The 71173-nt window shown below is 42.5% G+C and overlaps 4 protein-coding genes across 5 annotated transcripts in view; 3 read left to right on the top strand and 1 right to left on the bottom strand.

Moving 5' to 3' along the window:
* LOC311509512 (uncharacterized protein) overlaps positions 1–6095 on the top strand; it is a gene marked incomplete at its 5' end in the record, with an annotated part of 11174 nt that extends 5079 nt beyond the window's left edge. The window contains 5 exons of the mRNA XM_084574751.1: positions 3709–3741; positions 3849–3899; positions 4532–4570; positions 4788–4811; positions 5248–6095. Coding sequence (XP_084430877.1) covers positions 3709–3741; positions 3849–3899; positions 4532–4570; positions 4788–4811; positions 5248–5360 — 260 coding nt within the window. The 3' untranslated portion in view covers positions 5361–6095. The remainder of the gene's footprint in view (positions 1–3708; positions 3742–3848; positions 3900–4531; positions 4571–4787; positions 4812–5247) is intronic.
* A 7674-nt stretch (positions 6096–13769) lies between these two features.
* On the top strand, positions 13770–30467 carry cd99 (CD99 molecule). Of its 2 annotated transcripts, XM_084574662.1 has the most exons (13): positions 13770–13977; positions 16891–16926; positions 17034–17078; positions 19262–19300; positions 19581–19634; positions 19796–19831; positions 20086–20133; positions 20296–20373; positions 22413–22445; positions 22836–22856; positions 28494–28613; positions 28701–28754; positions 29168–30467. In XM_084574662.1, the coding sequence occupies exons 1-13, from the start codon at positions 13914–13916 to the stop codon at positions 29194–29196; spliced, it is 657 nt and encodes a 218-aa protein (XP_084430788.1). In that variant the 5' UTR covers positions 13770–13913; the 3' UTR covers positions 29197–30467. The 2 variants fall into 2 exon arrangements, with proteins under 2 accessions (XP_084430788.1, XP_084430789.1); XM_084574663.1 differs by lacking the exons at positions 28494–28613; positions 28701–28754; positions 29168–30467 and adding an exon at positions 23845–28483.
* Positions 30468–34010: 3543 nt separating this feature from the next.
* On the top strand, positions 34011–44286 carry gyg2 (glycogenin 2). Its single transcript, XM_084574750.1, has 8 exons — positions 34011–34144; positions 34257–34431; positions 36746–36908; positions 37155–37281; positions 38237–38423; positions 40268–40384; positions 42660–42866; positions 43555–44286. The coding sequence occupies exons 1-8, from the start codon at positions 34050–34052 to the stop codon at positions 43678–43680; spliced, it is 1197 nt and encodes a 398-aa protein (XP_084430876.1). The 5' UTR covers positions 34011–34049; the 3' UTR covers positions 43681–44286.
* Positions 44287–52612: 8326 nt separating this feature from the next.
* mxra5a (matrix-remodelling associated 5a) lies at positions 52613–65637 on the bottom strand. The gene is made up of 8 exons (XM_084574378.1): positions 65586–65637; positions 65111–65340; positions 64815–64944; positions 63561–63951; positions 59506–63462; positions 57292–58207; positions 56774–57100; positions 52613–55554 (listed from the first exon to the last, which is right to left on the bottom strand). The coding sequence occupies exons 2-8, from the start codon at positions 65323–65325 to the stop codon at positions 53964–53966; spliced, it is 7527 nt and encodes a 2508-aa protein (XP_084430504.1). The 5' UTR covers positions 65326–65340; positions 65586–65637; the 3' UTR covers positions 52613–53963.
* Between the last annotated feature and the right edge of the window lie 5536 nt (positions 65638–71173).

Raw genomic sequence — 71173 nt, 5'->3', positions numbered from 1 at the left:
AAACACTTTTAATTATGACCTGCTTTTGCTGCTAAAGAACTGTTAATGTATATTTGGACTTCACATCACATCTGTCGACACTGCTTTTTATGATAATAATGTCACACTGACAAATTATTTAATTTTTTCTGCTGATCCATAGATGGCAAACCTACTTCCAAGGCTGCTGGAGAAAGTGAGTACACCTCTTTGTCTGTGGATGTGGATGTAGATGTTACTTAGACATGTAGCACCCACCTAGACCAGACCAGACACCCCCAACCCATAGCAATGACACTCCTTGATGGCAGCAGCCATCCCCAGCAGGATGCAGCCTGACACAGACACACACACACACAAACACTTTAAGAACAACTAAAAAAACATGAAAAACAGCACAAGGTGTTGACCTGGCCTCCAAATTCACTAGATGAGTGATCTAGTTTATGAGAAACAGAGTTGTCAACACCAACCCCCCATTTTTTTCATGACTACTCTCTAATCTAAGTAACCTCTAATCTCTTCCCCAGCCTGCCAGGAACATGTGGTCCAAAAGCTGAACGCGGTCATTGAGAATCAGAAGCAGCAGATCCGCCTGCTAGCGCAGCTGATCGCTCAGTCATCTTCTGCTCGCCTGAGATGAAACTGAAACCTGTGCTACGCCAAAGAATGCATGTTTTCCTCACTTCGACTGCATGTCCATTCCAGCGGAGGACGTTTCCAGTCATTCACATCGTATTCTCACTTTTGATAACTGACACGTGCTTGTGTTTTTAGACAAGAAGATGACAGATCAGATGATGACGCCTGCCTGAATTTGAATTTGTTTATCCTATCATTAAACTTGTATATGTATATCATGAATTTAGTCTCTCTATATGCTTATTTACTGCAAATCTACCTGTATGCAATGCATATCTCCATAAGCATGCTGTAGGACACTTAAAAATGCTTTTAGTGATTCAATAAAGACGACAATGGTGTACATTTGCGGACATTGCATTTCTAATTTCTGCATATACTGACGTCACTGCTGCAACAGAGCACTAAGAATCTTAATCAACACACAGGTCTGCAGAATGTATTCAGAAAGCGGAGTAACATGGAAACAGGATTACAACAGCAGTAAAAGAGGAGAGGATTGTGGGAAAATACAAATGTGGGCGGGCCATCAAGGATGTGGTGATGCGTGGCTCCTGTCGGATAGTACTGCACAGACTCTGGCTCCAAACTCACAAGATGGCGCTGCCCATATCTTCGGAAAACTTGCGTCATTTTGGCCAATGCAAGGAAGTGGGGATGTGTTGTCCATATTTAGATACAGTCTATGCTCTGTAGTGGTAAGTGTATGGGTTAGTTCCACGAGTAAGAAATCATTAAATTGTGTCATTTCCTAACGGACTTTGACTTGGCATGGAATGCAGATGTATTGGGGTGTGCCCGATACCTAAAGCTTCACTGTACTTTGGTAAAGAATAAAGTTAGCAGGTTTGTTTTATCTCTATGAATCAACACTTAAGGGTTAATTCAGCAAAACACCAAGCAACGTATTCTGTCCATTGCAGAGGAGACAGTCTACTCAGATGAGTACGCAGATAGAAATGATTTAAACTAAAAAAGCAACAAAGACCGAGGTGTTACGCACAAGATGAAGCTCTCTTTGAGGACGGTTTTATCATTTTTTCATTTTTTCAATTTTACTGGAACTTTAGCACAAGACAGTGAGCTAAATAGATAGATTGTGAAAAGCTTACGTTATGGTTATGGTTATGATTATGGATTTTAATGGAGTTGCCCTTTAGGGTGTCACGGGATAATGCAAGCATCAGTAAGGGTCAGTTTATAAAGCATGAGGACATAGATAGAACCATTAAAATTAGAAAAGATGTCACGCTAACATATTTTATTCTCCTGATTCATACGGCATCTATAAAACTGAGTCACCCCCTTAAGGGTTTATTGCTTTTGTAAAAAGAATCATTATCAACCTGATTGTACATCTGATTCGCAATGCAATTCTCTATGGCAGGGTGCAGCTGACAGTATGACACATGACTCAAGTATTTAAAGGTTGTGGCAAATGTTTAAGGCTTTTATTGCTATGTCGCCATAAAGAAGGATACACAGTAGCAACGTACGTTTGAAGAGGACATACTAAAACGCGGGGAATTTATTTAGCACCAACGTCTGCAAAACCAGTGGAGCAACCGAAGGCCTCAGAGAAGCCTAAAACAGATGGTTTGCATCTTTTCGCTTGTTGCGTCCAGGATAACGTAACCCTGCTGGAACCAACCCCTGTCTAACCCCTCAGAAAACAACAAAACGGCCTCACAGCGTCACTAATCCATGTAAACACATCTTAATAATAAAGACCAGATCAGATCAGATCACCACCTTGGCAAAAATGACCATGTTGACCAGGACTCTGTCTTAGACATGCCCCCGGTTAATTGCTTCAGATTTGGCATGATCACTTGGATACAAAGAGGCGGCTTAGAGTTTGGTTGTCAAGACGGAGAACAGTGTTGACTTTGTTTTTCCTGCAGAGTCCCAGGCTGTGGAGCTGTCTCCCTCTGGAGGTCAGCCCAATGGATGCTTACAAAAAGCTGTTGGGAATGAGAAATTTTGACCACCTTCCTAATATTGTGTAGGTCTCCCTTGTGCCTCCAAAACTGTTGTGACTCATCAGAGAATGGACATGGACCTTCTGAGGGTGTCCTGTGGTGTCTGGCAACAGAATGTTGTTAGTGGGGGGCCTTTGGGTCCTGAAGACACTCATTCATTTGCGGATGTCACCCATAACTACGTACGCCCCTCACCAATGTCTTCCGTCTTACTCAGTAGTCGACCACGGCATCTCTCTGCCTCTCTGCTTTCACACAACTTCTGCCCCCGTCCTCACACGAGCAGAGATGAACGAGCAAAAGGGAAAAAAACAGTGATGAGCCAGCTCTCACTCGATGGGAATCGGCTATTCTGCTTCGCTGCCAAGCGTCGGCTCTTAGAGCCAGCTCTTTTGCGCATGACACATCACTAGTAACAGGACACCAAGCGAGGTTTTTCTGTTTTTCTACCCAAGGTACGGGAGACAATCTGTGTCCAGAAATATCTGCTAGCTACGCGACTCACACGAGGACGTAGATAGAAACCATAAAAAACTATCAAACAGCGAGTAGCAGCGGCAGAAGACCGAGGCTTTTACAGACAAGATGAAGTTTTTCTTGGGGGTTGTTGTACTTCTTTTTCTTGTTACTGGAGCTTTAACACAAGACGGTAAGCCTGGAACAACTAACTATGTTGTGTAACGATAAATAAATAATAAATAGTGAATGTGGTTATTAGTAGTAACCCTATGACTGTGAATCATGTCCCACTTTCCATCATGTGGACAGTGTGTTCCTCAGAGCTTGATCCTGACAGAACAGTGACTTTAAATGTTGCTGCTTTTGAATCTTGTTTGCATTGCCCAAAACAATCAATTCGATTGTGTGTCATCGCAGGCAAATACACTGTGCGATTCTGTGCGACACCTAAACACAGAGCACATGTGCAACTGCCATGAAGCAAAAACACTAAATACTGTATTATGTAGTTGTGGTTACTGACTCAAAAACAGTAGTGAGTCAAAACTGACGGACTGCCCTTTGCTGTAACACTCATAACTTTCTTGTCATGTGGTTCCGTCCATTGAATTGTAATGGTGTTCCTCATCATGTCTTCTTCAAACAGGTTTCGACCTTTCAGATCACCTCCTCGATGATGGTGAGTGACTTTCTCTGTAGTGGGTCATTTTTACCAATAAATTTGGACAAACTTGGTTTGTCTTAAAGGGCACTTAGTAACACACTGCATTCTTTTTGTTCCTTTAGTACCAACACCAAAACAGCAACCAAAACCCACTGAGAAGCCCAAAACAGATGGTTTGTACCACACACACAGACACAAACAAAGCTCTCCACTCCTTGTGTATGATGCTGTAGATGTAATTCTATACTTTTTAATGCTAATGTGTGTCAGCAACAGCCAAAAAGGCATTTTGTTTTTGAGGAAGTCAGGAAAGCACTGAGGGAATTTCTTCAAAATTGGACTCCAGAATGAACTCATTAGAATCTGCTATTTGAAAGTGAAAAGTCAGTATCCTGATGAGATATCTCAGGAACACTGTGGTGGAACTGCCTCAAAAAACATGTTTTTGGCTGTTACTCAACTTGGCAATGTGGTATTTTAGACATGTCTTAAGGCTATTCTTCAAATGTGTATGGATGAATATGAGAAGTTGTCATTACTTATCAAGAAAGAGTAATCCTGTTACTTTTCGGGTTTACTATTTGCTTTCCTGACCTCCACACCAGTAAGAGATGATGAGGCTGTGCTCATAACCAAAGGCTTACCCAGAAACCCTGCCAATCAGAAGAAGGTTTAGGTTAGGGCTCATAACTCAACAAAAGCTAATATTACCCTTTAATTTGGACAAACCAATGAATGGAGTAATTTATCAAGGTATTTAGGTGTTACTTGGTCAGTGTGTAAAAACTGTATGGTTGTGTTTCAGGTGACTTTGGATTTGACCTCCTAGATCATCTCGGACCAGGTAAAACTGCTTGCAACTGAAGCTAACTACTCCTGTATGGGTTTTAAATGGCTGTTGATTTGATTGTTTACTTTAAACTATGTGCAATTCAAAATGACTGTACTGTAAATTACTTTGCAAGAGAAAACTCCTTCCTTTTACTTTATCTACAATGAACTGATTCTTGCTATTATCTTTGTATCCACAAACCCCACCCCCAAAACCGACAAACCTGCAGCCAAGCCCCCAAAGAGTGGAGGAGGTGAGTCTGGCAAGCGACATTAGACGTTGATTAGTGGTCAAGAGGAGGTTGGCCCGCAATCAACTCTGGTTGACTCCAAAAAAACATCTTTAACAGAAGCTGCTGGTCTCGCACCAGATCAGTTTTTTCATTAAACTAGCCAACTCACAAGGTCCCACCCCAACAGTACTCTTTCATTTATCTCATTTGACTGGGGTCTGTTGACAATCAGTTTATTACCTATAACCGGAAAGACACTAGATATGAGACTTTATGAGTTCACTTATCTGTGACCTGGCCTCCAAATTCACTAGATCCCACACTGATCAAGTATCTGTGGGATGCACCAGAGGCCCCTCCTCTTAACCCATAGGTTTCTAAAAGCGCCCACTAACAATGACACCACAGGACACCGTCAGAAGTCTCTAATCTAAGTAATCTGTAATCTCTTCCCCAGCCTCCCAGGGAAATGTGATCCAAAAACTGGACGCGATCATTGAGAATCAGAAGGAGCAGATCCGCCTGATGGAGCAGCTGCTTGCTCAGTCATCTTCTGCTCGCCGGATCTGAAGTTAAGACCTCTGGCACGCCAGATAATGTGGGTTTGCCCCTCCTTCCATTTATCACATGCAATGTTTCTCTGTGGCTTCAACACATTTCCAGTCGTCCACATCTTATTGATGACGCCTTCCTGAACGTGAACTTATTGTTTATCCTGTTGTTGAACGTTCACTCAGACTTTGGCACTCAAATGTATATCATGTCTGTACTCTCTCTATATGCTGATTTTCTGAACATCTACATCTACTCCCATAAGCATGCTGCAGGACATTTAAAAATGCTTTTTGTGATTCAATAAAGATGACAATGGTGAACATTTGTGGACATTTATAATTTTGGATACAGCATCCTCTCGCCATCTCTTATTTCAACTGAAATTCAGATTTTTATTTTACCTATTTTTCCAGGTTAGGTAATATCTACTGATGGTTAGTGTTAGGATAATAATTGATGGTATAGGTAAGTTACACCGTCAAACTTGAAATCTGAACTCAGTTTTATGATTAAAGTTGAATGGTTGAAATTAGAAAGTCTGATCATTATGGATTGGGGTCAGAATCTAAATACAGAGATTAATTAGCTGACTAATCGCAATTATGATTTAATTGTGGCGGTAGAGCAGAGTGCAGTATCGATCAAACGAGTGAGTCTGAAGCGTCTGAGAAGTGTGGGCAGGTCGTCAATAACGTGGCTCCGCGCCCCTGCTTAATACTGCTGGCTCCAGACTGTCAGTTTGGCCAATGCAAGGATGCATCGTCCATATTTATATACAGTCTGTGCGCTGTAGTGGTTAGGGTTAGTTTCACTGACAAGCAAGAAAACATTAAATTGTATGATTTCCTGATGGAGTTTGACTTGCATCAAATGGTATTTTATTCTGCTGATCTGCTTATTGTTATGTTGCCTCAAGTAGGGTTCATAATAGCAATGTATGTTTTAAAGAGGACGTAGTGAAGCAGGGAATTTATTTAGCGCCAATGTTTGCAAAACCAATGGAGCAACCAAAGGAATCAGAGACGCCTTAAACAGATGGTTTGCGTCTTTTCACTTGTCGCATCCAGGATAACGTAACCCTGCTGGAGCTGTCTTACCCCTCAGAAAACAACAAAACGGATCCGTAATCCATGTAAAGACAACTTAATTAAGACCAGACCATATCTGACCTTGGCTAAAACGATCATGTTGACTCACGGATGAAATGATTCGACTTTGGTGTTCAGAGATCCGATGTGACCTCGAAAAACAGGTTTTTGGCAGTTCTTCGGCATGATTTTGGCATAATCACTTCCCTTGGATATAAAGAGGCAGCTGGGAGTTTGGTCATCAAGACGGAGAACAGTCTTGACTTTGTGTTTGACGCAGGGTCCCAGGCTGTGGAGAAGTCTCCCTCTGCAGGAAAGCTGTCGCGAAAGAGAAATTATGCTATTGGTGTCTGGCAACAAAATGTTGTTAGTGGGGACCTTTGGGTCCTATGGGTTGAGGGTAGGGGCCTCTGTGGATCAGGCTAGTTCCGGTGCTTCCCACAGATACTTGATCAGTTTGGGATTTAGGGAATTTGGAGGCCAGGTCAACGCCTTGTGCTGTTCCTAAACCATCAAGGAGTGTCATTGCTATGGGGTGGGGGTGCTTGGTCTGCTCTAGGTGGGTGGTACATTACTAAGTGACAAATGCCAGATCCAAAAGTTTCCCAGCAGAACATTGCATTGTGACACGATAGTCAGTGTTATTCACTTCACCATCCTTCTAAATGGAATGAATGTTTCCATTTTCTAAAGATTCCCATTTATATTGTTGTTTGCCTTACAGTGTCATCCTTATTTTTGTTCTTCACTAATTTGTGAAGGATACTTGTGCAGTTAAAACGAGGAAATGTCTACCTCTCGTCAAATTGAATTTGTAGGTCCTAACAAAGAGCTGACCATCAGTTTAACCACAGAGTAGCTGTTCCATTCTCAAGATGATGCATTCGTGGGAGTTTCGAGATTGCTACAGTAAAACCTTAAATGAAATGCTGTTAATGATGTAGCGGACTTCTCTTCCTGTGACATTGTACATGTGAGTTACTTGACAACTCACCCAACTCGGGTGTTGACCCAGAAGAACCCTGGTGGACAGGTAAGACATGATCAAGACAGAACCCTAACCCTAACCGCCATTTTCACCACCAAGACGAAGGAGATCATCCCAGACTTCGGGAGGAGGAAAGCGGCCATTCAGCCACTGTTCATTGGAGGGGATTGTGTGGAGAGGGTCTCCAACTTCAGGTTCCTGGGTGTGGACCTCAAGGATGACCTGACCTGGGGCACCAACACCAGGACTCTAAGGAAAAACCACCTCATCCTTACCTACTGTATCGGCGCGTGGTTCTCCAGCTGCACTGCAGCAGACAGGGATTTGCTCCAGAGGGTCGTCACCACAGCCCAGAGGATCATCGGCTGCCCCATCCCCTCTTTACAGGAACTATACAACTCTCGCTGCGTGAGGAAGGCCCAGGTGATACTTAAGGACACAACCTACCCTGGTCACTTACTTTCTGAACTGCTACCATCCAGTAGATGGTTCAGAACACTGAAGGCCACTACCAACAGACTGAGGAATGGCTTCTATGTAAGAGCCATAATCACACTGAACAACTCAAACGTTAAAGATATAATAATGTGAATTGTGCAGTAATTCATATAGTAATTTTCATAATGTGCAATACATCTGTGAAATGAGTTCTCACCACCAAGTGCAATAATTTCACGTGATGTGCAATAACAGTGACTTCTTATTTTGTGTTAATGGGGTTGTTATTTCATTTTAGTGTTTATAGTTTTGTACATATATCAGCAGACCTGCTCGCTCCTCCAGCTTCTCTTCTGCTGTTGCTTCAGGGCCAGCTGATGCGCGAGCACCATCATCTGGTTCTTCCTGTCCATCTTGCTTTGCTTTGCTTTTCCGGTCATCACGTTTTTCCCCAGTGTGGGCCCCAACTTCCGACACCACTTGTGAAATGGATGACCCCTGAGCGGCTGGACGATGCCGAGAAAAGTAGCAGACTCCGCTTTCTCAGTTTTCGTTACATTTATTTAACACCAAAATAGCAACATAGGCAGCAACAAACAAAGCATGGCATACATCCAGTGAGATCAAACCTGCATTACAGACAGACTGTAAATGGCGCTTTAAATACTGTGTCTCCGGCTCTAATTAATGGACTAATCCATTCAGAGGTAAGTTAAAATATTATCAATTGGCTGTTTTACCACTGACAAATATCTCCTCTGCTAATAACCCACGATATTTACAATAATTACCAATATTTGCTGCCATCTTGACCCAAAATACACATATATAAATATAAATACAAAATATAGCAATGAACACCAAAATTAGAAATTCCCCACTTACTGTCCTGCCGCTTGGTCTCTCCCGGAACGTGCCCGTGCGACCAGGGGAATCTTTCGGCCGCGCACCCTGGAGAAGACCCGGACAGGTAAGTGTTAACACAAACAACTCCCGCACCTGCCCGAGGGCACGCAATCACCTGTGGTCACGAGGTCACTTAAAAACTCAACAAACATTCAATAAATAAAGACATTTACCTATCTGTACCAACAATGTGCAAATAAGCAATGTGCAAAATGTACTGTGCAAATCTTGGCAAATAAAGTGCTATCGTGACTAAAGTGCAATGTGCAGTTATTTCAAAAGCTCAAGTTGTTGTTGTGCAAATACAGTTCAATGTGCAGTATTTACAAGTAAGGAACTGTTACAGGGTTGCATTACATTTTTATTTTATTTTTTTCCTGAAAGACATGACTCACAAAATGATTTCAATAATCTCCTACAGGTCTTAAAATTATTGTCTGAAGGAACTCAGTTGTGTTTACCTTTTCTTTTTCCATCTCCTTTTGGGAGTTTCTTCCCATTAACAAATACAAAATATGATTCTTATGTAGCACAGTGGGATAAATTAAAGGATTAGCTAATAAGAGAAATCTGACAATTCTCAAAGTAACCTTTGCTAAAATAATAATTTCTACATACAATAATTGCTATTGCACGCTTTCACTCCCTTTGACTTTTCAGTTTATTTTAAGCTAACCTAGCCTACAATTGGAGGTGGTTCATTTTCCTCCAGTAAAGACCAATACTTATTATACTTCCCACATAGCAAAATTGGTGTGGCCCACCTCCCACTTGCACTCGGCCCTTATGTGGGCCACATAAGGGCCACATCTCAGCCACACTGCAACCAGAGCATTTTCAGAAGTAGTTCCTGATGTCAGCCTTAACTCAGCCACTATATTTATTCATATATATATATACACATAAAAACAAGTACAGTATTATAAGCAAATGTTTATTTTTTTTAGTCAACACAGTACACACACCTGCACCTTTAACAAACATGTAACAAATTTAAAAACTGTACATTTATGATTCTAGACATGTCCGTTAAGGTTTAAGATTGTATTTGTATATAGTACAATGCACAGTGAAATGTATTCTTGTACCTGCAGCCAGTAGTTTAAAAAAAAAAAAAAAAGTACTGCAGTAAAACAGTAACTGCAAATTCCTTAACACACAAGGAAAACAATACAAGTGTAAATGTACACCGATAAAAATAGATGGTAAAACTCAAGTGTAAACTTAGAGGGGGTAGTTTGTATATACACACATTTACAGTATTGAGCAGCTATGTGAGTAAAGTGCAGTGGTATAAGTCTGGTAAGGCTCAGAGTTGAGCAGGCGCATGGCATGTGGGTAGAAACTGTTCTTCAGCCTCTCAGCCTTTGTCCTGATGGCAGTAGGGAGAAAATTCTCCCCACTCTCAGCACGAGTTTAAGATATGGTGCTGTCCATTTCCTGCTTTCTCTTCAGTCTGCCACCATCTCTATTTTGATGTTCCAGTCTATTTCCTGGTCTGTGGCCCCAGATGTTAGTCAGTTACGCCAACAGCAGCTGAAACATACACACAAAGCACAAATGATTGGAAATTAACATTTTTGTATCATTAGGTAATATGGCTACAGTAATTATATTAAAACTGATAGTGATGACAATATTCTGGTGTCAGATAAGTGTTCTCCCTACATCTGCTTGGTTTAATTTATGTACAAAACAAGGACTTACAGTGTTACACAAACTGTGAGTAGTCAGTATCGTATGTAATCAATAAAAATAACTCTTTAAGATTCTTGAAAATAGAGTCTGTAGGTTTGTAAACAACATTCAAACCGACCCTTTTTATGATTGTTTACAAACAATAGTTTCAGTATAAGTTCCTAAACCTCAAACTTCCCACCACTCGTCCCCTAGAACTGAAGAAGCTACTCGGATGTGTTGTGAAGCGTCTTCTCAAAAAAAAAACAAAAAAAACACATACATAAATAAAACTCTACAAGTCCACAGTTTCCTTTTTAAACGCTATTTTTGGATTGAAGCACGGTATATCTGCAATTGCCAGGCCAGCGGAAAAAACACGCCAACGGTCAGCTAGCAGAAGCTATGGTAGTAGCACTAATGTTTAACTAGCCGGAAAAAACGTGGAAAAAGAAAACGACCCCTTCGGCAAAACGTCCGCTGTGTTAAGTTCGTCTATATCATTTATTCAAAACGAACAGGGAAGTTTAGCAGCAAAACAGCGCAGTCCATCCTTTCCTGAGCCGCATTTTAGGCTAACGCTAATCGTTAGCTAACGCTAACCACGCGTTAGCCACATAGCTAACCGTTAGCCACATAGCTAAACGTTAGCGCCCCTTGTTAACATTCAGGCTAGACTCTAGACAGAAACTGTCTTTGTATACCAACGGCTAACGCATTGTCTCAAAAACAAATGTTATCGTAAACATAAAACTGATGTATTTCACTCACCGGAGTGCACGAGCAGCCATCAGCTCTGGCCACAGTGACGTCCGTCGCGTCAGTCACCTGGACGGTTACGTTACTTACGTTGATTGGCTAATGAATTTAAAAAAAGTGGATAGCTGGTTGACCGTTGAAAGTCCGCTGTTGCAAAGTTTAACTTTAAAATTTCAGATCAACTGTGATATTTGTCCTGTTTCGATAAGAACGCTATTGTTAAGAGAGATAGTTGATTTTGATTGACATCGATAATATATCATAAGAATATTTTATTTTTTTACTTTTTTATTTATTAAATCTGTGATGTTAAACAACAACTTACTCACTCAAAAATATCGAAAAATGATTTCAAGGATGGGATGAGTCCGGCCTCACATATGTGGCCCAGAGGTCTAAGCTGGTATGTGGGCCGAATTCGGCTCTCCACAAGTGGCCCACATCTGTCTGCCGGTCGGAGTCAAGACAGTGCCGCCTTTGCCGCATCTGGGCCATGTCCGGCTCACATGCCGTATGCCAGTGCCGAGTGAACGCCACCTGTGCCGGCTTCAAGCCAGATCTGGGCCACATGTCTCTGCTATGTACGCAATCACCTGTGGTCACGAGGTTACTTAAAAGCTCAATAAACATTCAATAAATAAAGACATTTACTTATCTGTGCCAACAATGTGCAAAACGTACTGTGCAAATCTTGGCAAATAAAGTGCTATCGTCACTAAAGTCTGCAATGTGCAGTTATTTCAAAAGCTCAAGTTGTTGTTGTGCAAGGAAATACAGTTCAATATTTACAAGTAACGAACTGTGCTTCGTTACAGGGTTGCATTACATTTTTATTTATTTATTTTTTTTTCTTCCTGAAAGACATTTACAGTATTTTCTACATAAAATGATTCAATAATCTCCTACAGGTCTTAAAATTATTGTCTAAAGGAACTCAGTTGTGTTTGCTTTTTCTTTTTCCAACTCCTTTTGGGAGTTTCTTCCCATTAACAAATACAAAATATGATTCTATGTACCACGGTGGGATAAATTAAAGGATTATCTATTGAGAGAAATCTGACAATTCTCAAAGTAACCTTTGCAAAAATAAGAAAATAATTTCTACATATAATAATTGCTATTGCACGCTTTCACTCCCTTTGACATTTCAGTTTATTTTAAGCTAACCTAGCCTACAATTGGAGGTGCTTCAGTTTTCCTCAAGTAAATTATATTATTATTATACTTATTAAATTGATGTTTTGGTGGCGTTTCAGAGTGAGATCTACTGGATTCCAATGCAGCAATCGTCATCGTGGAGTTTAGTGGAATCTTCAGACAGGATGATTTCATTGATCACGTCCCTCCAGAATTGTATTTATTTTGTTCCACTCCCATATGCAGCGCTCAAACGAGCCTTGCTACATTTACAATGAGTATGTGGTATGTTGCATTTATTTATTTATTTGAACGTTAGTTATACAGTATATAAGGATATCATTATCAAACAGTCTGATATAGCCTTTTCTGTAATCATAGACAAGGTTACATGTGGATAACAACCACAGCAAGGACTTTTGAAACAATTATCTGAGTTGATCAATTCGAATGGCAGGCAATAAATCTGACAACTTCCACTAGGTGGCACACAAGTCAAGTATTGAAATTGCTCTTGGTTCATGTTGGGACAGCTTGATGGTACTCCACGCCCTTGAGCTACTTTAAACCAGCAGCTCTTTTTTTTTTTTTTTTCTTTTTTGAAAAGACTGCCTTTGTTCAGGTTTGATCTTTTGACTGGCAGTAATACAAGTAGATACAAAATAATGTTGCATGAAAATCTCCCTGAATGCAGATCTCAGGTCAAGTTTTCCTTCTGTGTCTTCATTCATTCATTTGATAGCCTACTGTTAATTTCTGGAGTCTGGGAGTTCTTCAGTTAGAGAAGTGACTAAGCCCTGCGCAAAACTACACTGAAAATATCACTGTTTAACATGCATTGTCTCTTTTATAGCATATGTTCTCGCTTTAACATCTTTTACATCCATATTGATTATTGTAAAGATGAAGAAGAAGTTTCGGCTACAAATGGTCTTAACATTTCCATCAAATAAACCTTCAGATAAACAAAAGTGTTGTAAGGTAAGCTGCACGCTGAGACTGGTAAAAAATAAAGAGAAAAAATAAATATGTTTTCTAAATTCATTCTTCAATATCATTTAAAGACATGCCGCTAATAGTTATGAATGTAGTTTATGTGTAAAATAATTTAAGATAGTTTATGTAAGGTCTGCAGCTTTGTTGACACGCAAGAAAACATTTAATTGTGTCATTTTTAAATGGAGTTCGGTTTAGCTTGAAGCGATCAATATTTGGGGGGGCGGGGCTTATACTGTGTTCTTTAATAAACGGAGTTAGTAGTCTTGCTTTTTATGTATACGTTTATGCACTTATCCCGGTGTTAAGTAATATTAAAGAGTTAATTCAGAATTCTTTTATAAAACCACGAAACGCCCTCTCCCGAGCGGCCACACCCAGTCTACTCCCTGTGGCAAAGTTGACTCATGAGCTGTAACAGGACACCAAGCGAGGTTTTTCTACCCAGGGCACGGGAGACAATCTGTGTCCAGAAATATCTTGCTAGCTACGCGACCCAGATGAGGACGCAGATAGAAACCATAAAAAACTAGCAAACAGCGAGTAGTAGCAAAGGAGACAGAGGCTTTAACGGACAAGATGAAGTTTTTCGTGGGGGTTGTTGCACTTCTTTTTCTTGTTACTGGAACTTTAACACAAGACGGTAAGCCTGGAAGTTAACTATGTTGTGTAACGGTTACAATAATATGGGTATTGTGCGGTATTTTTTTTAGTGCAGCTGCACTTTATTGTGAGGTATGACGGAATATTACATCTAATTTACGACCTTTTATTTATGCACTAATATGCCAAACAGCATATTAACACCATTAAAGCTGTAATTTTTCAATATTTTGATTTATACGCAACAAAAAATAGTGAATGTGGTTATTAGTAGTAACCCCATGACTGTGAATCATGTCCCACTTTCCATCATGTGGACAGTGTGTTCCTCAGAGCTTGATCCTGACAGAACAGTGACTTTAAAAGGAGAGAAAAAGCATTCACACGTGTGATGAACACAGGCTTGCTTTGTTTCATTCAGTTTCTTTTGATTAGTTCAGGATTTTGTGCAAAGTTTAACATCCCTAGTTGTGATCAGCGGGGCGAGGCTGTGGAAAATACTTGTTCACTGTAAGATTCATTCATGCAGACTCCCCAACATAACTGTTGCATAACCGCTTATTACTTGACACAGCTCAGTCATAGCTGTTAGTGTAGTATTGAACACCTTGATGTTTATCTGGGGGCAATGGCGTAGCTGGATAGCGAGACAGATACTTTCAGTGGAGAGCCCGGTTTCAATGAGTCTTGTTTGCATAACTTTCTGGCTCAGAGTCAAGAGAGTCAACGGGCAGACCGGACTAGAAAATGTGTTAAAAGTTAAAGATGGGTTAGTAATAATGGACAGGTATTAGTCAAAGCCTTGTGTTGGGAGTGAAACTGAGTCATGGCTTGTGAAAAACTGCAGAAATACACAAATAATGATAGTTTTTCTTTTTTTCTTTAGCAAGTGAACATGCTATGTAAGTTCTAAAGCCCTACTATGTGTCCACAATCAGGAAATAACTTATACCCTGGTAACGCATTGTGACTAGAAAAGGTGCTGTTTGTTCGTGGACTGCACACATGTTCATTATCACTTTCCCCGTGGATATAAAATCTTAGTCTGTCGGTTATTTTCTGATTTATGGAATAATTCGTGCATACGACGTCAAAAGGTACCTCTTAAACTCAAACTCGTTTCCAAATGTATGGCTATTCTACTAAACAGGATGAATTAACCAATGTAATATGTACAGTATATCACATGTGTGTTATTTTTGTCCAAGGAAGGTATATATTTCTATATTTTTTTTTAATTTAGACCCTGGCCCCTCTGTCCTATTTAAGTACAATCCCAAAGTGCAAGTTATTTTAGTGTTGGGTGAAGAGGGTTTCTTTTGTCAAAAGCCAAAAATATTTTTGTGATTATCTAAAACATTAACTGTGAGCTAGCCGTTCAAAACCACCAAAACCACATTGCACACCCACCAATTTATAAATGGAGAAGTCTTTTTGCCTTAAATGCAGGTCCTCACGGATGTTAATGTGTAATATTTTCCCACGGTCAACCCTTCAGATTTTGCCAAAAAAAAAAACAAACAAAAAAAACCTTGATGTGTAGGTGGAAACAGTCTGGTCCAACTTCGCTGAAGATTCTTCAGTAGTTTTTTTTTCTCCTTGCAACAGCTTTGTTGCCTTTGCTTATTCATTGAGCACACAACTGCTGTATCTGTCCTCAGAAGAAGATTCAGAAACTTAAGTAATGCCATACAAACATAAAAAAAACCAAAAAAAAAAACAGATCCACGTATGACAACACATTGCGTGCGCGTATGTAAATTAACTGGGAGAAACTACAAATGGGAGGGTGCTCAAATGTTGGCCTGGAAATACTACAAAAAAAGGGGGTTTTGGCATCCATGGATAGGTAAACAAATGGGCTTAGAGAAGGTCATGTGACAAATAGAGCTTATTTTAATAAAATACTAATATACAGACAGTTACAAACTGTCATTACGCAGTCTTTTATATTTCATGTATAGTACTATTATCTCTCAATTGCCCACCTTCTGCAGTGCTTCCTGTAAGCAGCAGAATGAAGGCTGGTACAAAAAAACCCCCCCAAAAAACCACAGGCACGCAATTTTCAAGTAGACGGCACGCTATTTTTAACTCTTTCATAGCTGAAGTTGATCATTTGCAGAGATGTGTAACTATCGTTTTTTCCGAAGCGGCCTCTGCAGCAAAGACACTCACGAAAGAAGAGTGGTTTTGATCGGCAGAGGAAAAACGGAAGTAGTCGCGTTTGATTTGGATGGCATGAGCTTGTCGGACTAGTATTATAACCATAGCTTTGAGATGAGAGACAGACATATCCCTGATATTGGACACTTACCAAGAATTATGTGATTCCAGGTATTAGTCAAACCCTCAGAAGGCTTTCACCCAAACAGTTCAAGTCTTTCGAACTTAGCTTTATAACTCTAACTTAGCTCAGCAATCTAAATCATGTTGTTACATATGACAAATGGTAGGTGTAATGAGTCTGGAAATAAGTTTTCTTGGCTGTAGAAAGTCCAACAATGTTGTGTTTCTTTTCTTTGCTGGAAAGCTCAATAGTGGAGGAAGTGTAACAATGCCAAAAAAAAAAAAAAAAGCATAGCTAGTCACGGTTCTGTTCTGTTATGAAACTGTGTGGCGTGTATTCGGGCACATCTCCTCCTTCCTGTGGGCAATAGAGCGGTAGACGATGTACCAGTTTCAGTAGCGACTCGTGCCAGCTCAGTGTGTCGGCGTTACCACAGCGACCGGCAAATACACTGTACGTTTCCATGCAACACCTACACACGGAGCACATGTGCAACTGCTATGAAGCAAAAACTTGAACTATTATGTTGTGGTTACTGACTCAAAAACAGCAATGAGTCAAAACTGACGGACTGCCCTTTGCTGTAACACTCATAACTTTCTTGTCATGTGGTTCCGTCCATTGAATTGTAATGGTGTTCCTCATCATGTCTTCTTCAAACAGGTTTCGACCTAGGAGATGCCCTTGGAGATGATGATGGTGAGTGACTTTCTCTGCAGTGGGTCATTTTTACCAATAAATTTGGACAAACTTGGTTTGTCTTAAAGGGCACTTAGTAACACACTGCATTCTTTTTGGTCCTTTAGAAACAACACCAAAACCAAGAGCCACTGAGAAGCCCAAAACAGATGGTTTGTACCACACACACAGACACAAACAAAGCTCTCCACTCCTTGTGTATGATGCTGTAGATGTAATTCTATACTTTTTAATGCTAATGTGTGTCAGCAACAGCCAAAAAGGCATTTTGTTTTTGAGGAAGTCAGGAAAGCACTGAGGGAATTTCTTCAAAATTGGACTCCAGAATGAACTCATCAGAATCTGCTATTTGAAAGTGAAAAGTCAGTTTTCTGGTGAGATATCTCAGGAACACTCTGATAGAACACAGACGTCCACCCGGACTCAAGGATGAAGTGATAAGACTCTGGTATTCCAAGGTCAAATGTCAGCATGACTGCTGCCTCAAAAAACATGTTTTTGGCGAGTCATCCGGTTAGTTTTTGGGTTTACTATTTGCTTTCCTGACCTCCACACCAGTAAGAGATAATGAGGCTGTGCTCATAACCAAAGGCTTACCCAGAAACCCTGCCAATCAGAAGAAGGTTTAGGTTAGGGCTCATAACTCAACAAAAGCTAATATTAGATTATATATAGAGATATTTGTTTAGACTGAGCTGAGTTGGCTCTTTTTTATCTGACACAAATCTGAGATAATTCTTCTATGAAAAAAATTGTCTGCCATCATCCATGCCAGTTTGAATTTGCCAGACAGTGCTTCACTAAAGAGTGGAATGAGAAACCACATAGCGATCGGACAGGTTTGAAACAGGTCTACATGTTAACCTTGTTGTCTTACCCACTTATTTGGAAGTTAAAACAAAAGTGACTGTATGAACTGTGTATTGCACTGACAAATTCAACGCTTTAATTCCGAAAAACCAACGAATGAACTTAAAAATCAATGAGGTTGATTTGAAAAATCTGCAATTCTGTTAATGAAACAATGAAGTTTACACAAAAGTAATTCATTTGCATATCTGCTTCTTTCTGCTATCTGCTTCTTGGAACTAATCCTAACATGAATGTTTGCCCATGAGTAATTAACAAGGTATTTAGGTGTTATTTGGTCAGTGTGTAAAGCAATGTTCCCTCTAATTTTTCATGTGTCTGGGCATACACAAAAACTCTGTGAGTACACTGTGGACCACTGTGAGCAACATCACACGTGCACGCTGGGGCCACACACCAGTATCACACCTGTCCAAAACCTGAGATCATAGCAAGTTACATAGTTTATCAAAAGAATCCCATTATAGCAGTAATTTTTTACCTATATATTATATTCATCTATTTATTGCGCATAGTGCTGTCTGTGATGTGTGTGTGTTGCTTGTATGTCTTTATGCCACTGTCAAAGACAATTTTCCATTTTATGTAAGTTTTATGGACATTAAAGAAGTCTAAGTCTAACTGTATAAATGAATATAAAACAATAGAAAGCAGAACATTCCTCTTGTAATAGCGCAATAAGAAAAGTTCAAACAGAAAGTTTGAGGAAAAGTTGTAGCTTTGTTGTCTTCTGGTATCTTCTTCACAAGCAACAGTACCTCGACCAATGAGATGAGCAGGATTCCCGCTGTCAGCTTATTGGTCACAGTTTACCGTAAATGTTCCTATAAAGCGCCTTGTTACTCATTAATTACATTGACATTTTACACGCTACTTTTGATTCTCACGGTAATACGGGACAAAGTGCGTCCTGTTTCAGCTCAATACGGGACGCGTACTTTTGTTTCTAAATACGGAACGATTCTGTTTTTCAAGGGACTGTTGGCAACCCCAAGTTTTGCAGAGCAGACCTTTCTCTCTCGAAAAAGAAAAATCTTACCCAGTGTCACCGCTGGTTCTTTGTTTGCACACACTCCGACAGCCATTCCATCTTAAAAGAACCACATTTAATTTTTACTTTGTCTTGGTGAGTGGATGCGCCACTGCCTTAACTCCGCCGCACTGTTAGCTAACCTGCAAAACACCGGCGCCGCGGTGGATATGGGGGGGCACGTACTGTCATGATTGGCAGCGTAAGTGAACCGCATCATACCATTGGCTGGACAGCTGTCACTCACTGAGTTACATTGCAAAATGGTACATAAACAAATAATTTACTTGTTTAATTTATTTACAGTTCATGTTGGATTTTTTTATGCGCTGCATAGATTTTCTTGTGCGCGGAGAACGTGCGAGCAGTGCGCGATTGCGCAAGCGCGCAGCTTAGAGGGAACATTGGTGTAAAGACTGTGTGTTTGTGTTTCAGGTGGCTTCGAATTGGATCTAGGGGATGCCCTCGGACCAGGTAAAACTGCTTGCGACTGAAGCTAACTAGTCCTGTATGGGCTTTAAATGGCTGTTGATTTGTGGAGTAAAAGTGCGTAAGGGGCAGTAGGCTCAGCAACCGTTAAATTTGCTAATATTCAAGCAAGAAAGGACCTAAGAAAAAGAAGAACACTGAATTATAATTACTACTGAGAAGGGAATCAAAAACTCCATTAAAGACCTTGAACCTATTAATTCATGTATTAGTTATAGATATAGATTTGATTAATTGATTCTTACTATTATATTTGTATCCACAGGCCCCACCCCCAAACCCGACAAACCTGCAGTCAAGCCCCCAAAGAGTGGAGGAGGTGAGTCTGGCAAGCGCGACTAGATGTTGATTAGTGGTCAAAAAGAGGTTGGCCCACAATCAACACTGTTGGACTCCAAAAAAAAACGCCTTTAACAGAAGCTGCTGGTTTTGCATCGTTCTTATTTGGTCAGTGTGTAAAGACTGTTGATTGTGTTTCAGATGATGGATTTAATCTGGAGGATGCCTTCGGACCAGGTAAAACTGCTTGTGACTGAAGCTCACTAGGGACAAGGGAGTGGACAAGCAAGAACAATGAAAGAAAAAAACTTGACAATTTTAATTTGTGACTATTGATGCAAGAAAGGACCTAAGAAAAAGAAGAACACTAAAAAATAATTACTACTGAGAAGGAAATCAAGTTATAGTTTTGCTTATCATTTGATCATAATGTATTCTTTCTCACTGTATCTACAACTAATTGATTCTTACTACTATTTTTGTATCCACAGACCCCAAAACCGAAAAACCTGCAGTCGTCCCACCAAAGAGTGGAGGAGGTGAGTCGCGCAAGCGAGAATAGACGTTGACTAGTGGTCAAAAGGAGGTTGGCCCGTAATTAACACCATTTGACTCCCAACAAAGTCATGTGATGTTGTTTAAAACTGGCCTAAGAAAGTTACTGAACCAAGCAAACACATGATGTTGGGGATTTCTTGCAGGTGGTGGAAAATTTGATGACTCAGACTTGTTTGATGCTGCTCAGGGGGACTACAAGCCCGATGGAGGCCGTTCAGGAGGTAAGACGCGAGTAGCTGTTTAGGCTTGTTGTACCATCAAGTTGACCAAATGATCATCTAGTTGTATCAGTTGGTGTTCACGGTGCAGACTGTTATTGTTAACTGGTTTGTTAACCAAAACCAGTAGTCCCAGGTAATGTTGTGTCCTAACCATCATCTTAAACTGCCACCTAAATTATAACCTTGTGTGCTACGGTCAACAGCAATACTGAAATAAAATACAGATATGCATGGAGATAATTTTGCAAGTACATCAATGTTTACGTTCACTCCTAAGTGCCCCGCTTCCAGGTATGCTAGTGAAGAGCCCAAAAAGCCCAAACCCGATTTTAAGAATTGTGTTAATTCTGATCATGAGCTAAATATGAAGATACCTGCTTCTTCCCACCTGACTGTGACCAGTTATTGAGGCTAATAAGCTTCATAGGGCTTCATAACAACCTTAAATGGGGGAAACCCATATGTCCCTTATATCGGGGAAACTATAAGAAAACCATTACGACTACTTTCTATAAGGATAAGAGTTAAGCATTACAAAGTGCCAACACCACACATGTGGTCACTTCTCGAGGCTTAAGCAGGAACCACTCAGACACTGCTGACTTTCCTTTTTAGAAAACCATTACGGCTACTTGCTGGTTTATTTCAACCGACTCATCGCTCAGCTCTTTCATCTGATCTGTGTCTCAGCGTAAAGAAGCTGGGCTCATTTTTCCACTGAATCCAACTCACTGTGTTTCACAAATAGAGTGAATAATCAAGAGGCAGTGGCATGTACTTCAAGCCGAGCTATCTCATGAGGACTTGTGATTCCCTGCCTTTTTGTTTGTATTGAGGAAAACAGTACAGGGCAGTAAGAACACAAAACTATGACTCAAACATAGGATAATTAAATAATTGGTATTGAGAATGTCATGCAAATATCTATTCAAGCTGGCACAGAAAGAAATGTTTTGGATATACACAGGCCAAACGGACATAATGATGACTTATCTAAAATTTGCAACCTTGTGAAATTTGCAAACTGCCATTGTGACTACAATACATATGATGGGCACCTGTCACCAGAATCACAGGATAAGGAAAGGGTCTGGTTCTTGAATAATTACAACCCTTAACTGTGTATTAAGTTTGCCCTTGTGTGTATCTCTGAATTGTACCTGGGTTATGGGGTTATGGGCAGTAAGAGGAAGTCAATTTTTCCAATTCCTTAGGTAGGGGCCTTATTTCTCGTAACCTAAAATACCTAAAAATACAAACACGTAATCTGCACTGCAAATGAAAAGAAATGACGTCTAACCTTCTCAATAAAAGTTGGGTAATAAAATGAATCACCATGAATTAAAGTACAGGCTAATCATTCTTGTCAGAAACACCAGTTCTCTACTTTGTGCTGTTAATCACGGATTAACCATCAGGCAACTAGAGCGTATGAATTAGACCATAACCCTTTTATAATTGGTTTATGCGAGATTACATTACGAATTACATATTGACTAACTACAATTGAACAAGAACGGAATATGGAATAATAGTGATTCTCACTACATTCTGTAAAAATCAATGTGATTGAAAACAGTCACTGTCCATTGTACATTCAGAAAATAACAGTGCATGCTTGCCTGTCCTATGTCTTTGTGTTGCTATAGTGCCTAGGCTGGACATGGAAGCAATTAGTTGTTCTTCTACCAAAGAGAGAAAAAGGAATAAAAAGCCACAGGCATCCAACTACAATTAGAACCACATGGTTGGTTTTTTAGATGTCATTCTGCATGATCGTATACATAATACAACAGTCACAGTAACCTGTTATTAACTGCACTTAAAGGTACACGGTGAACCCCTCTCATGGGCTGACTCATGAATATTTGAAATCAAATTAGTATAAGAGGAAGTACACTGGTGTTCATAAACAGTATTGCTGATTTGTTGCTTTAATTTCTGTTTAGGGAACTAGTGCAAAACAGTTCTTCAGTCTAATTAAAGCTTTGAAAATCTCCACAAAATGTCAAACTTTTTTTTTCTTTTTTTAAATCCAGGCCGTGCAGCGGACTCTGGCTACGATGATCAAGGTGTGTTTTAGTCTTAGTCTACTGTTCAAACATATGTTATTGGGTTATGTTACTAGCATTCATAATTACTGAAGAAAAGCAAGATTTCAATGCAGTCCTACCATGTGCAGTTTGATTCATTGTGAAACAGTAGCCCACAGCAATAGTATGCTTCATATAGTTGTGAGTGCTTCCCAGTTTAGTAGCAACAGTGTAGAAAGAGATTCTGATAACTTCCTGATATGGTGTACCACTAAGTGCTAAGTAGCAAATGCCAGCATACTGTTGCTAAACATTAGTATATGAGCATGGTCATTGTGGACATGTTAGCATTAGCATTTAGGGCACTTTAAAACCATGCCTGGCCATAATAAACATTGTAAACTGATTTGAATTCTGTGTTCCTCACAGGTGGTGCTGATCAACCCAAAGGTAAATACTATTTCTGATCTTCTCTTTCTTCTTGTTGGGTGTTTCTCTAGATCTTCTTTCTCTTAGGGATTGGTCGATATGTTAAACAGGTTAGATAAATTAGATCTTTTGTTTTTTTTGCACTCAAACAACAGTAGAGCTAACAATGAGGCATAGTCCTTTAGAGTCAAAATCGAAATGCAAGCTGTCGCCATTTCCCTGGAGAGCTCAGCTCTTAAAAACTTGCAGCAGCGTAAGGCAGAAAAACAGCCGTCAATGCCTCAGTGATATGGAAAAGGATCAGTTCTGCAAAGTTGCGTGTAAAACAGAGCACCATGTTGTTGATATCCTCATACCACTTTTTGTCAGACTACCTTTGAATTTTGGATTTATTGGCACTTGGAAAAAAACAGCATTCGCGTCTTACATTGGTTACATATTGTAACCCCGAATTCTATGATTAGGTGAAGTGCTTAGCCGTAAACTGCTGTAAACTGGGTGCGGTTGTTTTGTGTTTTACGAGTGCAATTAAGACATGGCATGGTGTTTGGATATCCTGTAGAAAACTCGGTTTCAGCCATTAGTGTCAGTCCAGCAGGCCAAGACAAAAGCAATCATACTTCCTGTTTTTGTGTCCTTTATTTGACAGTAGGGAATTTAATGTTTTTGTTTGGAATTTCCTTTTCCTTTCACGGAGGAAGTTAGGGTTAGTTGTGGTCCCTGCTTCTGTATTCACCAGAGTGACATGTAATTTACCCTACATCCCACTCCTACGTATTAGCGTTTTGCCGTTGTTGTCTTGGAAATTAGGAATATTTGTCAACCTGTGCATAGACATAGGAACTGTCTATACTTTAAAGTCTTAAGACTTCACCTATTTGATTGAATATATGTTGGTTTCACCATAGACGGCTGGTGCTTTTAAGGATTGACTGGTACATTCTTCATATTGGTACCCCTGGTCTGGTTTCTCTGGCTAAAACCCTGCTACGATTGTGTGTCGTTGCAGATCCAGACCTTCCGTGGGGCCAAATCCTGAAGATGCTAAATGCTAACATGCCAGAGGACTTCTATATTTGGTTGTCCAACTTAAAGCAAATGTTAGCGCCTCTGCTAGAGAGGGCAATGGAACTGCTGCAAGCTTTGCCATGAGCTGCCGGTCACGGGATTTTTATTCTAATTGGCTCTCAGGCTGTAGTCAAATTGAGGTTAACAAATCTTTGGTTAACACTGAAAGGACATAGTCTTGGACGGTGTCATATAGCAGGTTGTTGGGAAAAGGGAACCAGAAATGAATCATGTTTCCCTGAATGCCTTTGGATACTTTTGTTTTTCTTTTACTGTATTTTTATATATTTTTTTTGTTATATTTGTTGCATTGCAGCTGCAAACTCAGTAATTGACACTTGAGTTCAGTGTGTCTTGGGGTTCATTTGTGTTTTCCTTGGGTATATATTGCTTTGTGTTCTGGGATTCATTCACAATTAGAGGGAGTAGACAAATTTGGATATCATGCAGTACATTCTTTACTATGATGGACATTTATTTGATAGGAATTCTTACTTTTTACATGGAATTCATGAAAAGTCACTTGTTGGGCATATAGTCCAAGACTTTCAAATTCTACATAATAATGCAGTAGTAAGAAAGAATGAAGAGTGTTAACGTGGAGATGTAAGATAGTGCTGTTGTATTCCATGCAGATATCTTAATTCATTTCACAAATCTGCAAAATACGCATTTTTCCCCCTAGTCTTTTAGCGTTAGAAGTCAGTAGATTATTCTCAAGTTGGTGTTAAAGTTTACATCGAAACTAAAAAATGTAACACTCCCTTGGTCCTTTGACTGCTAGCTTACTCGTATGGGTCTAGGGTTGCACTGCAAGAAATAATGCAGTGTTGACTTTGTCCCTGTGGTTCCAGTTTCAGCAGACACATTGTATTTGGGTGTGTACATACATAGCTTTCCCTCGCCACCAAGCACTCACTCCACACGCAGAACCTTCTTTTAATTTGTGGAACAGGGTATCCCACGCTTCGCTTCATGCTCACTGTTAATATATGGCAGGAGAAGAAGTGTCTGACCTGATGAAGATGCTGAACAGAGTTAGTCAGTTACTGGATGATAAAGGAGAGCTCAGTTTCAACTCATGCGTGGGAGTTGTTATGTTTTAATAACGGTGTTGTAGATTGTATCGCTAACTCAGTTTTTACTGCCATCGCTTCATGTCAGGGCAGGGCTTTCTGTGTAAAAATGCTTACGTGCAGAAAAACATTCCGAAACCATTGCCATTTACATCCAGCAAAATGTTTTCGGTCGACAGTCAGCGCTGCCTCCCTCTTTCATTCTTTTGGACAACTTCCGGAAAAGTTTGGCAATGTGATGTTTGCGCATATCCTCGAATGCTTAAGAATCGAGTATAAATCCAAAGTAGGTGTGTTTCTTTGTCAAACCAGAAATGTGGCCTGTTCTTTTGGGCATGCTTATCCGCCCCATACTTTAAGACTGTTGACTCGTTGGTATGTATGGTACAAACTGTAGTAAAAGTCCAATTGAGTATATTGCAAATTCACTATGTAGATGGCAAAAAGCCCCTAAAACCTGACTGATATCAGCATGTCCCTTATGCCATAACTGGGATATTCACATAGAATATACTATCAAATTAAGAATAACAATGGAATATTAGTGTGCATGTTAAGATACTGTAGTCAAAACACCTTCCAGCTTTCACAGTCAGCTTTATCTGCAAGCATTTTTTGCATAGCTAGCACTCAGAGCTCTCTGCTGCTGTCTGAGTATTCAGTGTGTAGCAGTGCCAACTGTCAAGATGTTTACACTTTTATTTTAAGATATTTGATCAGATGATGTGTTTCGCCGTTGGTACTCTCTGCCTCATGAACTGTTCTTTGTGTGCTCTTTGATATAATTTTTATTTTTGGGTGGGCTCTTTGTTGTTGAAAATTTGTGTGGAATTTTTAATACTGGTGAATTGTGGTATAAGAGAGTCACGTGAGATGTGAAAATGTACAAAATAAATCGAACCAACAGTGGTTGTTACACAAAGTGATTCATGCTCTATGCATAACTCTCAACACTCAGGTGCTCTATGATTTGATATAATGTACATATGGTACAAACATTATTCTTAACACTTTTAATCCATTTTGGATTGTTTTTGAATGTAGAATCGAAGAATAGAATAAAACTTTATTGCCCACCGAGGTGGAAATTTGGCTTTGGCTAACCAACACAGAAGACATGTAAGAAATTGTGTGCCTTTAGACCATAGACTGTATATAAATATGGATGTGTCATTTCACACTAGTTTCCTGGGGATATGGGCGATTCGGGTGTTTATTTATTTTTTCCTACTTGGGACCACTTTACGGAGCGGTTGGCATGGCAGCTGGTAGTCATCATGACTTCACTTCCTGTTTCCATAGGGCCTTTCTGTGTGGATTTTGCATGTTCTCCCTGTGTCTGCGTGGGTTCTCTCCGGGTACTCCGGCTTCTAAATTGGCCGTAGGTGTGAATGTGAGTGTGAATGGTTGTCTGTCTCTATGTATTAGCCCTGAGATAGACTGGCGACCTGTCCAGGGTGTACCCCGCCTCTTGCCCGATGACAGCTGGGATAGGCTCCAGCAGACCCCGTGACACTTAACAGGAATAAGCGGTTACAGGAAATGAATGAATGAATGAATGAAAATAAACTTATCATAATTAAATTGACACCTGATCACGCATCAGCATTCTATTAACTATATAAAATGAGAGAAACTATCCTTGAAAATGAATATTTGATGTGCATTTTAGTGTTTTAGTTTGGCCCATCCACTATCATGGAGGGGGTGGAGCTTAACCCCTTGACGCCTGAATTGATTTTTCAATTATATAAAGAAATTATTTGTGTTTTTGCTTCCCATTCCGACCGGTCCTATGAGAAACAAGTGCTTGCAAAAGGTTCCTAGGTATTTTTTGAAAGTGCACAAACCGACAGTCTGAGCGGAAACAGTGCGCCGCGAATTTGCGACACTCTGCGACAAGGGGTTAAGACCTGTACTGCAGCCAGCCACCAGGGGGAGCTTTTTTTGCTTCGCCTTCACTTTGGAGGAGCTTTCCCAAGGTCCATCTTTATATACAGTCTATGGTCCAACTTTATCATATCTGTCTGTTCAAATTTGAACTCTGGCGAGAAGGGCGTGAAACGAATGCTCACACAAACAGCACACACAAAATGTAAGGTCCTGTATGATCTTTGACAAGCTAATGTGAGACAGTATATGTCTTACTGCACAGACTATTCATTCTACCATGTCAATAGTAATGATAAAACACTATGACAGTAGAAAGGAGCATATATTAACATACCACGAAGGGACAACAATTGAAAATTAGTATACACTGATGAGCCATAACATTAGGACCACTGGCACATGATGTGATAAAACGTATTGTCTTGTTATCGCGGCACCTGCCAGTGGTAGAAGCAGAAAACAGTGGTCAAAAAGGATCTGAAGAACTCTGACCTGGGCAAGATTGTGATGGCTAGTCGACTGCGTCAGAGCATCTCCAGAACTTCAGCTCTTGTGTGGTGTTCCCCACAAGATCAGAAGGGTGTCAGATGAAGGAAAAGCGGTGAACCCCCAACAGAGTCACGGTCGGGTCGGCCATTTCTCATTGATGCACGTCTGGAGCTAAAATTATCACAAGACACTAAACAGAACAAAGAGTCTGAACCCACCAGAGCAAGTACTAAGGCAACAAGGCAAAGGAAACACCCCTTTTAACAGGAAGAAACCTTGAACAGAGCCCAACCAATTGTTGTGTTTTACGATAGTAATAGTATTTTGTGTATAATCTTTATTTTATTTCATGCCGTTAAAGATTCTTGGTTGTTGTTTGTGATCACGCTGTCATGACAACAACAGATGTGGTGCAATCCCAGTGTAGGGTATTGTTCTCCCACTTGGATTTAAACTGGCCCTAGATAGTGATTTAAGTAACAGCACACAAACAGCACTAAGCCTTCAGACGTCCTGCATGTGTGTTGGGAAAAAAAAAAAGCCGGCCGTAAGTCTTGCCGAAGTCGAGCATCCTTTCTTTCAGCTGCTTTTTATGTAATTTTTTTTTTTTTTTTTACGTCCAGGCGACTCCCTGTTTTCTGCACAGTCACACGCTTCTTGCTCATGACTCATCGCGCATTCAAATCCGTGCCAAGTTTTATTATTCATGCAGAGTGTCTTCATTCCTTTGTGTGTGCTGCCGCGGTGCCCCACCCTGTCCCGCAGCTCAAGGGTGCTCGCCGTCCGCCTTTAATCCCAGCGTTCTTGGCTTGTTCTCTTTTCTTTGTTAGATTTACCACCGCCTGGACCGCCATATTTGACACTTTTGATCTATTTTCCACTTTGCTATATGCTTTTAATGCATTTTTTTCCTTTACGTTTGTGCCAGTCCCAGTAGAGTATGGCAGTGAAAGTTATTGACTTCCACCTTGTGGAGAACTTGAGATAAGACAGTTCAAGCACAAGGCCTTTATTTATCAAGCCTAATGTAGGAATTTTCAAAGAATTATTTAAAAGATCAGCTTTTTTTAATTATTTTTTTTTTTTTGACCTGCAATCCACAAATATTGTGTACTTTCTTCATATCCCATAGCAGAAGCAGGGTCTGGACAGATCGCAGGAATCGCCAGCGCCATAGGGGTCGCTCTGTTGGGCGCGGCTTCCAGTTACTTTGCTTACCAGAAGAAAAAACTCTGCTTCAAGCTGCAGGGAGGTCAGTGCCCCTTCACTTCATTTAAATTATTTCTGTGAAAACTTAGTTAGGAAGTATTGCCTTTTAAATAATCGTTTCTGTGTCCAGGTACTGATCCAGAGAGTGGTAAAGACGGGCACGGTACTCAATCTGACCCTCAAGGTAAGCTTCTATAAAAAAAGGCCTGCTACGTAACAATACTCTATGCATCATCTTTAATAATAGATGACATTGGATTTGAACGCTTTATGTGGGATGTATTTAGTATTTAGACAAGGGGTGGTGCTTCTAGAGCTTCATTTCCTACAGCTCCACCTTTTTGAGTGGCTTTATTTGTGTAATATAAAACACAGAGAGACAAAGAAAGCAGCTGTTGAGCAAAGGTCGGAAAACGTATGAAGAGAATTGTATGTAAAATATGGGATCAGAGGGTAAACAAACCCAAACATAAACTCTTGGTGTAGCCTGACACCTAGTGGCGAATAGCAGGTAGTGCGGTATTCCTGGTGTTTGGTTGCTTTCTGTATTAATTCATTTCTATCTTCTTTCTTTTTTTTCTTTTTTTTAAATTGCAGTTCTCAGCAACCTCCTCCGAAACAACTAGACGCCCTCGATACTGTTGCAAACTTCCCTCAACTTTCGAAACACTCTCCTTTGACATCTTTGGTCCAGAAAAGAAGAAAAACCGAATCTCTCCCTGCGGTCTGATTAGTTTAAACCGACATATGCCTTACTAAAGCCTAACTTGAAAGTGTAAACGTCAGTCAGTTGTATATGTTTTTTTTTGTTGTTGTTGTTGTTGTTTTTTGTTATCTGAGTGATGATTACAAGCGTAGTGGTTTTGCATAGTGGTTTGTGTTTGAGTGCTTTGCCTATTTGGAACTGCTGTCTATGGATTTTCGTCTGTGTGGCTCGGGATGGACGTTGAGTCTCTTTGGGGGAATTTTTAGGCGGTTCTAAAGGGTTATTTCAGCCAAATCACAAAGAAAAAAGGTTAGGGTTAGTTTGAGCCATTGAATAAAAGTACTGTTTATATAACAAAAGTTGTAGAAACTTACTATCTTGACCATAAAACCAATTTATGAATCTAATTTTTAAGTAACCTGATCTAAATACTGCAGAAAGAACTTCGCCCTACGAGTAAATGGTGTTTATGAATCACAAAAAAACTATCCGAACAACCTGTTCATTGATGTGTATTTGTATATGAGATTGCTTTGATTCTTTTGTATCACATATATGAATGTAACATACAGTATGAACATATTTTTTTTGTTTGATGTTAAGTGTGTTAGTTCTCATTTTTGTGTGTCATTTTGTGTACTTAAAAGCCGCAAAGCACTTGTTTAAAGACAATGAGGCTATATGGCCTCGAAGAACTGAAAAGACGGGGAGTTTTGCCGTTTTGTATTCTGTTAGTTAGTTCCTTTTCGGAATTCTGCGCGGCGCGAGACACGGACAACACTCTGAGGTCACTGAGATGCACTTTTGTCCATAATTATCATAATCAGCATCGTTATTTTAATTCATGTTCATTATCTTATCCAGCCTGATTCCCTCAGACTCCCTCAAGTGTCATCAGTTTATTTGCGCATATTAAACAAGCACATAAAATTAACATGAAACTTTTGCATCCCTGTGAGCTGTACGTACTTGATTAGAATAGATGCCTGCTGAATTATGCCTCTTAGGTTTGATGCTTTGCGCTTTACAATATCAACAATCATGAAGTGTCTTTTCTGAATATTTGTATATGCAAACTTCTCTCAGTTTTACAATCGCGGGTCCTAATATCTGATGATTGGTTGAATGTTACTTTTGTGAGTGGACTCTAAAGTGTGTACATGTTTTCAATAAAGTGGTGTTTGTACAGTTTATTTGTATTTTGTATCTCTGTCACTGTCTTTGGCCATCATGAGCACACACGCATAGACTGTATACAAATATGCACAACGTGTCCCCGCTTGCATTGGACAGATGCTAGTATCCCATGGATTAGCGTGTTTGGAGGCACTTCCAAAGTACTTCCGTTTGATTAATACTGCGTTCTGCTCTACCTCCACCAGTTACAAAGAAATGTTTGATTATCATGATGTCACATCCTGTTTCTATATTGTCAAATAACTAAAACAATCAGAAATCTGAAAAATTAACACTTGAGTATGCATCAGTATTGTATTAAAATACCTAAAATGACAGAAACCATCTTTGAAAAAAAAATTATTTGACGTGTATTTCAGTGTTTTAGTCCCATCCACTATCATGGAGGGGGAGGAGCTTATGACTTATACTGCAGCCAGACACCAGGGGGAGCAGTACTTGCTTTGTCTTTTGAGGAGCTGATCTGTCATCCACCTTTATACAGTTTGGTAACCCCAACAGAAAATCAGTCTAAATAAATATTGCAGTTGCTTAATTTAACCAGAGTTGTAAATGTAATTTTATAAAGTCTGTTGTTGAGTAATGTCCGATAGAAAAAAAAAATGGGGCAAAAATGGAGAGATATTTTTGATATTAAGTTTCAAATATATTTAAAAAAAATTTCAGCATGGTTAGGCAGTCTTTTCATGAAATTTATAAAGCCACTCTCACCACAGATGCCTGATACTGAATGAAATTCATAAAAACTATTAATTTATTTGTTCATACTGTACACTTTGGATGTTTCCAGCTGTTTGTTACTCTAAATTTTTTGCATTCTGCTTTTGCAAACAAAATCCTTCCATCCATCCATCCACCCTTTACCTACCGCTGAAGTCTATTCCAGTTGTCATTAGGCAAGAGGCGAGGTACATCCTGGACAGGTCGGCTGTTCACTGCAAGACACAAGCAAGATACAAAAAGTAAATTGTAGTCTTTTTTACAGATGTAAGTGAAAAGCGCATGTTATTGTAGTAAGAAATGTTGCATACAATTAAGGCCAGGCAGTGTGTATCTATGTTTTGTATATGAATGGGTTTAAATTAATGATGAAATTACAAAGCAAAATGCAAATTCCATGATCAGAGTGTCGAGCAGGAATCTAGGTAAACAGTGTACTCCAAAAGAGCTTACCTGTGCAGAAGGACTGAATGATGGCTGAACTGTAGCTGAGAAGAAGAAGAAGGTGGGGTCAGTGAAGACCAGAAACATTACGAGTCGACATCCCCCCCAAGTCATAACATGAAATTATTAGAACTTAAGTTCAGGAACTAGACCACGCTCCATACAATTCTATTTCCCATGCTTACCTAAAAAAGTGTGTCCTAACACTCCCTCTCTCTCTTTTCTTGTTTTCTCCTCTCCACCTTTCATTACAGGAGATGAGGGAATTTCAGGAATGTCAGATCTCCGGAAATCAGATGTCCCCGCCACCCCGAGTCTCACTCCCTGGGTTTCATCCCATCTCCTCGACCCCTTTTCATCCCATCTCCTTCACCCTTTTTCATCCCATTTCCTCAACCCCTTTTCATCCCATCTCCTTGACCCCTTTTCATCCCTTCTCCTTGACCCCTTTTCATCCCTTCCCCTCGACACTTTTTCATCTCATTCCCTCGACCCTTTTTCATCCCCTTTCATCCCATACCCTTTCACCTTTCTCATTCCCCCATCCATTTGTCTCACGACCTGTCTACCAATAAACATATTTACATAAATTAAGGCGTGGTCTTTGTTAAGTGAAAAAAAAAAGCAAGTTGCTGGTGGTAAGAAATAAAGTGAATGGCAGAGCTCCTAAAGGAACATATCCTTTATTTCACTTTAATGGAACATAGAAACCAGCTCGACCGTGCAAATGGTTATTGCCATGACTAGTAGATAGTGAAAGTTACCAAACTGTATGAATGTAGGGGCAGGAGCAGCAGAGGGGCAGGAGGGCAGGTTGTGAAGGCCGAGTCTGTTGCACAACACGCGGCAAACATCCCGCTTCATTGGCTGAACGAACCAGTTGAGCAAAGAGACGAGCTAAAAGAAACGGCCGGCCCTCTCTTTCGCTCTTTACTCTGCCTTTAAAAAAAAGAATGAGTCGTGACCTCACGGTGAAGCGTCAGATATCTTGTCCTCTCAGTATTTAGGAACAGTTCCAGTACCAGCTGCTGCAAAGATGCAACTGTCATCTATGCCCTCGTGATTATTTCTTCATGTAAGACTGCATGAGAGGACTCCTACATACGTGTATTGCCGATATCTTTTGTGGATACGTAGAGCTGAAAGCTGAAGATTTAAGACCTCGGAAATGTCAGGTATGTGACTTTACTTCATATAAATTACATAGATTTAACAATGTAAGGTTTAATAGTGGATTTTACTCCTCAGAACTGTGAAGTAAAATGTGATTCAGTCGGCTAGTCGACCTTTTCTGCACAGGCCAAATTCAACAAATAGAAGACACGCTTCCCAAAATTGCCCTGCAGTTAGACTGCTGAACCCTGCAAACGTAATTGTCTCTCTGGCTTTCCCTTTCTAGTTGTTGACTTGAACACAACACACTGCTGTAACCCAGTTTGACTTGAAATCAGAATAGATTCCCTGTTCCTCTACACTCTGCTGTTACAGTGTGCCAGCTGAAATTTAACACCTCACGCAGACAAAAGGTTACATGCCTCTGCATTTGACTGCAGGCCAGACAAATAAAAAAACTTTGACAAAACCTTTCACGGCTGGACATTTAATGCTCCACATAAAAAAAAAAAATAGGTTCTACGACCACGGCAAAAACCATAATGGAAATAAATCAATTGAGACCATTAGTGGCCTTTTACTGTATGTGACTGCTTATTTATAGATGGAGTCTCGTGGAGGACAGAATACTTGGTTAGGGTATGAAGATTCTTAGATCCAAATTGAAACTGGAGACCACTTTTCTTTATACCAGAAAATGCTAATTGTAATTCAGCTAAGTTAAACTTTGGACCCAAGAAATGCTGCTGTGGATCAGGCTTGTTCCAGAGCATCCCACTGATACTTGATCAGTTTGGGATCTAGTGAATTTGGAGGCCAGGTCAACACCTTGTGCTGCTCTTCATGTTTTTGCTATGGGGTGTTGGTGCCTGGTCTGGTTTAGGTGGGTGCTACATGTCTAAGTAACATGCACACAAATGCCAGGATCAAAAGTTTCCCAGCAGAACATTGGATTGTCACAACATGGTCAATGTTATTCACTTCTCCTGTCAGTGGTTTTAATGTTGAGGCTGTTGAGGACTTGCAGTGTATTTGGTAACATGGTAAATTTGCAATATGTGCATACAGTTGGCATGATATGTATTAGGGTACTGATGTACAGATGAACGTCATCCATGTCAAACTTGCCAGTGCTTACCATTTGTGGCGCCACCCAAATGCAACCAAAACCAATTCAACATCGTTATAATAAACATAAACGTAAAAGAGACAACGTACCATAAAGCAGTCTGATCCTTTCGTCTCTTCGTTACAGCCGGTGAGGCCTTTGTGACTCTGGCCACCACGGACTCCTACTGCATGGGGGCCACAGTGGTGGGCAGAAGTTTGCGGCGGCACGGGACGACTCGCCAGATCGTCGTCATGGTCACGCCAAACATCTCTGAGCAGTCGAGGTGGGAGATGGAGCCTGTTTCTTTAACACTCGAGAGCTCTCCTGAAAATAAACTGTGGTGAAACCATGTATTGACATGACATTTTTATTTTTTTTTCTGAACGCTCCAACAGGCTGGCCCTTGAGAATGTGTTCGACGAGGTTATCACGGTGGACACTATGAACAGTGGGGACGACCTCCACCTTTCTTTGCTGGGGCGCCCTGAACTCGGCATCACCTTCACTAAGATCCACTGCTGGACTCTGACTCAGTACAGCAAATGCGTCTTCCTGGATGCAGACACACTCGTGAGTCCACTCACGACAACATGTGCCCACACCTAAAATGGGAAATTTTGCACAGTTGCTGTCAGCACTTTGGTTTGTCAATGTGCCCATACTGTGATGGCCTGTGATGCCAGATAGATTTCATATGGGCGGCCGGGATGACTTTGAGGTGGGGCATAAAGACGTAGAGCTATACAGAGGTTAGGTTACGTTGCTTGCTGGTGAATCTAAAATAAGCTCCTTATTGTGAAATAGGCACAGTACCTTGAGAAACTACTCAAATCCTGTCAAACACACTGGAGCTGTTGCTGCTCCTTCCCATAAAAAGCAAGGGGTTTCTTTACCGACATTAAGGATCTATTTTTCAAGTGAGTCCAGGCCACAGCAAATACTAAATACAGTTACATAATGACACAGTTAAAAAGACTATAGGCAAAAAATAAAAAATGAAATTTCCAAGCAGATTATAAACAACAAGTGCATAACGTGGGGTCGGCCAAAACTACTATCAGTTTGGGTTTTAAAGCGCTCATTGAAATGAACTCCATTCCATTCATTCTGCAATATATTTCTATGCCAAATCTGCAGAGTGGACAAAAGCTCTTTTACCTAATGCGGTATGTGCAAATAGATCTCCATAACACAGATAAAAAAGTCACAGCATAAACCTGCTTTTTTTGCAATAAAAGAAAAACACAACTTGTTTCGATCATAAAAACACAGTTTTAGTCTCAGTTTCTTGAAAGTGAGGCAGTCATCAATCAAGACACCCAGGTATTTATACATGTGAACCATCTCTGCTTCATTTCCTTTGAGAGTGATCACTGAGGGGATCATTTCTGGCTGCTAAATTAGCACCTGACACATTTAGACCCAGATCTTTGATATAAATAATGAATAAGAGGGGACCTAATACAGAACCCTGTGGCACTCCATTGTGAACAGTAACAAATTAACAAATTCAGAACACAGACCATCAGATTTAATATACTGAGTCCTATTACTGAGGTCATTTGTCAGACAAGCAAGAGTCCCGATTGACAGAGTCCAAGTTTTAAAATATCATGGTCAACAGTGTCAGATGCTTTCGACAAATCAGTTTAAAAAAAGTGATGCACAATGTTGTTCCTTGTCCACGAATTGAGTTGATGCTCACTGGGAAAACACACCATATCTCTGTAGGGTTCTGCATGGGCACATTTCCAAATTTCCAAGCACACAGCGGCTTGGATCCCTCTTCAAACGAGGCACATAGTAGTTGCACAAATCACCCCCCATTCTGGATCAACGGTCAAACCGTATCCGTATCAATACGTATTCATCTGTGTAGTCAGCGCAAACATGTTCTCACGTGAGCTGGAACAGGCACGTTTTGAAGTCCGAGCCGAGTAAATACGGGGTCCCGGGGTCATACTCGAGCGCATACCTGTGCACGCACGTGACGTCTGGGCAAGCCTCTACGTTAACAAGACCTCTCATCTGCTTTATTGATTAAAAAAGTCCAAGTGTTTGTGCACCTTGTAACCAAAGGAGGTTGTGGAGATACCGTTGTATGCAAACATTTGGGCAAATTTTCGTTCTTCAAAATTTTATTTACATCTTTTTCAGTGATTCAGAATTCAGGTCGGGGCTTCTCTAAAAGCTTCAGTTTGTGTTTCATGAAAGCTGTGGTTGAAATCAATAGCTAAAACATTTGCATAATGGATTCCCCTCTCTTCCAGTATCTAGAGAAAAGTACAGTGGAAGATATAAAGAAAAGAACCCACTGAAGAAGCCATTGAAAAAAAAATAGATATATTTAAAAATAGATTTTTTGTGTGTCTGATGGTGCAAACCATGGACTGTAAAAAAAAGATGGATGGCGGAACAGTTCCTCAAAAGTGATGCCAAAGCAAGTAGAGCTCCCCCTGGTGGCTGGCTGTGGTATAGGTCATAAGCGCCGCGTCCTCCATTGTAGTGGATGGGACAAATTAAAATGCACTAAAATAAATTGAAATACATTCAAGGATACTTTCTCTCATATTAGATAGTTTTCATTATGCTGATGCACGTGTCCATTTTTCTTATAATTTTTGATTTATCTGTTATTTGACGCTACAGAAACACGATGTGACCTCACGACCAGCTAAAAACTGAAAATTATGTGACACATACAAATATTAGGTAGTGTATATAAATATCAAAAAAATACACTAATGTGGGAAGAAGTTATGCGTATTTTTAGATAACACTCAATCTTTTTAATGATTTAATGATTGGCTTAAATCGATTAAACTCACATCCTGCAGCACAGAGTTCAGATGGATCACATTCTTGGTCGTCTCTTCCCTCTCAGGTGCTGTGTAACGTGGACGCGCTGTTCGAGAGAGACGAGCTGTCGGCAGCTCCTGACCCCGGCTGGCCCGACTGCTTCAACTCTGGCGTGTTTGTCTTCAGGCCGTCCCTCGACACGTACGGCAGGCTCCTGGATCACGCCCTGCAGCACGGCAGCTTCGATGGTAAGGCATGACTATGCATGTGAGGGATCAAGCTAACAAGCGCAGAAGCACATGTGAAAAACAATAGAGGATGACCAGAGCGTTTCAAGTTATCGCGTTATAAGATAAGAAACACACTAGCATGCCGCACAGGACAAGTACAAATACCATTCCACAACTTTGTGCCAACGCCAGGAAGTGCTTAATCACCACTTGTGGACTTGTCCATGCATTTTTATCCACCTGTATCATGTCCATTGCTCTTAGGAGGAGACCAGGGCCTTTTGAACTCTTTCTTCAGTGGCTGGTCGGTGGAAGACATCAGCAAACACTTGCCGTTTGTCTACAACCTCAGTGCCAGCTCAGTCTACAGCTACCTCCCCGCTTTCCAAAGGTGAGTGTGTCCGAACGGCTTGCGTCTCTTTCCCTTTCTACTCAATCCGGGGATGAGCGCATCCAAACTGTGCTTGCGCAGCATTGTCTTTGTGGTTTCCAGTTAAACACAGTTTTGGGTCACAAAGTTGTGAAGTTGACATACTTGGTGTACCTGGCAAGATGAGTGCCCATGGAGCAAATTGGGGGTTAGGTGTTTGCTCAAGGCACCTCAGCCATGTGGACCTTCGGCTCCAAAGCTGCCTTATCTAATCATTCATTCATTATCTATTACCACTTATGCAGGCGGCTGGAGTCTATCCCAGCTGTCACTGGGCGAGGGGTAGGGTACACCCTGGACAGGTCGCCAGTCTATCACAGCACTAACACAAAGACACAAACTTCACACTCCATGCACACCTAGGGACAATTTAGTATCGCCCATTAACCTGGCATGCATGTCTTTGGACTGTCAGAGGAAGCCAGAGTACCTGGAGAAAACCCTCAAAGGCACAGGGAGAACATGCAAATTCTGCACAGAAAGCTACGGCAAACGGCTCTTCTCGTTCGCTGCAAAGAATTGGCCCCTTTGAGCCGGCTCGTTCGCGTACGACACATCACTATCTCAAGGATAGAAGGAGAAGGTTAATTGCAAGTGTCAAAAACAAAGAACCTGAAAACTAGTTGTTCGACTGGGATATCTGACACATATTTGTTTTTCCTTTTCGTTAGAAACACTGTGTATATAAATATATAAGAAATAATGAATTGAATACATTTTATGGTAAGTCTGAAAGACAACACAGTGTTCACTGAACTAAATCAAACTGCACTAGAGCAGAGAACAAAAGGATTGCATTAATTGACAGCACTTCACTGAATAAATAAATAGAGTCGAGGAAGCCTGCGTTGTAGCAGAGTGTGCAGTGACATACTGATGTGGCGAACAAGCTGTAGTTACAGTTTTATTCCTGCAGGTTTGGCCACGATGCGAAGATCGTCCACTTCCTGGGACCATCTAAACCCTGGAGCTCACAGAGAGACGACAGCCTCACGCACACCATGCAACAGTTTGTGTCTCTGTGGTGGAAGGAATACCTCAGTCACGCGACATCCTCAGCTCCAGTGGCTCAGTCCAGTCATAGCCAGGACAATCACCAACAGGTATAAAGATTTGTGCATTCAGTCTTCGGGAAGATACTGCTACCATGCTACAAAAGTCAGAAAAATCATGTTGAGGTTTCTGCTGCTAATTAGTATCAATTGCGACAGCAGGGTCCTGGAAATGGATCTTCTGGATGGAATGCAAGTAGAGTTGTGACTTTCTCGAACGAACCGAATCTATTGAACAGCTCTTTAAAACTAACAATTAGTATGAATGATTCTGATCCGAATCTTACCCTATCATTCCAGCCAGTGAATATTTCCCTGGATAAAATGAGTTGCCCCCAGGCCGGCCTCTTAAAACAAAATGAAATATATAAAAAATGAGCCAGTCTTTTGAACGGCTCTTTAAGAGGAACAGGTCCACAAGATCCGTCTCCCCTCAAAGAGCCGTAAATCCCATCTTTAAATGCAACCTACAGTTTTTTTCACTGTGATAAATCAATATGTCCACCACTGAATATGGTACATTATTCTTAAACTCTGTGTCTAAATCTCCTTAGTGTGATAATTTTGACATTCGAGCTGTTTTTTAAAGTTATTGTTTCATCAAAGTAGGCTCTTTACATGCTACTTCAAAGAGTTGGATAACTTCTCAACAGTAAGAGCAAGGGGCTGCACTGACTGCAGAGGGCACTGCTTTTTATTCATTCATCACACACCCTCCTAAATACAATTTACAGTTTGCATTCATTCGTGTTTACTTGCAAATGCAAGGGAAACACTCGCTTCTGCCAATCTCTGGCAATGCTCTGCAGAAATGCTACACAAGGACACAGGGACACTGCGCTAGGTCGCTGATTAGAACAAACAACTGCTGTCCACAACGGTACGTTCAGATGACAGAGGGCCAGAAGGCCCTCAATTGGCCTTTTTGTATAACAGGTTAAATCAGTTTAAACATAGGTGCGGTAGCTGGTGCAAGGGGCAGTGCCAAAGTGAGATGATAGGGGTTGTGCATGACCTAATCAACTTTTCTTGGCCAAGACCCCAAATAGTGGAACAGTATTTGAAGAAATAGGGTTTTTGCATTAATATTTCAATTTTTTTTCTATTTAGTGCTACCTTTTTGTTTTGCCTGTGAAGCTGATCTCAGCGCACTCATCCTTCGCAGACACCTCTTGAGTCTATTAGTGTTGTGAAGTTCCTAAACGAACTGAATCTACTGACAGGCTCTTTGAAACGAACGATAGGAACTGAGTTGCAGTTGCGAGATGTTTTTTTTTTTCTTTCTTGCTGATACCCCACCAATAAAATATATATCGGTGTGATGTCTTACCCTATCATTGCTCCCAGTGACCATCTTAAAAATAAAGAAATATCAAAATGAGTCAGTCTTTTTAACGGCTCCTCGAGAGGAACAGATCCTCAAGATCCGACTCCCTTCGAAGAGCTGTAAATCCAATCTCTAAAATCAATGATGTATTTATAATTAGATGGGATGCACCATTTGTCCGGACTTGCCTGAACTTGTGCTCGGCTATTTGCAACCCTTTCCAGCAGTGGCCCTTGAGTCATCTGGTGTGATTAAGTACCTGTTGCCTACTTGTGTCTCTTCCTCGCCTGCTCTGCTTCGTGGCCTGAGGAAAGGAAGTGAGAAACTCACAATATACAAACGGGGAATTGAGAAGTGGAGAAGGTTTTCACTCTAACCACTCCACAGCGCTTTTCACTAATGGCTTCCCCCTCTTAGAGGAAGGCAGGCTAATCTGTCACATTAGCTGCTGCAGAATTGGCTGGAGCATAAATGCAAATTGGCAGCCAAACAAGACGCCAGGACGGATGCCCGAGCCTGGTCTTGGTCGATGTCCCCACCACTTACCACCCTCCCCTTTGTTCTGCAGATCCAAGAACGAGAACCCAGGACGCCTTTTAGAGAAAACTTGGACAGCTCCAGTTCACTGCTGCCACATTTTTCTCCCCCCTCTGAGAGTCTTCCGTCACAGTGTGAAGTAAAGCCGGTAAGCTGATACTGTAGCTACAATATGCAAAGAATGCAATAGCACCTGATGTGATCGCATCACAAGCTCATTTTTGATTTCAAGCTTGTAAACTTCCCTCTCCTTTCAAGGTCCAGTCAGTAAAAGGGCCCATGACTTTCATTGACCTCTGATGAGTTATTTCCATTGCCCTCTCTGTACTCTGAGCCTGTCATAGCTAAAGTTAACCCTCCTGTTATGTTCGTTTCTCAGGAACAGGTCAGTTTGACCTGGGGCATGTTTAATTACCTGAAAGTGTCAGAAACCAAAAAAATCCCAAGATATCCTATTGTTAATTCCGTTTCAATCAAAATTTTGTGCAGTGGTGTTATGTATCTCTCAGAGATCATAGCTCAGTGGGGATAAATCATTAATTTTTCATAAAAAAAAAATTTTCACTTCTGAAAACACTGAAAATCAAGACAAATGAGTGTCACGCGAGTCACTGCCAACCCAGTGGGCCCTGACGCTTTTGCCTGACGCATATTTGGAGATGAAGACCATTGTCAAAAAATTTCGTAAGCGTGAACGTCTTGCTCGGAGGTGGTCTACACCTTCAGACACGTCCTCCTCTATTTCACTGTCATGATCAAAAATGAGTTCCAGAGCCACCAGGGCCGTCACCCGCTTACTTCTGCTGCTCATTTTTTTTAAAGCCCTGACAGAGAGTATATCATAAGTAGCTGCACTCAACGAGCACTTTATTAGGAAGACCTGTTCAGCTGTTTATTTATGCGATTAAGCAATCATAAATCCTTGCAAAACTGAAACGCATAAAAGGGGAAGTTCATGTGTTTTGACTGTGGTGTAATTGTTGGGTGACAGATGAGCAAAAAAACACCTGCTACTGACAGAAATGGTTTGTTGATGACGGACGTCAGCTGAAAGTGGTCAGGGCGGCTGGAGTGGTCAGTCTGCGATGACTCAAAAACACTGTTTACAACTGAGTGAAGAGCATCAGCAAAATGCCATGTCCTTGAGACGGATGATCTGCGGAGCTAAAATAAATGTCTGGTTCCTCTCCTGACAGCCGAGAACAGATATCTGACAATGCATTGTGCAAACCCAGACAGTTGAAGACTTTCAAAAGTCTGAGTTGCTGCTGCTGGGATCATTTTAGGCTGCCATAGGCACAACATTTCATATACAGCGCGCACTGGGCTGGCTTCCAGGTTAAGAAAAAGCGTACTTACCGCAGGGTAATGTGCCGTGTCGCAAAATAAAAGGCACCATAAAGTGGTTTCGTGATCTTGGCAGTCAGCTCAGTGGACTTCAGCGTCCTCCGCAGTCACCAGATCAGCATCCAGCTGATGGACCAACATTCGGGGGTGTTGCGGAGTGGGAGATTGGGGGCATGACAGCTGTGGAGACAAGACATGATGACACAAAAACAATTCAGGAACAAATTAATAAACAAGAAAACCAGTGCAAGGTGTTGACCTGGCCTCCAAATTCACTAGATCCCAAACTGATCAAGTATCTGTGGGATGATCCACAGAGGCCCCTCCCCTCAACCTGGATGGAAGGCCCCCACTAACAACATTCTGTTGCCAGACACCACAGGACACCCTCAGAAGGCCTATGTCTAGTCTCTGATTACTGTTTTGGAGGCACAAGGGAGACCAGCACAATATTAGGAACGTGGTCATAATGTTATGCCTGATTGGTGTATATTTAGATGACAAGATAAAGACCAGTTTCATCGCTGCACCTGCACACAGATCCACTCAAATAATGGGAGACTATAAATGTGCAGAAACAAATTTAAGTGCATAAAGTCACACTATCTCTATGAAGCGAAGTAAGTAGTCATTAGAGATATTTCCTAATCAATCCATTCATTAACTTAATGAATCACCTTATTAATACAGCTGCTTTTGTTTATAATACATCACGGTGATTATTGCGTTGGGTTATTAGGCAGCCCGAGCGCCTCTTGTTAGTTCCAGCAGATGAGGCTGTTCATTTATTATGAGTATTTCCGCTTGACTGCTTTTGACTCCGGCAGGGGGAAAAAAACAAAAAAACACAGAGCCCATTATCTGCCACAGTCCTCCGAGCTTCTCGTTGCATTTCTGTCGTTCGTTTAATTCATTTCAACCTGATGCATTGTGTTTATACAAGCTTGTAAGATTAGCCTGAACAGACGCCCCTCTGGTACGACAGTTGCACATGCACTGGAGTTGCCAGACTCTCATGTCACGTTGCAGTAGCTACTGTAGTACACTGATGAGTAATACAACTGCGGTGTTTGCAGTGTTCCCACACAGACAGCACGCCGGTGGAGGAAGAGTCGAGATCGTCCGAGAGCATAAAGGTCAAGGACTCCCCTTTGGGAGCAGAAGGAGTTCAGGACGGCAGTGGCACAGCAGAGGCCGACACTCATCCTGTATGTAAACCGTTTCCTCTTGAGTCTTTCTATATTCATATTTCCATACTGCTGCATAGCATGCATTGCAACTCAGTAGAGATGGGAATTTGCACCTCATAAGAGGGAGGTGAATCTTTTTGCCAACCTTAAAGGGGAACTACTGTTTTTTACAACTTGAAACTTATTTTTGGCATAAAATACGATCGTTTACTCACCCATATAACTTTTGTGTAATTTGTATTGGTTCAGGAGATAATTAGATCAGTATATATCCATATAGTGGGAGTGAATGGGGCACCGAAATGCAGCCTCTAAATAACGCATTATCTGCCAGGAAACTCGTTCATTTCACCAATATTTTGTTATCATACGCTAGTGCTATTCCCTGCTGAGTCCAGAGTTAGCTGTGATCATCATCCGGGGTCTGTAGATTGACCTACAGACCCCGGATGAAACGAAACGATTGTATTTTATGCCAGAAATAAGGTCCAGGTGGTAAAAAACAGTAGTTCCCCTTTAAAAAACACATTATGTATGTGATACACACACACGCACAAAAAACAAATGAATTGGCCAGAGGATTTCTTCATTTACCAGTCTCTTTGGCCGGAGAGTCAAAATTAAATTTCCCCATGCTAAGACACTCATCGTGTTTGTGTATAAAGATGAGAGGTTGGAACATGGACTCTAAATCACACCTTAATGGGGAAGCGGATATTCTTCAGCCTTTGAAGACTGATTGATTTTTTTTTGTTTTCACTCTCCTACTTCTTCGTGGCAGAGGGCTGAGGATATAGAGACAGAGCAGCGGGAGCATCGCAGGATGTGGGAGGTTGGACAGGCCGACTATCTCGGCAGAGACTCCTTCCAAAACATCCAGAGGATGCTGGACCGGTTCCTGGATTAGATCTCCGTCGCCTAACGAAACAAATCCATCCTCAAATTTAAAGGCCAGTGTCTTGAAGTTTGATGAGTTATGCATCTTAATATTTATTATTTTTAAAGCCCTAAAATTGGACTGAAACCAATACATGTACTGCCACTACTTTTCAGTGGGATTGTCTGACGCTCTATTGCATAGTGTTGCCACATGGCTACTTGATGTTGATGTTATTGAAAGGCAGTAAAATAAAATCCATGTTTTTACAGTTTTATTGTGAAAATGGGTCTTTTACTTTGAAAGTATTGCTTATCCAGGAAGTCCTTTTGCGCTCTCCTCTTTCATGGATATATGGCACCATATGGCATGAAAGATGGATGATGGAACAGCTCCTCTAAAGCAAAGCCAAAGTAAGTAGAGCGTCCCCTGGTGGCTGGCTGCAGTATAGGTCATAAACTCCACCATAACACGGTTCTGCGAGGCTCCACTCTCCATACGCTGGCGCTGCCCGTGTCCCCGGGAAACTATCGCCAGTTTATCCAATGGAAGGAACTGGGGACGTGTGGTACATATTTATATACAGTCTATGTATGGCACTGTATAAGTGATGATCTAAGGTCCCTATAAATGGTGTTATTGTGGATTAACTTTAAATTTGTATTATTTGGAGCCATTGTAAAGTATAATATATTATATCTAATATATATATATATTTTTTTTAGAATTTGTTTGCTTGACGCATAGAAAGCCAGACTTCAATAGCGCAAAAAAAGTCTCTACCACAGCCCGGTTTATCATAGAACGGAAATCCTCCAGAGTTGTGATACAGACATTTCTGGAGACGCCCAGACGCGTATCTCGTGGCCTCAAATCCCACTCTGAGCAACAGAGGCATTCCTCCTCTGTTGTCATAGGCGAACACTGTCCACGAGAACACCACCAGTTACTATCTATTCGTGGATGTGCAGCGGTTTGTTGTTCTTTGGCCAGCTGTTCCTCTCTCTGCCTCTGCATCCTCCTTTAAGGGAGTTCCTCATCCGTATACTCTGGCTCAAAACGGTAAGGACGTCCATCATAAACAAAGTCGTCATCCACAACCTCAGAATCGGAAAAATATTCAGCCAAAACTAGCAGTAGCAAATTACAGGTAAACAAGCCGACCATCGCAGGTGCACGCCGTGCCCAGAGATGACATCATCCAGGTCAGAGGTTAGTAGGCCAATCCACAGACCCTGGATGATGATAACGGGTAACTCCGGACTCAACGGGGAATAGCACTAGCGTATCATAACAAAACATTGGTGAAATGGACGGGTTTCGCAGCAGATAATGCGTTATTTAGAGGCTGCGTTTCGGTGCCCCATTCACTTCCACTATATGGATATACGCAGCGCTCTACTGGAGCTAAATAATTCCCCTTTAGGTGATAAAAACACAGCCATAATTCATGGCTTATATTCTATTCTACTAATAGACGCATTAACAGTATATATATATACACTACTGTCAGTACGCCGAGTTAATTATAAAATTGTCAAAACCAAAACCATTCTCGACCAAAAAATCGTTAGCACTTCCTTAAGACTACTAGTGCCTGGTGTTTTTTCATTTTCTCTCTCTCTGACTTGCTACTCTGCCCGAGGCTCTCAGCTCCAAGCTCAATGGATCCTATGGAATAAATAAATATTTAACACACTCATTTCTAAAACACCTTTTCTCTGTAGTGTTTTTTATATATATAGCTGAAATGGAGGCAGCCTGCAGAGAATTATTTCATTTCATTTTCAACAGGAAAAATTTACATAGTCTTTCGTTATGTTGTAGAAAAAATGTAGAAAATATACTAATACTAATATTAGATTAGTAACTCAAAAGCCACCTTTTGCTTTGATAAAAGCTTTGCACGCCTTACATTCTCTCAACAAGCTTCAGGGCCCTTTCTATCCATCTTGAACGAGTGCCTGCATCTGCTGATCATATGCTCTGTGGACCAGCTCCTCCAAACCAATCGATCTCATCTGGGTTTAGTGCTTGTGGTCGCCAGATCATCTGAGACATCACCCTGCTGGAGAGGAACCGAATGAGTGAGGCACATGGTGGGGCTAGATGTCGGGAAGCTGCGTCTCCTTATTCCTGAAAGATGGAAGAGAAAGAAAAGAGAAGGATGTGAAGGCTGGGAGGAAGAGGGTTCAGACACACCTTTTATAGGTTAGCACGAGAAAATAGAAAGGTGTGGTCTTGCTTCTGAACTGAAGTTATGATTATTTAATTTTCTTTTACAGTACGTTTGAATGTACTTTACAGCAGGGACCCTCATACAAGCCAGTTTCGTCACAGTTTAAGATTGTGTGTTGTGTTTTCCAGCAGGGGGCACTGTTGCTCTTCTTCCAGAAATCTTTCCAACATCACTTCACAGAAGAAGCAGGGAACACAGATTAACAGATGTCTGACTGCAGTCAACAGAATGCTGTGTGATCCTTATCCAATGGGTACATGGTGCATGTAATTTTCCAAAGGCATTGCTCCAATAATGTTGTGTTACAGTGATGGAAGATAGTGTGCTGAATATATAAAAAAAAAAAAAACACACATGGCAGGAGGTGGTCTTGGATTGTCAGTGAAAAGGCCCCAGGATGAATCCTTTGACAGACAACCTGGCACGTCTCTGCTCTCGGCGGATCATTTCCTGCTTGCTAGTTTACTATGATCGCCTCATTCATTAATCTCTAAAAGGCTAAAGGAATGATAGATCGGTCCCCGGGGGTGCCACGATTCCTGAAACGACGCTGTTAATTGCAAGTTCTAACTCAGGTTAACTAACAAATGAAGGCATGGTGATGTCTTTATTCCAGGTGCTTTCCTTTGCTTTGGGCGGTCTGCAGATTTTTATTGTCTCAAGCAGACAGCAGCTGGGTTGACTGTTGATATCCGTCAGACTGAATGTGTATAAATCTGGGAAATCAGCTCCCGTAATGAATATGCGGCAGACGAGTCTAATCTTGCATTCATGCTGTGTGTGATTTTAAAGCAAATACGACCTGACAACTCTGAAAAGTCATTCATGTCAGCCTCCTAGTAGTAATTGCAAGTAAGGGTTGGCAGAGTGTGTCCACACATGCAACAAATAGAGGTTTTAATCAACCAGTGCAGCAGTCTGAGATTAAAAGATGTGTATAATAGAATTTAAAATAGTAAAAAACTGAGATGGGATTTGAGGCTCTTTGAAGGGAGCCAGATCTTACGGAACTGTTCCTTTCAAAGAGCCGTTTAAAAGACTGGCTCGTTTTGATATTTATTTATTCTGAAGTTGGCTGCCTGTGAAGGCAGTGTGGACAACTCAGATGACGTCACAGCACAATAAGCACAGCACACAACCGCAACTCGGTTCCCATTGTTTGCTTTACTTTAAAGAGTCGGTCAGTAGATTCGGTTCGTTTGCAAATGTCACATCTCCAGTTAAAAAAAACTAACTGTCAAACAAAGTCTGAATTTGGATGGAGCATATCAACACTCCATACTGATACTGTGGGGTACATGGACTTAATATAAAATGAGCTATCTGCATTGACCCTAATTTCCTTTAACTAACTGGCTCAATCATTATAAAACACTGGAAACCCATTCCATCAAGGAATGTCAGTTATGTCCATATGCAACCATATTGACATTTGTTCAAATTAACTGATTGTCAAATGTCTGCTGGATCCTAATATTTTTAGATGAATATCCGTTGATAGTGGAAGCAGAGAGTAAAACCTGAGGTTCTGGTTTCAAAATATCCGAGCTATTTCCGAATGCAGCGGAGACTAGCTAATGGAGCAGCCCTGATGAAGGACAACACGATGCTGCAGGCACAAATGAATGAACAAGACTTTGCAGTGCGTGGTCGGTATGTTAATGTGCTCACACTGTTCCCGTAGAGCTATTTGGAAGCTAGAACGTTCACCATGTTCAGGGTCTTAATTTAGTATTTTAGCATTCTAACATTAGCGGATTAGCGGTTTGCTATACAGCTGAGTTCTAACAGAATATCACTGGACAGGTTTGGACACGACAACGGTGCCAGACAAAAAGAAACAACACTAAAGCTATTTCAGTTGATTCATTTATCGCCTGTACCAGATCCCATCAAAATGTGTTAAACTATTTAGCTAAAAATAACATGTCAACCTAATGGCGGCACTAAGAAGAAAAGTCAACCCCTGGAGACCACAAATATCTAAATTTGCAGCAGTTGTTGTGATATTATCAAAGTTGTGGGCTGACAAATCTTAGGTTTTCAGCTACTATTGTAGAGCTGTTGAACAGCTAGACCACTAGTAAACAACACAACTCTCCTAAGTGAAGCTGAACTCCACAAACACTTCCAGGTCCAGACCAACTCAACCTCGAAGAAACAGTCGAAAACGTCTCTGACACCACGCTGACCCCACCGAGAATTTCACAACCCTGACCCAGTCTGTTTGTTTTGACAGCTTTGGACTGACACCTACATGCGCTTCCATGAAATATGCTTTTGTCGGCCACATCAACACAAATATGAAAGAAGACGGGACTGAACGCCACGCTTGGCGAAACTACCGGGAGCCCCGAGCGCTGTTCGGTCTAGTTTGGCGAAGCACCTGAGCTCCATCCCCGCTTTCAACAGAAATGTTTTCCCCTCTGCTGCTTCTATAAATCTGTTTAGATGAAGAAATAGTCCCGATAATGTCCCCACCTGGAACTCTTCTGCGGCGTCTCGATGAGTAAACTATCTTTCTGCTTGATGAAGTGCTTGTGATTCTGGGTTCGTCGTGAATCAGGTCGTGCGCGAGTGTGCAGAGAGAGAGAGAAAAAATATTTGCGGGTGCAGGTGTAGGTTCATGCCAGTCAGACACAGCTGTTGTTTAAGCCACGCTGTGATTGCCTTCAGATCCACGCCGTGCGGAGAAGAGGGAAATGTGATAACTGTCAGAGAATCCTAAGTACCTCCATATGCTTTGGGTTAACTGCTTTGAACCGCCTCCTCTACTCGTCATGTGGGGTAGCCATCTCCTGACTAGTTTGATTCATGCTCAAAGCTGCTCGGGTAATTTCATCAGCCGTCCGACCAGATTCTAGCGACCCACAATTTCTGCGATCGAGGCTAATTGGGGATTGCAAGAGTAATGACAGTCAGCTGTGGAGGGGTGCGCTCCTTTTCGAGGATCCTTGACTGGGAGGAGTCGCTGGGAGGAGCTGGTCCCTTCAGCGGCAGGCTGCCGACTGAAGGCTGGGCCGTGCACCAGACCAGATTCCCACAATTAGGCAAGTAAACACTAAACACAGCAATTCAGTGGACAGATGCACATTTAGGAACATTTGAGGTCAGTTTGCTAGCACTTGACCAAGACTTTCACAACCGGGTATGCTCCTCCTGCGGTCCAGAACTTGTAAATTAGACAATATCCCTGTGAGTCCTATCTAACCCAGACAGAATAAATTAAACGCAATTCAGCAGCATGCTGGCCTGCAGGCATGTTCACATCTGCTTGTAGACTTACACACTAATTTCCAGAATGGGAGATGATCCAAGGGACTAAAGCTTACCAAACAGCTGCTTGAACCCGAGATGGTCCTTAGGAAGGCCTTGTGTCTGACTGAAACAAAGCAGTAGGAAATACTTTCCATTTTCCTACAACATCACAGCATACCTTTAGCTTCCGAGACATATACTTTGTGAATTTGGACTTTAACAGTATTCTGTTTTTAAATGGGGCCTACAAACATAATTTCAAAGAAATGTAAAGCATCATGCAAAGATCATGATAGAGTCGATTCTTCACAAACAGAAGACAGAAGCCGCAACTTCTCCTCAGGCAACACTTCTCTTATCTTTCAGCGGTTCTCAGCACAGAATATGTGTTAAGGGACCCCAGCACGAACAGTCAAACATGAAAACGGGGATTCATGACAACATAATCAGAACCACAGAACTGAAGTAATCCTTGGGCAACATCACTTGAATATGCAATTACAAATATCTGAAGCATAATGAACGCATCAAACGTTGTTTGAAAGTTCCGAGGCGCCATTCGGGTTTCGTATCAGTTTTGCAAGTGTACGAGGAACGTGTTTTTTCGCTTTTGCATTTCTCTGTGCTTGCAACAGTCTAAAGACTAAACAAAAACAGCTTAAGCCTGGGTAGCATTCAAAATCCCTTTTACATTGGCGCTTTGTTAAATGATAAACAGTTTGGCGGCTTTGTGTAATGCAAAAGCAGTCATTCACAGTATGCATTCCAGGGATAATTTAAATTTTTTTTTTCATTTAGACATTAGCCAAAGGAGGCTTTTCTGCAAAGTAATTGAATCTTGAACGCGGGCTACTGTCAGCGGAAGCCCACGGCAACACCATAAACACTATCAGTCTGACACTTCTAATATGCGTGACTCTCAGCTCGACCATAACTTCTGTTTCTCGCATGGGGCATTCACTGACATCAAGGACAAACAAATATGGTCAACAACTACAGCAACAATGTCACCTAATAGAACACAACAGAACTCAGCAATACTGTGCGCTGCAGATATGTATAGTTTATATAAATTGGCGCCACCAATAGCGTTTAATAGCACTTCACAGTGTGTTGTAAGATAGGATAGTGCTTTTTCCATGTGTAGCAGCTGAAGATCTCTGACCAGTCCTCTGCTAACTTTGGCTGATGCCTTATCAGATGAGTGTGCATTGCAGAGGTACATTTGTTGTATTTCAGGAGTGACTTACTTTTTGGGAGTATTCTGCAGGTCACTCAGAATGGGCTTCGTCTCAAGTGAAGTATTTCCACACACCTGAAGAACTGCTGCTGCAATGACCCAATGGGCTCCTCACCTGTCTTCTCGGATGCATCCGTGCTGGTACTGTCAAGGGTCATGGCACAGGACTAAAGTTGGTACAACCCCTAGTGCACACTCTGTGAAACAATGTCATAGCTGGATTTTCTACAGCTTCACATTAAATCTCATGAAACACTTGTGTTGTGAAGAAATCCCAACTGTAAACAATTGCAATTTTTGTCATTTGGTCAGGAAGTTATCCATTTTATCATTAAACAGGTAAAACAAAGAATCTGAATGATCAGCTGTTGGTTAGTAATGTGTCGTTCGCGGACGAGCCGGCTCTAACAGCCGACTCCCTCGGGAAGAGCCGAAACTTTCACCAGGTCTGCTGGCTTCTGGGTTCACTTGTTCATTTAAAGGTTTGATTAAAATGTTAAACAATAGCAACTGTGTATGTTTTTTGTAAAGAAAAAAATGCATAAAAGTAAGACTTTTATGAAAACAGTGAATGAAAAATCGCTTACCAACACACAATCTAAATTGGGCTAAAATAGAAGGCTCAGAGTGACACAAAACGGAGAGCCATTTGGGACCCACAAGAGCCGGCTCTTTTGGCTTGGCTCCTTCAGAAGAGATCTTGGCATGAGTACTCTTGGCATTTAAAAGAGAATGTTTGACGTGAATATACACATACAGCTCGGAAATCAGAAATTCTCGGAGAACCTTCTGCAGCCAGACGGAAAAAAAATAAAAATAAACAGCCACACATTTTTCTTCTGCTTATGTACCGAGGCTGATGACTGATTTACTATGAGCACAGCCGCTCATAAAGACAGCTCAGTGCTCTTGAACACACACGTCAAAAAACGAGAAATCCATAACACATGCATTCAAAAAGCTCAAAGTGCTAAATCTGTGCTTGATGAGAATCTCGTCAACATCACAGCAACCGCAGGGAAAGAAAGAAGTTATCTCAGCACTGTTTTTATTACCAAGGAGTCTCCCTATGCCTACTGTTAACTATGTTCTCATGCACCAAAGAAAGAAGCCTTCTGGTGTAGCAGTCCTTTCAACTTTCAAATTCTGTTTCTCTGTTGCCGAGAAATGAAGGGCCTTGATATTGAAACGTATTGATCGTGCTACAGTGGGACACGAATTCTCTGCAGTCAGAGCTCCCTCACACGGTCTTTGATTTGCCAATCATCATGTAAAAATCTCCAGTCAATGGCAGATCAGAGTGGGACCGCTCACAAAGCCTCTCTTTATTTTGAAGCATCTGATTGCAAAAGGACAAGGCTTGGTTACATCTTATCGCTGAAATAGGGACTTCTTTTTTTCCCGTGCTATTAATTTTCTTTGGTAAACCATCTGATGTCAGAGCAGATAAACACAGGAATATTGCGCATGAACGGCATAAACATCCAAGAGTGTGGAATTACTTACTTTCAATAATGAGAGAAAACAGATGGGCACAACATGCGAGCGTACTGCACTCTCGCAGGTTCTGGGTCACAAACAGACAGCTTCATAACACAAAAAAGGTCACGGCAAGGTGCAGTGCTGTGAGCAATCAGGCTTAGCAGTTGGGCCTCTTTAGCCTCATGGGGAAACACATGCATCATTGCAGCCTAATCAGCTCCCAGGCTGGAAAATGTTGACTTCATCCGCAAAAAGAAAGCTGGAGAACCTTTGGGTGGAAGTTAGATGAGACATCGCAGTGTAGCGCTGGTTAACCCCGGTGCCCCCTCGGCTTGTTGCGATGGCTGCCAGGTTTAGCAAAATTCTCAAAGTGTGACTCTTTCAGGCTGAATCTGCTAAACTAATGGGGGATTTCCTCGTGGCCCCAGATGTTTCTTCTTTCTGGAAGACGACACTGCGGCTGTATTCCCAGAGCAACGCTTGCAAGTCTCAAGTCTTCAAGAGTAACGGTGACCTACTTTCTTCTTCCAAACTGCTAAGTATTTGCTCAGATTTGTATCTGTGCTCTGCTCTCTGAAGGCCAGCAGAACAAAAATCACATCCAACTTTTAAATAATGGAATTACAAAAGGTGTAAATAATCGCAAACCTACGTCTAATACATGATTTTTTTTCGCACCTCAAAAAAACACACATACCAGTTTGAGTTTAGTAGAAACGGGAATAAATATATTTTAAAATATTTTATTAAAATGTGGAAAAGTGCTGTGCATCACTGTCTGTCAAAGACAAATAATTTACAATTGAGGACGTACCGCCCGTGTCAGCACTTTGCGGAATCAAATTCAAACGGAAATATTCAGTTACTGAAATATCTGAGCCATTATGGAAACACACACAGAAGACAGACATTTATGAAAAGCACAGAGTACAAACTGATCAAATTTGGAGTATAAAATAAAAATCACCTGCTTAAAAAAACAAACAAAACAAAACAACATGATATATATTTTCAGTCAAAATCAAAACAATACTTTCTAGTTAGGAAAAATAAGAAGTTGTGCAAAAGTTTTTTTTACAGCTCGCTGTAATCTGCCAGTAAGCTATTCTAATATATTACAGAAGCAAGGGTGCTACACTGACTTGGCTCACTGGCAAAAACAAGACAAAGGACTGAATGCTTTAGTGTGAAAAATCTTGAGTGTAGCTGATAGAAGCAAAGTCTCATGTCACATGTTTGCATGACATAGACAGGCTTAAGAATCTACTACTGTTCATTAGTAGAGATGGGATTTAGGGATCTTTGAAAGGAGCCGAATCTTGTGGATCGATTCCTTTCAAAGAGTCATTCAAAAGACTGGCTCATTTTGATGTTTATTGATTTGAGATGCCAGCCTGGTGGTAACTTACGTTATCCTTGAAATAAGCACTGCGATAGGATAAGATCTGGATCACAATCATTCAAACTTAGACATCCCACTAATACATATTCTCTTGGTGGGATATCTGAGTCTATCTATATCTATATCTACGCTTTATTTATCACGCAAGAAATTCGGTAAATACCTTTGCGCTGACCAGGATTTGAATCCAGGTCCACAGCTATGCTCACCACTATACGTCTCAAAGCAAAGCGGGAGCTTCTGTGTGCAGAAAAAAGAGAATGGCTCGCAACTGTAACTTGGTTTCCGTTGTATGTTTAAAAGAGCCGGTCAATAGATTTGGTTTGTTCATGAACATCACAACTCTATTCATTCCTGATATTACCTTGTGGGATGAGGTTTCAGAGATGTCCACATAATAAGCATTCCTATAGCAAACACTGCTATATAATGTGTCTAAATTGTCAATACGGGAGATCCATAGATATTTGTCAGTTGTGGATTGTATGCAAAATGTTGGAAATGGTATGTAGCACACAAAATGTAGTATCTAAACAGCACACATTCAAAGCCCTGCTGTAAGTTTTAATCTATTCATACTTCGTCATAGTGACAGCAGTTTTTTCATGAAATTAAAAACAATAGCTGATTTTAATTAGGCAGTTTCTTGGGCATACAGTATGGCAACGGGCCATGGTGAACAGTGGAATTTTTTAGAAGACATTGAGAAATGTAGCTTTAGAGTCTACGCCAAGGGCATTCCTGGCTGTGCATCGATACATGCCGGCGTCTCTTTGTGTTGGATTCTGGATGATGAGGGAACCTTGTGGGTGGAGGTACTTGTTTCCGAAAAGGCGAGGCTGCGCACTGACGGCCAAGCGGTTTTTCTCAGGTGTTTCCCAGGCTAATTCCACTTGGGGGATGCCAGTGGCTATGCAGTTTAGCTGAACAGCAACGCCGCGTTTGGCGTAAGTCACAGAGGGGGGGCCGCTGGTGATTCGAGGTGGGTATGCAATCACATTTACTGATACTGAAAGCAGAGAGCTGCCATACTCGTTAGTAGCTCTGCAAACGTAAGCCCCCCGATCGTAGACTGATACTTGCTGGATGGCGAGCGTCCCATTGGGCAGTATGGCATAACGTCCCGCTCTCTGAGGTCTGTTCAGGACAACCCCAGTGGGTAAAGTCCATGCTAGCCTAAGGGGTTCACCAGTGGTTTGACAATGAAGCAAAAGTTTTTCCCCATTCATGACGCTGACAGGAGAGTTGTATCTGTTGTTGATCTCTGGCTTTCTGCCTGGTAACAGTGTGATTGTACGCTCCGCGTGCACTCCAGAATTCTGCCCAAAACAGCGGTACACACCAGCCTCGGCAATAGAAGGGTTGCTGATTATCAAAGAGCCATCAAACCGGTGGAAAAACTTTGCAAACTGAGCGCCGGCGAGCAAGGGTGTGCCGTTGGGTAAGATCCAAGTCACGTGAGGTAGTGTCAAACCCTCAAAGGAGCAATTCAGAGTCATGGCATTCCCAACAGTTAGTGACAGGTTGTCTGTTCTGGGACCTCTAATTTGTGACCTCTTGACAACCTCCTTCACGTCCAAGTTAACCACCAGCTTGACTTCACCTCCTTCATTACGAGCAATACAAGCCAGTTGTCCTGAGTCTGTCCGCTTGGGCGACCGGATTTCCAAGGTACCATTCGGGTGAACTGTTATTCTTTTGCTGTAGTACGGCGCAGGAAGGATCACATTTCCCGGTAGAACCCAGATGATGCGAGGGGTGGGGGTTCCCTTTGCCACACAGTCCACCAGCTTCTGCTGGTCTTGGGCTGCTGTCACCTTGATGGAGTTGGTAGCTCCTTTAAAGCCATTAATTATTGGCGGCGTCACCAAGACCTCCAGCCTAGTGACTTTATAATCCTGTCCTGCACTGTTCCTCGCTATGCAGGTGTAATTACCCCCATCAAAACGTTGGACCTTTTGAACGACCAATGTTCCGTCATCCAGAATCTGGTGTTTCTCTAATGCAGGCGAGATTACTTTATTTGTAGGGGATATCCATGTGATGACCGGTACTGGTTGACCTTTGGCGTTACATCTGAGCGTAACCGTTTCACCATAGAAAACCTTGACAGTCTTTGGGTCTTTATCCAGGATTCGCGGTGGGTAAGACGCACCCTTGACCTTAACCCTGACCTTCATCTCATCTTTGCCAATTTGATTCTCAGCGTAGCAGGTGTAATCGCCTTCTTCTGGCGTGCCGACCTCTTTGAAGTAAAGAGTTCCATTGTCGAACACCACATACCTACATGCAGTTCAGAAAGAGAAGGGGAGGGGAGTGATAGTTACACTTTTATAACTGGGATTGTCAGTTGGGAATTGTGTGCATTCATGGAATAAAACACTTTTTTCACGACTGCTAGTGACATTCTGCATAACAGCAGTACAGGATCTGTACAGACAGCTACGAAGAGGCTGGAATTTGAAGCTCTGTGTTCAGCCGCCTCTTACGTGTCAGAAAGAAGCACTTATGGTTTCAAAACTGCACAGACCGGCAAGCGGTGTTTACAGTGCAGTGTGTGTCGTGGCCGTTTTTGTAATGTCGCACACACGCCAAAGTTTGTTCTTGGAGTAATTTTCTGGGGAAGTGAAGTTATAAATTTTAAGGTGGTGCGCTGCCACTGTACCACAGAGTTTCCAACAAGCAGGGCCAACTTTCATTTGATGAGGTAATGAATAACTTACAGCCATTTGAAATAAGTTTTTTAAATGTCTTCAATTTCAGAATTTATTATTTGTTTGTTTGTATTTAGTTTGCATTTTTATGTAGCCTGGCGGCTAGCCCAAACTGCCTCCGCCCACAACATTTTTGTGGACAAAAGTTGGTCTGAAGTCACTTCATTTGGAACTGATAATGCCTCTGGAAGCATCTGAAGGACCAGTCAAAGCAATGGGTGGGCTTGCATTGGTCGCACATGTCATCGGAGCACTGCGAAGCTGAATTTGCTTACGACGAAATGACTCTGATGGTTGTGAGATGATACAATTGCATGCAGAGGTTGGGACACGCCCCATAATGAAATCCAAATGGCAAGACTCATATTCTTGTAAAGAAATTAGTTCGGCCAAGCCAGGCTATTTGTTTTGTTTACGTTTAAAAGAGAGAATTGGCCAAAATGTAAAGTTTTGTTCAAGAAATAACATAATTCCACAGAACAGAGGTTGTCAGTTCATTGTGGATAGTTGGGAGTGTGCCTTGAAAGGTTCTGAATGAACAGATGTGCTTGTAAACACGATAATAGTTTCCTTAGCAATGGCAGGCTGGCTGGCTGCTCTGCAAAACCAATGAAATAACCACGTTTATAACTAATTCAGAAGTTCTCACAGGTCATCAGATCAAATTTGTTATGACAAACTAAATCTTTTTTATAACTATTTGATCTGATACGATAACACAATGGCTACCTAAGCTCATGTTGCACAAACGTAGATCGCAGGGTTGTACTCAAAATGCCAGCTCATACCTGCGACTGCGCCCCCCGCTGACTCTGTCTCTTTGTTTGACCGGGTTGACCATGGTGCCGTCCGGTAGCGCCCAGCTGATCTCTGGGACGGGGAGCCCAGAGGCCACGCAGTCCACTTTCAGGTCTCCACCGTATACCACCTCCTGGCTGGACCGCTGCTGCTTCTGCTCGATCTTGGCCGGCTTGGTCATCACGTTGACGCGCAGTAGAACGTAGTCGTCGCCCATCTTGTTCCGCGCCACGCACAAGTAGTCCCCGCTGTCCTCGTCAGTCACGGAAAGGACGGTGATGGTGCCATTAGGGAACACTTTGATCCTGGGGTCAAAACTGGAAAAAAAATCAAAGTTTCAGACAACCTTCAGCTGCTAGTACCCATCTCCAAACACTATCTTCATTTTGATCTCAACAACACATTGGTAAAGCTTTCCGATCACATCTTGTGCAGTTTTGATACATGCATACAATACCAGCCATCTTAGTAGATGGTAAAAATAATTATCTTGGGCATTTGTTCGCACCTGTACTGAGCATCCACTAGTTTCTTAGAGGGCGTCCTCCATATGATTCGGGGCGCTGGCTCCCCCGTTGCTTCGCAGGTGAGTAGCAGCTTACTCCCGTAGGTTACTTCTGTTCTTTGGGGAGACGATATCGTGATACTGGCCTTGGCAGGGGGTTGATTTCCCCTTATTTTTAAAATCACGGTCCTCGTGCTAGATGCCATGGTGTTACTGGCTGAGCACTCGTACTTCCCAGCATTCCCTATGCCGAGTCCTTTTATGTACAAGGTCCCATTGGGAAAGACAAAGAGGTTCTGAGAAAGGGACTGTGTTGCAATTAAGGATACTCCATCGGGTGTGGTCCATTGAATAACAGGCTGGGGAGAACCTGTGGCAGTGCAGTGGAGGTAGACAGTGCTGCCCTCCGGAAAGGTGGTGTTCTCATGATGCGCTTGCTGAATCACAGGCGGCAATGCGGAGACGAAAAGATGTACCGAGACAGTGTCGGCACCTGCAGCACTGCTACCAATGCATTTATAAATCCCTCTATCTGTGTAACTAGCCTGGCTGATCTGAAGGGTTCCATCATTCAGAACAGCCACGCGCTGCTGAGAGGGCGCCCCGACTGAGGCGGCAGCCAGGGGTACGTTGTTCGGGAGCACCCACGTGACCCGTGGCGAAGGGTGTCCCTCCACTTTGCATTCCAGACTGACTTTGCTACCCTGACGGACGGTGATGTCTCTGTGCCTGGGATGGAGGACCCGTGGATGCTGAGAGAGGACCACAAGGTTGACCACCATCTTGTCTGTGCCATACTGGTTCTGGACCGTGCACAGGTACTGGCCCCTGTCCATGAGCTGCGTGTTCCTGATCATTAATGTACCATTTGCGTGCACCTCGAACCTCTGGACCCTGGTGTTCTTGGTAATAACTGTCCCTGCACAAATGGAAAGAGAGAGCTCCAATTTAACAGTCTCACACACTGTATACATTCTAAGAGAAAGAATAATTGAAAATGGATATGATATTGCAAGGGAAATTGATGTTGTATTTTTTTGCAGTATGTACAAAAATACAATAAATTTAATTGAGTAAGCCAAACAAAGCAGGCTTAATTTTGTGTTGTGTTGTGAAGTCCTACATCCATGTACATACTATATGTTACTTACTTACAGGGAGTGTCACACCTCAGTTTTTGGTTAATTAAACTATATTTAAAGGGGAACTACTGTTTTTTACAACCTGAACCTTATTTCTAGCATAAAACACAATTGTTTACTCACCCATATATGTAACTTTGTTATATTATTGTTATTTGCACTCGTTCAGGAGATAATTAGATCAGTGTATATCCATATAGTGGGAGTGAATGGGGCACCGAGACGCAGCCTCTAAATAACGCATTATCTGCCGCGCACCTGCGCCGGTCGGCTTCTTTACCTGTAATTTGCTGCTGCTATAGTTTGTCCACAACCTCAGAGTCAGAAAAATATTCAGCCATGTTGCAAAAAACTGAATATTTTTCCGATTCTGAGGTTGTGGACGAACTATCCGTCACAAGACGGATGATAACAGGCAACTCCGGACTCAACGGGGAATAGAAGTAACGTATCATAACAAAATATTGCGAAATGAACCAGTTTCGCGGCAGATAATGCGTCATTTAGAGGCTGCTTTACGGTGCCCCAGTCACTCCCACTATATGGATATATGCTGATCGAATTATCTCCTGAATGAGTGCAAATGACACAAAAGTTATATGGGCGAGTAAACGATCGTATTTTATGCTAGAAATAAGGTCCAGGTTGTAAAAAACAGTAGTTCCCCTTTAAAAATGCCAAAAACACAGAATCTTAAGTCTATTGCTTTAAAATACAAGGTGCATGTACTAACTCAGTTAATTCCACAATTTACAATTTATATGTAGATATCGGAAAATTTTGCTTTTAGTAACAAAAGGGAAATTAGAGGGATATGGCTGAATTGAATTTTTTAATTATTTCCATTCAGCCTTTTCAGGTTGTATTGATTTAATATTGTTATACTGTATATTTTCCGGTAGCATTTACGTAACAGATGTGGACGTCTGCAGCTGGTACAGCTACATACCTTCCTAAATCAGAACCTGCTTAGTGTATAAATATCAAGAATTATTTATATTTTCCCATTTCGTAAAGAAGGAAGTGCTACGGCTGTCTGAATGCAAGGTGAGTTATGAGGTTGAGTCATACTTACCACTAGAAACTTTAATCCACGACAGGAAGGGCATTGGCTCCCCCTCAGCCTCACAGGGAAGCTGAGCATCTGTTTCAGCTTTCACAGTGAAAGTCTGGAAATTGCTCTTAGTTATCCTTGGCTTCCCTCTTGGAATGGAACCTTGTCCAGGTAGCTGATGCTTTCTGGGCGCAGCCTGAGTGCTCCTCTCTGTGGATTGATTTGACTGCCCTGTAGCGATTGTCGGGGCGTGGGCGGTCGTCAGATGGACTGTCTGCCTGCTGCTCAGCTCCGTGGCTAATGTTGGATTTGTGCTGGCTAGGTCGTAGTCAGGTGTCTGGGCTGCGGGATGGAATTTTGATGTTCTCCTTGGCTCTGATGTGGTAGCGGTGGGTTTGATTTGCTGGTCTTCACTACGACTGACCGTTTTCTCAGGAGCGTCCTTTGGGGTTGTCATCGGTGAAGACTCCATATTGGCTTCTGGGGAATATGTTTTGGGTGGCATGACTGTTGATTGCATTACAGGATCAGGCAGTGGTGAGGCAGTAGAGGAAGGTGCTGCCTCAGCGGTACTTGCGATAGCAGCATCAACATTAAGATTTTCATCTGCTTCTGATTCACTGGCTGTGGCTCTGTTTTGACTAGAGCCATAATCCAAATGTTCTGGTATTGCGGGAGCCTTTGTGGTAACCTGTTCTCTGTCAAAATAATTCTCAAAAAGCGTGGACGGTGTAGCGCTCAATCCACCGTGAGTGGATCCCGATGTCTTGACTTCAGGCTCGCTGAAAGAAGGAGGCAGTGTGGATTGAGATGGCAGCAGAGGCAAATCCGTACTAGTCCCTTGCAAATGCGTCTTTCCACCTGTTTGAGCGGGCGTGTGTTGATGCCGTGACAGATTCTCCTCAGCATATGTTTGAGTTTGTGTCACAGCGTGAAAACCGCCAAAGGAATCGCCAGAACCGGCCCCAGAGTCTCCAGTAATACTCAGTGTCTCCTCTAAAGGTTCAACAGGTAGAGGAGGGTTTTCTGTAGACATCTGCTGAGTGGTTGACGTGGGTGTACTGAAGCTCTCTGGATGAGATTCGCTTTCTGAAATTCCCAAGGCTGTTTGAGGACTTGTATTTCCGTGACCCACCCCTGGAGACGGTGTTGGAAATGATGTTGTCACCGACGTGCTTCTGAATAGCGGCTTGGCCGGGGATGGGCGGCTGTTCTTTGTTTCGTGGGAAGAAGAAGCTGGTGAGGATGGTTTGATGGTTGCCTGATCGTCATGCCCAGAGACTGTGCTTTCTTTATGACTCAGCCTGCCTGATGACGCCGCTTGGCTGCCGGTGAATGGAACCGTGGCACCGAAACTGCCTGCTGTAGCTTCTGACGGGTCTATTTTTAGATTTGTGGAGGGGGTGGTCTCGGCCGTTGCTAGGGGAGCCCTTGCAGGTGTGGTGGCAATAAACCGGGCGGGTTCATTCGGCTTTTGTTTCCTTCTGTTTGGCCTCCTCCTCCGGCCGCCATTCCTTCTCCTGGAGTTTGGTTGTCGGGGAGGCGGGGGCGACTGCCCTTCGGCTCCCGTCCTTCTCGTGGTGCCGGGCGCGAGCGTGGTTGTCGGAGACGCTGTTGTGAGCCTCGCTTCGGATTGCAGTCGACCAAATGTTGTGTCTTTCGGCTGAGTGTGCATCTGCGACGCCGTTGCAGTCTCATATTTTCCACTTTCTCCTTGGCTTGTAGCTGCTTCATTTGGGTTGACTGAGGGGATAATTTGACTTCCCCTCTGAGAGGCTTCTATGTCATTATTAGAGCTGGCAATAACGTTCGGTCTGCCCGTATTCCGCGTCCTCTCCGGTGCCTTGAACCAATCGGCTGTCGTGACTCCGTCCACATCTGTGTCGTGGTTCTCTTGTGGATGCGATGTAATGCCGCTGCTCGCAATGTTTGTGCTGGCCTGCCAAAAAGTGACAGTGTGTGAGGGAGCAGATGTGGTCTGTGGGAGGAAAAATACACTGTTTGAAGTCGGGTGCAGGCCTGAGTTTGTTTCGTGAGTTGTGAGCCGTGCGTCGGGTGTGCTCTGTGTTGTGTGTGGCTCTGCTGTACCGGTCTGCCGGCTGCTTGAAGTTAAATCGTTTGTGTAGCTATTTGATGTCACAGGTGTGTCTTGACCTTGTGTTGTGTGTTTACTTGCTTTCTTTTGTGCATTTTGTACAGACATGCTTGGCGTTGTGAAGGAATCTTGGCCCTCTTTTTCGATCATGCCCTCCGACGATCCTTCGTCGTTTTCTTGTGACTGATTCGTTTCTGTCGGTTTCCTTTCCGTCGTTTTCTGAACAGCGGGCGGCGTCACCGTATTCTGAGGATTCCTGTCCCTGATCTTAGCTAAAATGTCCGCCCATTTCTCTGGGTCTATTTTACTCTTCGACACGTTAATCCTCCTCTTCCCCTCAACTGTGTTTTTCACGTTTTCGACGTGCGATCCCGTCGGTTTCCGAAGCACAGGTGGCCTCCGCCACATGTTCCTGGACGGATGGTTACCCCTCCTGTTTGGGGGCGCACCTCCCGGAATTCTCCTTCTCACATCCAGGCGGCTCATCGGTGACTCAGTGTCCCCTGATGCTTCGTCTGCGTTCTCCGTGGGGACTTTTATCTGCGTGTTAACCCCTGAAGCCGACTGCGGCCTTGATGGAAACTTCCTCAAGGGCTTCATCGGCCCTTTGCGCCGGACTACTGTGACTTTCGTCGCCAGCGTGTCCACCCCGTGCAGATTCATGGCAACGCATTTATAATAACCGCTGTCTAATGACTGAGGCTGCGTGATGTGTAGAGTGCCATTCGGATAGACAAAAGCTCTGGATGAGTTGGTTTGGGAACTGACTATGTTGCCGCTTGGCAGAATCCAGTCAATCTCAGCATCAGGGGAGCCGGATGTAGCGCAAGGCAGGGAAATAGGGTTGCCAGCAAATCCCTCAATAGGTTTAATTGTTGTGTCCTCGCCTGGGGGAGGGCTGGAGGACTCCTGCACTGTCAGCTGGAACGGCATAACGGCAAGGTCTCCGTGAACCCTGGAGATGCAGTAGTAAGCGCCTGCGTCCGAGTGGGTGACGGCTTTAATCACCAGCACGCCGTCACCGGACACGGACACCTTGTCGTCTGGGCGGCCGTGCGGCGCCCCCACTTTGGAGGCGTCTGGCAGCATCCAGTGAGTAACCGGCCGGCCGGAACTGTGCACATCGCAGCGCATTTGAGCCGAGCCTCCCAGGACAGCGGTAATCGCTTTACGAGTTGCGTTCGTTTCCTCGATCACGACCCACGTCCTCCTCTGTCTCCGCACCAGCTCCACCTCCGCCGTCTCCGAGAGGTCCGCAGTCAGGATCAGTTTCACCGTCTTGGCCGACGACTGAAGTCGGTTCAGCTGAAGGTCCAAAGACGTCCGCATGAGCCATTCTGGTTGGGCCATCATGTTCATTTTGACGCCGGTGTAGTACAGCGCATCCCGCTCAGAGTCTTGTCTGTACACGTAGGTTGGATAGGGGTCCTGGCTTAGAATAACTCCCCTTTCCAAGTGGGCTGGCGTGCTGCTGTAGTATGCGATCAGCCTCCAGAGTTTCTCATATTTTTCTCTGTCAACAGGACATTCGAGATCCACCGACAAAGTGATGTTGTAGGCCAAATGAAGCGGGTTGACCTGCTCCCAGCTGATCTTTGAAATCTCTCTCGGCTCGCCAACGCTACATTCCAAATCCACCTCGTTCCCGTGCTCGTCGGACAGGCCCAGAGAGACGTTGCCAAACGGCTTCTTGAAGGCCTCTTTGTTCAAAACCTCGCTCTCCTCGGCTGAGGTATTTTTGTGAGGGGACCTGATGACGGGGCCGCTGCAGACCAGGTTCTCCACGGCATGGATCTCTTTTCTCCGGAGGTGTCTGGGAGAAGAGCACATGGGACACAGCTGACCACCAGGCAGGGCCTTGTCCTTTTTACATTTCAAGACACCTAAGGAAAAAAAAGAAGAACGGTGTCGACAAAGAGGACCCTGAAAAATGATCGTCTTTGCAAGTATTTTTTGACGAGACAGTGGAGAAATGTCTAACCTGGCGAATTTTCGTTCCAGTCGCGGAGCCACTCCATGTCGCAGTCGCACGTCCACGGGTTCCCGTGGAGGTACAGGTTCTCCAGCTGGGGCGTGGTCTCCAGCAGCCTGGCGGGCAGCGACGTCAGCTCGTTGTCCGACAGGTAGAGGTGCCTCAGCGTGGAGACGTGAAAGTGGCCCAGAGCGGCGAAGGTGGTGAAGGTGGCCGGGTGCAGCTGCTGCAGCCGGTTGCCCTCCAGCTGCAGCAGCCGCAGGGAGGTGAGGCCGTGGAAGGTGTCCGGGTGGATGAACTCCAGCCGGTTATGGTCGAGGTGTAACCTGGCCAAGGACCACAGACCTCGGAGGGTGTGCCTGTTTATCTCCGTCACCTTGTTGTAGCTCATTTTCAGCATCTAAATCATTAAACGGGACAAGAGAAAACAACCATTGACAACCACATGACATTATATGAAGCCTACCACACATTTTCAAGTTTTTCTTTATGCCAAGGATTGTTTTATGTTGCATGAGAGGACGTGTACCAATCAGGCATAACATTATGACCACTGACCGGAGAAGTAAATAACATTGACCATCTTCTGACAATGCAATGTTCTGCTGGGAAACTTTTGGACCTGGCATTTGTTACTACAGACTTCCCCCCCTCCACCTACCCCAGACCAGGCAACCCCACCCCATAGCAATGACACTCCTTCATGGCAGCAGCCATCCCCAGCTGTATGCAGCCTGACACAGGCACACACACAAAAACGCGTTAGGAACAACTCAAAAACACATGAAAAGCACAAGGTGTTGACCTGGCCTCCAAATTCCCTAGATCCCAAACTGATCAAGTATCTGTGGGATGATCCACAGAAGCCCCTCCCCTCAACCCATAGGACCCAAATGCCCCCACTAGCAACATTCTGTTGCCAGACACCACAGGACACCATCAGAAGGCCCATGTCCATTCTCTGATGAGCCCCAACTGTTCTGGAGGCACAAGGGAGACCTACACAATATTAGGAAGGTGGTCATAATGTTGTGCCTGATCAGTGTATGGGAGGCACCAGCTCTTGAACTCTCTCTCTCTTAAATGGCATACTCTTGAAGTTTAGACATGTGCAGACGCTCAAGCAATTCCGCGGCTCACTTAAATCTATTAGTCTATCTGTGAAGCATCTTGAGACAATTTGTACAGTTACCGACGATGACATAAATCAAATTATTAAGTCACTAAGCCACTTTCAGATAACATTTCACGGAGCCGGTGTACCTGAAGGGAAGCGAGGTCTCTGAACACCCCATCGGGGAGGCTGTGGATGTCATTCCCGTGGATCATCAGCAGCTCCAGCTTCCTCAGGCCGGCCAGCGATTTGTCTGTGATTTTATTAATGCTGTTGAACCTGAAATAACAAAACCAGAGTGGGCGGAATATTAAACATTAAAGCCATTCACAGGAAAGAATAGATGATCATAAAATTAAATCCCTTATTGGCATTGAATTAAGGGTGTAAGAAAGACAACAAGCATGCAAAATGAATGCATAGTATGCACAAAAAAATGACCGACCCCAGGTTCATACGCTCCACGTGTTTGGGCACAGCCGCTGGGATGGTGATCAGGGAGCGGAAGGTGCAGTGGAGCTCGGCGGGCTGAGGGCAGGAGCAAGGTCGGGGGCAGGGGGCAGAGGCGGCTGGAGGCGAGATCACAATCAGCACCAGCAGAGTGCGGAGTGCGCACAGCGCGAGGCGGCCCATCTTCATTCGCCGGAAGGACAGTCGCATCAGCAGCCTGCGGAACTACAATGACAGCAACAGCGATGTCTGTCTCAGTGACTAAGGTGACACCCGTGATCCATTAGAGGTAAAACTGACTCTGGCTCAACTTTTAAGACTGACTCCATCACCGCATGAATGGATGAGCTCCGGTAAATTACGCACATTGCGCCGAGGCCGTTTTTTTTTTTTTTTCCACCAAAAGTGCCCTGTAAATATTTCATAAAACCTCACCTTAATTCGTTTGAATAAAACATAAACGCTCTTACCTCAAACTTTTGATAGCCTCTCCCTGGGGCAAATCCTCATATTCTGTTTTCACATGGGAAAAAAAAAGTTTTTTAAAAAAGAGCGCACACGTAGGGGTGGAAAAAAAAGTTTAGATTATCCGCTGCGACCACGCTCACAGAAGAAAAACAATGGTCTCAAGGTAAAATCCTGAGGAGAATTGAGTCTAACTAATAACGCCGGTGTGTGCGCCCTGGATCTCCGCTGAGGAATGAGAGAAGGAGCCACTTCAGCGCGCACAGCCGAGGCGCAATAGGAGGGGCGAGGGGGGGGGGAGTTCTTGGAGAGGACAGAAGTCGTTGAGGAAAGCTTCAGAAGTGGGTCCTGAATGCGAATATTATGCCTTAGTGCAGCCAAACCCCGTCTGATGACTAGAGTAGTGGTGGTGTTGGTGGGATATATTTGGTGAGTCATAATGCAACTATGGTAAATTAGACTGATCCCCAAATCTGGCAAGAAGAGTGAAGCAAGAGGAAACGGAAAGCTAAATAAACTTAACAAACTGATGTATCAGCGCTGCTGCTGCTGCTGCTGCTGACGGGGAAGTAACTAAACTGTTGGGGGCCCCGAGTTGAGTGCTTGTGGCATGTTTTTGTCTCCCATTAACCCCTGTGGCCTCTACTGTCTGTGCACTGTGGATCTACAGTTTGACTTTTGACTTTTCCGAAGGCAGATACAGCTGCATGAATCACTACATGTGAAGGATAAATATATTTCATAGAGCTCCTGAAATAATCCCCACATAGATGTTAGGCCTAAAGTTCATTCTAAAGACAGATGAGTTTCTGTTATTAGGTGTAGAGTTGTGACGTTAGTGAACGAACTGAATCTATTGAACAGCTCTTTAACGCAAACGATAGGAATCGAGTTGCGGTTGCAAGCCATTCTGTTGTTAGTTTGTTCCACACCGATGCACACACGAGGTCTTAAGTAGGGGTAGTGCGCATGCTTAATGGCTTTTTGAAAGCAACAGATCCACAAGATCCGGCTCCCTTCAAAGAGCCGTAAATCCCATCTCTTAGGTGACTCTGACAGGGAAGTAACTAAGCTGTTGGGGGCCCCGAGCTGAGTACTTGTGGCATGTTTTTGTCCCGCATTAACCCCTATGGCCTCTACTGTCTGTGCACCATGGATCTACAACTTGACTTTTGCAGAGTGCAGATCCACCACACTGCACTCACAGACTCACAGAGCTAAGAGGCAAGAGGCACAGTGTGTGTAATTTGTGCTGTTGCTGTGCGCCGAATTTTGCGCAAATTAACAATTCACCTGCATCCCAGGACAGAAACAATGGTTTCCTATAAGGCATGGACTAATAGATGAAACTGAGTTAAGAAACCTGTTGATAGACACAAAACAAACAGTAGCTTCCAACTCCCTGGATTTATGGAGTTCAATTCAGACATGCCTACAAGGCTGTGCTTACAGAGTCACTGTGTCCACAGATAGACATGCTTGGCAGATATAGTCAAGAAAGATTTATCAGAAGAACATGATAAAATAGATGGCATAACAGAAATGCATTTAGCTATGGCATACACTCATCAGCAGTCCTCTGTAGAGATGTGACGTTTGCGAACGAACCAAATCTACTGACCGGCTCTTTAAAACAAACAATGGAAACCAAGTCACAGTTCCAAGTTTGTTTTTTTTTTTTTCACAAGACAGAGAGGTGAGCGCAGCAGACCACGCCCACGGTGCTTATTTGATATAAGTATGGCGTCATCTGTGTTGTTCACACACTGCCTTCGCGTGAATGCCTCACTATGCACGTCTCAAGGAGGGGAAGGACATGCTTCATTTAAAGTGAGTGGCAGGCAACTCAAAAAGACAAAATGGACCAAAGAAATCCCAGCAGCATCTGGATGCGCTTTTGTGATGAGAAAAATGGTAAAGCAAAGTGTATTATTTGCCAAACTATTATAACATTATAATGGCGAGGTCTGTACTGAACTTCCCACAGGCTAAATAAAGTATCTATTGATTCTGTATATAGATAGATACTGGAACCCTATAATTCCTTCCAGTTATTATTTCCCAGATAAAATGAAATAGCCCCAGGCTGGCAGCTTAAAAATAAATATCAAAATGAGCCAGTCTTTTGAACGGCTCTTTGAAAGGAACGGATCCTCAAGATCCAGATCCCTTCAAAGAGCCGTAAATTCCAAAGGCGAACCAAAGGCTGCTGATTTTCCCCATCTCTCCATAACAGACTGCTGAAGTAAACTCAGAAGTTCTCTCATTAACACTGACTCACACGCAGCATGCAGCGGAGATGCACACCTAATGGAAAGAAAAAAAAAAAAGCATGCATAGACACACATACAGACATGGCAACCCTCACAACAATCCACCACCAAACAGAAGTCGAAACGACCGCCTGAGGGATAGTCTTCCATCTGTGTCATTTGGTTTAAATGGATCCTGAATGTCTTTCTGACATCAGCTCCAAACTAAACCAAAGTTGACTTTATATTCCACAATGATATCAGGTGCTGGAAATGACTGGGTCCCTTTTGTGTTGAATTTCTGCTCGTTGCAGTTCCTGAAATAGAACCTGTATTGGCTTTGGCCCCCAAGCTTCCCCTCTTCTTCTCTGGAAGTCTCCATCACCTACGTCCCAGAGGCTCCCAGCTGCTGAGCCCTGGCTATGTGACAATGTTTCAGTTGGAGGAAACTGGAAGTCACAGGTGACGGAGGGACGGTTAGTGGAGGGCCCCCCTGTTCCCTCTGTTGGACCCAGGGGCTCCATCTCTAACTGCAAGACTATAGAACATATGCACCGAAAGAAGTGAGGTCAGTGAAGCCCATGGCCTACAGCTGCATGGATCACTATATGTGAAGTATAAATGGGTGTAGAGTTGTGACGTTAGTGAACGAACCGAATCTATTGAATGGCTCTTTAACACAAACGATAGGAATCGAGTTGCAGTTGCGAGCCACTAATTTTTTTGTTGTTATTGATTTGCTTCGCACCGATGCACACACAAGGTGCTAATTTTATATGCAAATATCGCATGTCGTCATCCGAGTAGTCCACACTGCCTTCACTTGAGTCCCTCAGTACAGCGGCCTTAAGAAGGGGTGGCTTTTTGAAAGCAACAGATCCACAAGATCCGGCTCCCTTCAAAGAGCCATAAATCCCATCTCTTAGGTGCACTTCTATTTTATGTCCTCAGATTATTCAGCAGAATTCAGTTGCAAAATATATATATGTTGTAATACCTTGGTTTAGGAGCAAGTGTATGTGCTTGCGTTTCGTTGTAAAATTAATGCATTTAAAAGAGATTTTTCCTGTAAAAGATTGAAAAGAATTGAAACAAGTTTAAAAAATAGTCAAAAGAGTAAGAAAATGTGGAGAAGGGGGGTGGCTAGCCGATAAGCATAGCAGGATACAAGCTAGGGGGTTCATTCTATGACAGTGAAACATTTCTGGACATCAGATCCAATACAAGAAGTATTATTCTCCATTTTCCAGCACAGCTGTTTTTGCACTTTCTTGTTTCTCTTCTGAGTTATTGCCTGAAAAGACGAACAAGGCAGCTAATTATGAGATGAAGGCTAACAAAGCAGTTTGATGGATTATACTCAGGATTGATGAGGCTGATATCTGATTGACTTTAAACATGAATGACGTCTAATGTCACCCCTGGCAAACAGCAGCAGTGATTGGCCGATGTTACAGTTTATCAGATATGCAACTGTGATATTTACTAAATTACTCAGACAGCTGGTCTGTTGGATGAGGGCTGGGTTTCTGTGAACACGTTTTTTATATACTCCAGCTTGTTGATTTTTTCTTACTAAATAATTGTTTCTATTTCATTGTGAAAGGAAGGGCAGCACAGTAGTGTAGAGGTTAGCACTGACGCTTTACAGCAAGGAGGTTGTGTTTCAAACCTTCCTTTCTCTGTGGAGTTCTCATGTTCTCCCTGTGCTTTCTCAGGGTACTCTCAGAGTCCAAAGATTTGTTCTAAACTGGCTAAAATGTCTTTGCGTTAGTCCTGTGATAGAGGGGTGGAATGGAATAGCACTCAACCCCCTAAGAGAATGAGCGACAACAGATAATGAATGAATACCTGACATACTAGTCATGGGAGGTCCAGCACTTTTCATAGATTCGGCTCTTTTGGCTCGACTCCCTTAGAAGAATCGGCTCTATTGGCTCCCAGATGGCTCTTTCATTCAGTATCACTCTGAGCCTCTTATCCTAAGTTAGTCCCTTCTTTCTTCCACATAATGGTATGATCCTATTCTGTCCTCGCATGTGATTGGCCCGAATGGTAAAGTCACGCCAGCTGAAGATTCGACTCACCCCGACGGGAGTCGTCTCTTCTCATTTGCTACAAAGAATCGGCTCTTACAGCCAGCTCTTTCACGAACGACACATCACTATGACACTGACATTTTTGTTTTCTCTATCTGAGTATTTCATTATTGGTCTATTTCTGAAGTTTGCACGCTCACACAACTGAGATATTCAAAGTTTATCAGCCCTGCAAACACCGTTTTCACAGTGGTGAAAGAGGACCAAGGCAGTTTAAAAATGTTGATGAGCTAATTAACTGATTGTAATTAATTTATTGCCAGTATCTGAATTGCCACTGACCTGCCCCTCATTTTTAGGAGTTTCTTTTAATGTCCTTTAGCCAGTATGTTAAGGCAGTAGGGGCAGCTGTGGCTCAAGAACATGGACCACATGTTGACGTGTACTTGAGCAAGACACTGAAACCCAGGCTGCTCCCAGTGCTTGGTGCTCACAAACGTGTGAACCAATGGGCACATGTGTCATTGTGTACCAATAGATCTTCCAGTATATTTTTTGAATACACTCTCTCCTTTTTCCATTGGAAGCTACGAGTACAAACAGGGAACAGACCCATCAAAAACTATAATCACTGTGTTACAACAATCACAGATGCACAGAAATTAAATTGACATTTAATTATATGAGAATCCCACAGTGATTATCATCCAAAATCTTCCTCGCTCAATCACAAAGCAAACCCTCAGATCTGACTGATGTGTTAAGTGCCTTTGTCAGACTGCATCCTCCCCATAGTTGAAGAGCTGTTATCGCATCTGTACTGAGACTGACTGCAGCACCAAGCTTTCTAGTGATTCGGCTACAATGGACGTTGCATTCAAATTAAAGTATTGTTTTATAAAAAGGCATTTCATTATCTCAATGAACGGAGATTAATGGCAAATAGAACCCAGAAACAAGTGCGGTTAAATGTAATAGCTTTCTCTTTTAAACCAGGCATTCCTTCCATGAAGCTAGGTCTCTATGAGAAGGTCACAGACCACAGGCATTTGCTTCCGTTGCAGAAAGTGATTACAGCCCGAGTCACAATCTATAAAAATCCAGAGGAACACACTAGAGCTGGAAAATTCTGTCAACACTGAATTTATTTCAGCAGACATCGGCCACTTTTAGTGAACAAGAATATATAATTTCTAATATCTTCTCATGTTTTAGAAAGAACCAAACTACTCAAATCACTGTAACAATGTTATATTGATGCAGTTTGGCATATATAACCCCATTTTTTAAGGCATCTACATG

This window comes from Chelon labrosus (assembly GCF_963514085.1).
Source record: "Chelon labrosus genome assembly, chromosome: 24".
Lineage (NCBI taxonomy): Eukaryota > Metazoa > Chordata > Actinopteri > Mugiliformes > Mugilidae > Chelon > Chelon labrosus.
Note: the sequence above shows the minus strand (reverse complement) of the source record. Positions and strands in the feature narration are given on the sequence as shown.

What these genes read in the sequence shown, in the direction of transcription:
- cd99 (XM_084574662.1), top strand. Translation starts at nt 13,914, where the DNA reads ATGAAGTTTTTCGTGGGGGTTGTTGCACTTCTTTTTCTTGTTACTGGA. An exon ending in CCCACCAAAGAGTGGAGGAG is followed by an intron (nt 20,134 to 20,295) that starts GTGAGTCGCGCA and finishes GATTTCTTGCAG; the next exon opens with GTGGTGGAAAATTTGATGAC. An exon ending in CTCTGGCTACGATGATCAAG is followed by an intron (nt 22,446 to 22,835) that starts GTGTGTTTTAGT and finishes TGTTCCTCACAG; the next exon opens with GTGGTGCTGATCAACCCAAA.
- gyg2 (XM_084574750.1), top strand. Translation starts at nt 34,050, where the DNA reads ATGGGGGCCACAGTGGTGGGCAGAAGTTTGCGGCGGCACGGGACGACT. An exon ending in AACATCTCTGAGCAGTCGAG is followed by an intron (nt 34,145 to 34,256) that starts GTGGGAGATGGA and finishes ACGCTCCAACAG; the next exon opens with GCTGGCCCTTGAGAATGTGT. An exon ending in TCCTGGATGCAGACACACTC is followed by an intron (nt 34,432 to 36,745) that starts GTGAGTCCACTC and finishes CTTCCCTCTCAG; the next exon opens with GTGCTGTGTAACGTGGACGC.
- mxra5a (XM_084574378.1), bottom strand. Translation starts at nt 65,325, where the DNA reads ATGCGACTGTCCTTCCGGCGAATGAAGATGGGCCGCCTCGCGCTGTGC. An exon ending in GTGGAGCGTATGAACCTGGG is followed by an intron (nt 64,945 to 65,110) that starts GTCGGTCATTTT and finishes TTGTTATTTCAG; the next exon opens with GTTCAACAGCATTAATAAAA. An exon ending in GAGACCTCGCTTCCCTTCAG is followed by an intron (nt 63,952 to 64,814) that starts GTACACCGGCTC and finishes TTAATGATTTAG; the next exon opens with ATGCTGAAAATGAGCTACAA.